General features: G+C 48.1%; 1 protein-coding gene and 1 long non-coding RNA gene across 9 annotated transcripts; both read right to left on the reverse strand.

Moving 5' to 3' along the window:
• Positions 1-4,301: 4,301 nt before the first annotated feature.
• Positions 4,302-20,518, reverse strand: LOC308042738. Of its 2 annotated transcripts, XR_013922392.1 has the most exons (4): positions 20,406-20,518; positions 13,447-13,771; positions 10,475-10,576; positions 4,302-4,459 (listed from the first exon to the last, which is right to left on the reverse strand). It is a non-coding gene; the product is annotated as an uncharacterized lncRNA (long non-coding RNA). The 2 variants fall into 2 exon arrangements; XR_013922393.1 differs by lacking the exon at positions 20,406-20,518 and having other exon boundaries at positions 13,447-14,803.
• Positions 20,519-32,598: 12,080 nt separating this feature from the next.
• On the reverse strand, positions 32,599-41,439 carry LOC308043112 (uncharacterized protein). 7 transcript variants are annotated; one of them, XM_080349007.1, is made up of 5 exons: positions 41,060-41,383; positions 39,624-39,810; positions 38,631-38,704; positions 35,967-36,043; positions 32,599-34,488 (listed from the first exon to the last, which is right to left on the reverse strand). In XM_080349007.1, the coding sequence occupies exon 5, from the start codon at positions 34,373-34,375 to the stop codon at positions 33,209-33,211; it is 1,167 nt and encodes a 388-aa protein (XP_080205133.1). In that variant the 5' UTR covers positions 34,376-34,488; positions 35,967-36,043; positions 38,631-38,704; positions 39,624-39,810; positions 41,060-41,383; the 3' UTR covers positions 32,599-33,208. The 7 variants fall into 7 exon arrangements, with proteins under 7 accessions (XP_080205133.1, XP_080205132.1, XP_080205131.1 ...); XM_080349006.1 differs by having other exon boundaries at positions 39,624-40,514; XM_080349005.1 differs by having other exon boundaries at positions 39,624-40,562.
• Between the last annotated feature and the right edge of the window lie 24,170 nt (positions 41,440-65,609).

A 65,609-nucleotide genomic window follows, 5' to 3' on the forward strand; every position in this document is an offset into this window, starting at 1 on the left:
CTTGCAAGTGCGTGGTGTAATCATCCTCCGTTTGTTTTTACGGCTTCAGCCCCAGAATAGATGGGAACAGAAGCTACAGTAAACTCTGCTCCTGCTGCCAGGAGCCACAGAAAAATGGAGACAAGCAGGGGGCAGTTACTACTCTGTCCTTTGGAGCTTTCTCTGTAAAGCACTTAATAACCAAGATACCCTATATCAAGCGTAACAGGTGCCAAATGGCAAAGGTGCCTCTAGATAAACTCTTCACTGCAGAAAACACTTACAGACATTTGCTATGGTCTGAATATCCATGAGCTCAGCCCACTTCTCTGGCTGATTTATTTCACCAGCTAAAATACATCACCCTTCCTGACTTCCCATCAGTTGGAGAAGAGAATGGGTGGAAAGCAAGCAATATTTGTCTCTACCCAGAGCACTATAGCCCAAAGAGCATGGGAGCATTGGTGAGGTTGTCAGACACCAACCGCATTCCCCCAAAACATAGTGTGCAATGGCACAATGTGCAGCAGCACAAAGTAAAAGATCTCTTATATGGAAAAGAAAAAAACCCAACGCTTCTTGCACCAGCAACTGGAAAATTATTAAAGAAAAAACTTGGTTTTTTCTTTTTAGATTATTTATGTAGTTCCCCTGGCACCTGGGCAGTGACAGTGCGTTGGTGTGACCCAGGCACTGGAGGGCATGGTGCAAATATTGCATGAACAGAAGGCAGAGGGCCCCTCCACTCTTACCTTTGCACACCGCTGGTTTATGCCCCTCTCCCTCTTCTAAGGTACCACCACGCTGCTGCAGACTACCTCTTTGGTTTAACTCCCCATCACTTTCCCACCAGGAACAGGACAGCACATGCAGTTTGTTCATCTTCCCACCTCAGCCAGGCAACCATGCAACCTGCATGAGTAGGCTTGGCATGCCGAAAGGGAGCTGTCTGCAAACAAACACAGCCAATTTCCTCATCTCCTGGTGATTTATCTGCACAAGGAAAAGCTAAGCTCAGCCTTGACATCCTGCTTTTTATTCTACTTGGTTTTCCAGCCAGGCAAGCCGGGGCCCAAGTTCAATGAGCCAAGGTCAAGACCACAAATCAGGGCTCAGTCTGCCCAGGAGCCTCCTGGCCAGAGGCTCCTCCAAGTGATTTATTTTTCGCCTGCTGTTTCTTTATTTTTAGTGCATGTGCTGCAGTTCCTCATTACTTCCAAAGAGCTTATTTGGGACTCCCTGTCCCCATGCTGAAGGGTCAGATGTGGCCTTGCGGGACGGGCTGGTCCCTGCTTTGCACACTGCGGTGGGGCTGGAGGATGCCCAGGCTGTCCAAGCAACTGAGGTGCCTTTGCTCTTCCAACTGCCATCCACAAACAGTCAGACATCCAGGAAAAGTTGTTTCTTTCCTTTGCATTGGCCACAGCAAAAGTCCCCAGCATCACCTCAGAGCCAGTTTTTGGCTCCACCAGACCACATCCCTCCCCAGCACTCAGGCGGCTCTGGCATGTGAATTGACACTGCTGTGACGAACAGCTTCCCCTGGTCACTGACCCCACAGGGTTCCAGCCCCAGAGACAACCAAGATATTACAAAGAAAGCACTTTAAAGATTTCTTTTTTCCAGTTCCTAGGCTTGCAGGGACTGATGGCCATGTAAACTGCCCCCTCTTCAAGCAGAAGGGTTTAAGATCTTCTCCCTGGCCTGGTTCCTCAAGATCAGAAGATGCTGGTATGCTACACTGCTATCAAACACAATTTGAGGTGCAGGGAAGTGGGGTTTCTATTTGCAGTGCTAAATGCTGCCCTGCAGCAAAGAGTCACCAAGGGCACCTGGAAGCCCTTGTACCGATGGGTGATGCTTCACTTTATCCAGAGTTACTTTGACCTACAGGGTCCAAGGCTCCAGCCCTTAAAGCTGTAACTTGACTCAGCAGCCCTATAAATATGACCAGAGCTCCCTCTAAATATGACCAGAGCAAAACAGTAACAGTAACAGCAGTAACAGTCGTTTAATCCAGTTAAATATAATGACCATAATCCAGTAGATTAGCTGAACACAGATGGGGAGAAAATACTAGAGCACATTGCCTGGCCAGTCCCGCAGCACGTGGAAAGCAAGCAGGAGGGATGGGAGCAGCAGGGAGGAGTGGGCAGAGCAGAAGAAAACCTGATCCCAGGCAGAACGGTGCGAGGGTTGGGCAGAAACTCTCTGCGTGCCATTTTCCAGAGTCATCTTTGTGACCCTGGAAACAAGCACCTGGAAGAGAGGGTGCATCATGAGTTTCGAATGTAAGGCAATGCTGAAAATGCAATAAATATGTTTGTATGTGCATCCACACGCCAACCTTCATACCTCTTCCCACTCTGACACCCAGACATGGTATCCGACTTCTGGGATATATCCTGCACCAGAGGCCCCAACAGAATCCCATCCAACATGTCATTCCCAAAGTTCACCCTCCTGCTGATGTTATTTCCCTCTCTGATCCTCCTGCCCTGCTCAGGCTGGCTCATGTCCGAAGGTTCATGGCAAAAGATGCCAATCAGAAGGGCATGGGAACCACGGGGCTTACAGCAGTAATGTATAGGTCATACTGCAGTGGGTTTGAGTTCAAGGGGGTGGCTGGAAAGGTGGCTGGAAACAGTTTAATGACATATGAAGGAATGGGCAGCATGAGACACTGAAACTGAAAAAAATACCAGCCTACCACTAAGTAATTTCTTTCTGACTAAGCATGTCCTGTAGTCAATAAATCCTTCTTCCAAAAGATTTAGTAAATGCCCTGCTTTCCCTATACCCCCAAACCAGACACTCCTGTGTGGAAGGTGGGTCCATCTACCCACATCCTCCATGCTGCAGCAAATAGATGGGAGCTGGTGCCACGGTCATCGTGGTGGGACCATCATGCTGTTGGCCAAGGAGGAATAGGGAGCAATGTCCCAGGAAGGTCGCCGCAGCAAGGCATGGGGATGGAGATGCGGAGGTCCGCTTGTCTGGCTTCCAAGTTGCTTTGCAAGAGAACTGGGATGGAGATAAGAAGTTGGTGCAATGAAAGTGCAGCAGATACTACACGCACCTTGGATCCTCTCTTGCTTCCAGTTCCTGGAGGAAAATGGTCCAGCAGACACTGATGGGATCCCCCACCTGCTGATCAGTTTCTCCCGATCCTGCTTAGCCTATAAATTTGACTCAGTCTCACAGCTGTGGACAGCACTTTGCAGGCCAATGGGGCAGAGCCAACATGCTTATTCCAACCTTTCTTTGTGCCTGCATTAGAGGGAAAGAAACATGAGTGGTTCCTTTTCCCGTGTGCACTGAGTGGGGAGGTTGTGCAACGCCATGGGATGGTGGTGGCCTCAGAAATACCCCTTAAAAGCCAGAGCAAACTAGAGGCCCTTCAGAGCAGGCACCCAGGGCTCCTGGCTGCTTCCTTGCTTTATGCCTCGGGTTTTAACAGATTTCAAAGCTCTTGGCACCACCTCTGAAGGGCCACAAAGACCCGGTCCTGGGAGAAGGCTGTGGCTAGAAAAGCACGTGCTATATCACTCCTCTTTGCTGGAGGATGGCTGGGAAGAGGAGGCCCAGGAAACGAGGGGGTATTTCATGTTGACTTTGCTATTTGGTGTGATGCCAGAGTATTTGGCAGTGGGGGAGGAGGGGAAGATTATCTGTGCTGCAGAGAAAACTGAGTTGCTCCGCGGGGGGAAATCTCTGAAATATATAAACTGATGGGACGGTTTCACTTGATGTTCTGGACTGGTGTGGTGTGCCTGTTTTCTACCCCTGGAGTTCTTGGCAACATCCAATACAAAATCCAGCTCTTGAGCTGTTAGCTTGGCTGATATTTTCAACTGCAAGCTGTAGACTGAGTCTGTATCCTACACTGTTATCATACAGGATATCCTATATATTGTACTTCTATCCTACTTCTCACTAAAGCCCAAGTCTGAGGGAGCGGGTGCTCGGGATGAACAGTTTGCCCAGCGAATCTTATAAACATCCCAGGGGCAACCAGCCTCTGCCCCTTCCCTGGCTTTGCGCCCATGGGTGAATCATAGAATCACAGAATGGTTTGGGTTGGAAGGGACCTTCTAAGCTCATCCAGTCCAACTCCCGCCATGAGCAGAGACATCTTTAGCCAGCTCAGGTTGCTCAGAGCCCCGTGAGTTGATGGATGAACCTCAATCAAGTCCACCAGCAGACCGTATCTGTCCTTCCCATCTGACATCAGTCACCCTCCCAGCTCTGCTTCCCAACCTGTCCTTGCTGGTGGGGCCCTGACTGCTCCTCTGTTACCTTTTGTGTCCACAGGTGTAATTCCGAAGGGCTGTGAGGGTTAAAGCTTGAGGCTTGTAAATTTCTAGCCACTTCTGGAGGTGTGCAGAGCCAGGAAGCAATGGTGGTGCTGGTTATCTGTGCAAGGTATGTGCTTTTCAGGCCAGATAGAATTCAGTGGAGTCACGGAGAAGGGCAGATGCTGAGGACAGATGAGGGAAGAGGGACTCAGGAGAAAAAGACTGCAAAGGAATTTCAAGAAATAACACCCATTCATCTATAAGGTAGCCCGTCCCACCCCTGCGGGGGGAAAATCCCACGTGGCTGAGCTGGGACAGGAGAGCTGTCACAGGACACCCGGAGCTGCTCTGTGCCCCCAGGCGCCAGCTTTCCCCATCCTACACAAACAGCTTGTGCAAGAAGCCCCAGGCCCAGCCTCTCCCTGGGGTGGAGCACCAGCAGCACACAAGGGACATGGTGTCCTTGCCAGCTCCTCCCAGCCGCCCCCCAAAGACTGGCACAACTTTGCCTGCTGTTCCCCAGCATTTCTGCAGTCCAAGCTGCATTCCTGCAGTTTACCCAGTGTCTGTGGGACCCAGGCTGCCTGCTCTTCATTTGCAGTAATTGCCATTTTCTCCCCAGACATTTAGGGCCCCTGGAGCCAGGAGGATGTTTGTCCCATCCTCCCTTCAAGCCGATGCTGTGTAATGACACCCAAAACAACCAGGGGAGCATGACACATCTCTGGAGGTGCCTGCAAAATGTTTGGATGTCAGGACAATCCCATCTGGCTGGTGGTATTGCTGGCAGCAATTTTCCTTGGCAAGATTTGCCTTGGTAATTTCCTTTCCCATAAAAGTGGCAAGATATATAAGCCGTGTGGTTACCTGGCCTCCTTCTTTCCACCTTTTGCAACAAGGCCCTCATTTTGTTGAGTTCCCACAAGAACTTGATTGCATTAAGCTAATACGGTCCTTCCTGGGCCAAGGCTTCAACAGGATGCAAATCAGCAGCGCATCACTGCCATCAACTCAGTGACACTCCTCCGACTCTCATCGGGCATTGCTGCATCTCAGCACAGCTCTGCATCTGAGCAGGCAGCATGGGACACGTTATACTGCCTGACCTGCTGCTCTCAGGTCCAAACACACGTCCCTTCTGTCAGGGATCACAGGCATCACCAATACCTGCTTTTAAGTGCACCTTGGCAGCTCATCATAAGGTGCTGCCCCTTGACAATCTCATCGTAAGGTGCTACCACATGAACGTGCCAAAAGAGACCAAAATGTATTTAATTATTATTTTGCAGGCAGTAACAGTGTGGCTGGCTAAGCCCAAGGGACCTGCAAAATGCTCTTATGCATGGAGGAGGCACAGGGTCTGGCAACTCCCCTGCAAAGCAGCTGAAGTCACAGAATCATTTAGGTTGGAAAAGACCTTTAAGATCATCAAGTCCAACCATAAATATCCTTCAGTTAAATCCCCCAAAACACGGTGTCTTCAGTGTTTTTATCCCTGCACCTACCCCAGCTGCTTCCCAGGGAGGTTTGGGGGGCAGCAGGCTGGAACCCAACTGGCAGCCGCTACCAATCACCCCCAGCACCCCAGGACTGCTGGATTTACACCAGTTCAGCCTCCTGCTCTGCAAACACAGCAGCTGCTGCACGCATGCAATCGGAGAGAAGGAAAAACAGCAAAGCAAAGAGGAGGGGGTGTGGAAAAATCCCTTTGGAGCAGGCAGGAGCGCCTGAAAAGCTCTGCTTGGACCTGGGTAGGAAACCCTGCTTTCCTTGCTCTGCCCCCCCTCCTTTCTCTTGCCCCTAAGAAAGACCGCTGATTTGCCTGCGATTAAAAACAAGGCTTCCTTGAACAGCAGTGAAATCTCATCTTACTTCTTCTTGTTTTTCAGGGGGGTGGGTAGGCTGTGTTCCTGGGAAAGGACGGGGGCTGCCTCTAAGCTCAGACCCACGCCCCCCCCTCCCGGCCCCGAATTAAAAAACAAGCGATTCGGGAGGAAGAAGAGGAGAAGGAAAACATGTTGTTCCCTGCAACCCTACCAGCTCCTGCCCCTCGCATCCCGGCAGCGGAGGCCCTGGCGTGTTGGCAGCCTGCGGATTGGCCAGGGGGGGTGGGAAAAGGAGCCCAGTTTGGTGTTACTGGGCAGACTTGGAGATTTTGGGGGGGATGGAGGGAGGGGGACCCGCACACACACGCGCCTGCGTCGGGAAGGGAGCGTGCACAGGGCTTGTTTTGTGATGCTGGATTCCAGTTCGCCTCCGCCAGCGCGCTGGGACACGGCGTCAGCTATTTTGTGTCTCACCACGGTGATAGGGGGGGACAGGGATGGCAAGGGGGGGTCCCCTGGGCTCTAGGGTTGGTGCTGGGCTACATGGTGCCCGGCTGAATGTCCCCATTGTGCTACTGGGGGTGGGGGGGAGTGGGAAGCGCTGCCATCACCCTTCTGCACCCCCGGCACCCTGCCAGGGCGGGGGACCCCGGGAAAGGGGCCGTTCCCCCAGGGGAATATTGGGGGGGAAGGAGGGGGAAAGGGGGGAGGAATAGGAGGGGAACAAGACGGAAAACAACAACAACAACAAAAAAGAACAGGGTTTGGAAGTAGAAAATGTTACCGTGCAGAAAGGGGATTGAAAGGAAAGGGAAAAGCACAGCCAACCCCTTTGTCTGCGATGCTTGGGCAGTAAAAGAAAAGTCGCTTTTTTTTTTTTTTTTCAGAACAGTAAAAATATCCCCCTGCCACTGCCCCAAAACGCTGATTTCATCCCCAAATCTGCTTTTGTGCAGGTGGCTGGTCTATACCAATGCCAGTGGGGAACACATCAGGATGTTTCACCTGGGTACTTTTGTCCCCAAATGCCACCTCTGAGCTACCCCGTGCTTCACCACTGTGGCTCTCCCCATGTCCGGCCCCCGCAAACTTTCCCCTGTCCTGCCAGGCAGGGACATCCTGGGCACCAACCCTCACCCTGGCCACGTGCACCAGCCCAAAGAGCCTGGGTTCGCCTGGACAACATCTTCTCCATCACCAGCGCGGACTGAGAACCTCCAGAGCTGCTCAGCGCTCCCACACAGCCTGACAGCACAAAATTAAACCCGAAAGCAGGAGACAAAAACTTAAGTGGCAGCAGGAAAGGATTTTTTTCTTCCTTCCTTAAAACGTGTGAAAGCCAAGTGATTTCTCTAGGCCAGAGCCCAAGTGCAGAAATCCTTTTCCAGCTCGCCGTGCCAGGTGCCTGCTCCATCCTCCTGCACGGGGGGCTGGGGCACCTCTGGACAAAGCCTGTGCTGAAGGAAGGATGCAGGAGTTGAGGGTCCCTGCATGGAACCAAGAGGGGCTTTGCCCCCCAAAAGTTACCTTAACAATCTTAGAAAAAATAAAAGATATTCTGGAGGAATGTTTGGAAGAGCATCTACATGGTTTCAGGGACCTGGTGCTGTGTCACAGGGTAACGTGGGCTGGTAGGGCCCTCACGTTGGCCTTCACGTGGCAAGTTGTGGGGCTGGCACCCATTTGGCTTTTTCATATCCTAATTTTGCTTGCTCATTAGTATGCAAACCAGAAGGTCTACTGCCCCATCCTGAGCAGGGGGAATACAAATAGGCCCACAGGGTTGGCTACCATGGAAGCAAGCAGGACTTGCTCCATGTGAACGAGAGGGGAACCCCATCCTGATTCCAGTTTCCTGGCACTTATTATGTGATCTTTGCATTAATTAATAGGCTTTGACAACAGGAGGGACACACACTTATTCATCAGAGTAGCACCTGCAATTACAGCACTGGTGGGGAACCATGCAGGCTATGGAACATGAAGTTTGTCCAAAGCCCAACATATCCACAGATAAGTGGATGGAGGACAACTTCCACCTGGGGGAGACCAACTGGGGCCCACCACACCCCCTGAGGGGGTATCTCACCTCCCCAGGGCTTCGCTTACCCACCTCACTGTCATAAGCATGCAGGGTCTGCCCTGGCCACCCAGCAGAGTGAGGCATGTTCCCAGTGGCCATCAGCGAGAAGATGGAGCAGGTGACAGCAGCTTCTAAGCCAGTCTGGAAGATGTAGCCCTGGGCACCTCTGAAAGGCAAGCAAAGCCCAAGACAAAAGCATTTGGAGAGCTGCGCTCATTAGAGAAGACAGTGAGGTGTTTTTCACTTGCGTGATGTGAGCTTCTATTCATGATTCCTCATTAGGACTCAAATGACCTGTGGACCCAGCCCAACTTTTGGTTGGCAGTATCTGTGCTCCTATCAGCTTGCAATTGTCCACTGGGCAGGTCACTTCAGACAAAAAAGAATTAAAAAAAAGCCTATGCAATTATAAACCAGGTCCTTCCTTGTGTTCAGCCTCAGCTCAGGGGACACTCTCCTAGGGTGACCCAAGACACTGACCTGGGCCTTCTGCCCTCTTCCCATTCACTCCACAGTCTGGCCAAGGCCAATACCAAGGGATTTTAATTAAAACTCCTTTCCAGCCACAGTGGTGGGCATTTTGTCTGTTAATTGCAGAACAGACAGTCTCTCAACAGACCAAATGACTGTCCAGTTGGCCAGTATACCCTTCCCAAGCCAAGAGTTGGGAACATTAGCACCAAGCACAAGAACGGTCTTTGATAGTAAGGACACATACAAAACACGAGGTGAGTGGTCATCATCTTCATTAGGTGACAAAAATGAGAAGAACATTTTCTTCTACTGGGTAGGGGTGGAAACTGGGCTCAGAGCCTGTCTCTGCCGTGTTGAAAAACCAAGATGGAAGAAGGACAATCATGTCTGACCTTCACATTCATTTCACCCTCGAAGCAAACAGGACAGTGGATTTGCTTTGCACTTGCTCCACTCCAACATCATCCGGGGAAAGGATGATCAGATTTGTACCCACTGTTCCAGGGGAGGTTTTGGTGGCTCTTGCCATGAGGATTTTAAGGTCAACAAAGAGGCCTTGTCATGAAAGTCCCCCAATGGATGCATCTGCCGTTTGCATTAACTGCATTCAGGCAGTGGCTCAGAGGTACTGTGTAAAATCAGTGGACAGTCCAAAGTCCTTCTCTATCACCCCTCCAGACAATGTGAAGTCCTATCTTATTATATGTTGTTGCTCCTCAAGCTCAAAGACCTTGTGTTTTATACTGATGAGCTTTATATCATTGTTGTCACTTTCATCTTCTAGGTCATCCAACCAGAACCTCCTCTATACTGTTGATACCCTTCAGCTCTTCCTCATCCACCCATCTCAGTGTTGTTCTTCTACTTTTTTGGGTCATTCACAGAAATATGAAACAAGACACCTGGGGAACTCCAGGGGAAACCTTCCTTTCTGCATGATGCAACAACAGCCATGGCCACCTGATATGCAGGTAGGCCAGACCCACCTTCATCCCACTCTCCAACCACATGCAGATCATTCCATTCTTCAAAAATCCATTCTAGACCTTGCAGCCTTCCCTGAATGACAACAGTTTGGCTTTTCCAGTGCTATCCAACCATCCACAGCAAGGACGGGCATCCTCTGCATCAGAGGACAGGTTTTGCTGAAGATGTCAGAGATGAAAGGAACCTTCCACCTCTGGCATTTCTCTCTGAAAACAACCCAAGGCACACATGTGGTAGACTTGGCCTGTCTTTGTTGAGCAGCACCCAGCTCCTACAGCGTGGACAAAATCCACACCACCCTTGCAGCAAAGAGTGTATTGTCACTTGCTGTAACAGCCCACCTGGGCTGGACACCGCTGAGTTGCCAAACCCTCCAGCCATCCCCTCATTAGGCTGATTACCTGCCAACCTAACTGCAGCCTTTCCTTTGGGAGAAGCTCAGAGACACTGCTCCTACAGAGCAGCAGAGATTTGGCAGTATGATGGGAAGCTATTGGTAATTAGAGGGATATTTTTATAACCTATACTTAAATCAAGAGAGTGGATCTAGGCATGCAAGAAGCTGTGGTGTGTATCTAAAGCGTGCTGCTCATGCTCCTGACAATTAAACATCCTCATTAGCACAATTCACTTGGCAGACAGGAAAACCCCAGCTTCTGTTCTCATGGCAGAAGCAAAGGCTTCTGCAAGGGCTATAGCTTCAAACGTGACACAGTTTCAAGGGTGTCCTGGTTGGTTGGCTTGCTCAGAGTTTAAGCCTGGTTTTGCCTATAGTGGGTAGCACAGAAAAATGCTGTATTCTTTAGTGGTGGCACAAAAAAACTCACCTTGAAGATAAACAGACATCTCCTCTCCATTTCTGAGCATGGTATATGCTTCAGGAAGCCAAATCTTCATCTTTCCTCCCTTAAATCATCACCAGCTTTCCCCTGGAAAACAATGTGAGTGTATTTGTAATTGAAAACAAACTGGTAAGGAAAGTTTTCATTTTCAAATGTTACAGCCTTGCTGTTTGGAAACTTTCTCTATTTCATGGTCTCCTTTCTAGCCAACTCACATTTTTTGTTTCAATCTTTACAGCCCCAGCCAGGCACTTCTGTGCAGAGCTGTTGTTAGCGTGTCATGGAGAGCAACACATACCTAAAGGAAGGAGTCAACGTTTGCTGGAAATGGGCCTGGCTGAACTCCCTTTCCCCCTCCCTAATCCAAACGGCCCCCAGCTTTGGAAAAAGTTTGCCTCCAACTCTGAACTCAGTTGGCCCCAACTGCTAAAAATAGTCGGAACAAAACCTCCCGGGCCAAATGCCCTGAGTGTTTAAGAAAGCTTTGATCCCGTGCTGCTTTTTAAGAGCTTGAGCCTTTTCAACTCATGCAGCTTGAGCCCATATTGTGGCTCAAAATGGGGCCAGGGAGACCCAACCAGCGGGTTTGGAAGCAGCAGGGTGTCAAGCCCTGTGTGCACCCCAAGTGTGGACCATCCTCATGTCTCCCATGGTGAACCAGCATCAGTGCAAGACCAGAGGATGAGGCACTGAATTGGAGCCACGATACCCTCCTTGATCCACGGACCACCCTGAGGAGAGCCATCGAGCATATCATCTTCCTCGTCCTCCTCACTTCCAGCCACCGCATCTGCTTTCCATCCCCATTGTCCTGCGGGCTGAGGGTGCTTTGCTTCCCCTCCCTCTGGGTGTGCCTGGCTCGTGTGCCTTGGCACCGCTCGCCTTGGCCAGAGACGGAAGTGGAAAGACACAAACATCAGGAAAAACAAAACAAAACAGAAAAAGGGGCTGCTTCTGCAGGATTTCCAATGCATCAAGCCCAGAGTGGGAATCCTACAAGAAAGCCAGCTCTCACAAAACCCCAGGCCAGGCAGTTTGGATAAGCGGCCTCAGGGTTTGCATCTACACCTCCTGCCAAGATCCCGATGGTTCTGGAGGATCACAGCTTGGGTGCTTGCAGGGGTGCTCAGCACCCACAAACTGGCTGCTGGAGCAGGTACCTGGGCATGCTGCTCCTCAAGCATGGGGGGGCAGCCTCACGTACCTCCCCAGCCTTCCCCGACCCCAGCCCTCACACAGTTCCAGCCACCAGTGTTGTTCTTCCCATCTGGGCACAAGAAAGGGACCCTGAATGTCAGCCCAGCCTGGTTTTCCAGGCCCAGTGCTGCAGTGGGCAGCACCTGCCCTTCCCACCTCTGCATTTCCAACGGGATTTTACGTGCACGACTCAGAGTTCCCAGATCCTGGCCAGCAAAACAGCTTTCTGCCCAGGTGGCCTTTTCCCCACCAAAGCTCTTCCTTTTGCAAGCAGAAGTTGGCAAGGACAGACAACCAGGACAGATGTGCAGCAACAAACCATCCTCCTTTCATGCTGCTTCAGCAGCGATAGCATTTCTGAGTTTTGCTGCAGCCTCGCACGTGGTCAATGCTTTTTCCCAATCAAGTGACTTCAGAGCGGTTGCAGGACACTTTGCTGCAGAGCAAACTTCACTTGAAATGCTTGGAAGTGTTTCAAACCCCAACAGCGAGGGTTTGCTCCCTGCCTTCTCACCTTGCCCTGCAGCAGCCTGGCAGCAGTAAAATGGTGGAAATTCAGGGGAGCTGGCATGGGCTTGGGCTGGTATGTCTCTGGGGAGCCAGCTTAGCTAATCCTGCGTTGGGAAAGGGCTGAGGTCAGCCTCATTGCCCTCTGTCACTTACAGGCATCAAGCACAGGGGCAGGAGAGCCTGGAAATTCCTCCTTAGGGGAAGTTATAAATAAAGCAGCCCAGCTTCAAGGGAGCAGAATAACCTCACACGCAGAGCCCGTTGCAGAGAGGACCAGCATTCGAGCCCCTCCTGCCCTGCTGTGTCCCAAGGTGTGTCACACGTGGCTCGGTCCCACCGCCTGGGACTGTGCCTTGCAAGGTAGCCAGGTCACAGCAGAACCCTTGCAGGGGACACATGGTGTACGGCCTGGAGTCACTTCTGGAGCACCCACCCTCGGCTCTCCAAGGCCATGGGACTTGCTGCCTGAGCCCTACTAGGGAGCTTTTCCCCCTTTCTCCTGCTCATTCCTCACCAACACCACGAGGCAACCCTCACCCAGCCACAAAAATGCCTGCAGCACCCAGAAACCCCCTGTGGGTGGGCTCCCATCTACGCCCTGTATCCCAAGCTTGGGTGGCAGCTCCCCAGGAGCAGCCGGAGGGGACGGGCTGTCCCGCAGGGAGTTTGGCAGCACACCACCTCGGAGGCGAGGGCTGGCTTAGGGCTTTGTTTTATGTCCTGTTTATCCCGCCGAGAGAAACAGAGGAGTTCAGTGTGCAGGAATCTCGCGCCCTCGCCCCGCTCCCCCCAGCCGCATGAAAGCTGCTGAGCAAACAGGAGAAAAATCAAAGGCGATTGCAGCCCGCTGGGTTTCCGCACCGCCAGCCCCGCTGCCAGCCCTTACATAAGGCGCTGGCTCGGCCCAATGCTATGCTCGGGGCTTTTTTCTTGTAAAATAAGCAGCTGCCCAGCCGAGCCTCCCTGGGACCCTGCAGCTGTGCTACCCCCTTTGCTCATCAGGGAAGACCCTTCTCCTGCCTTCTCGCCAGCCTGTTGGGTTTTATTTCCCCCCTGTCAAACAAGATGTGAGACTGGGCAGCCCCTCAATACAGAACCATCCGACATTCAGCTGGTCGTGACAGTCAAGCTGGGCTGTCCCCATGGCATCCTGCAGTCCCCAGACTCAACCCAACACTGTGAGCTGCCACCATCCCATCCCATCCCGTCCCATCCCATCCCCTTCAAGACTCAGAACTGGCATATGTTACCTTCTCCCACTGAGAAAAAGAGATGCTTTGACCCAAATCTGAGCTCTGTAACATCAGACCTCGCTGCGTCTCTCTGCCTTGCATCCAGAGCACCACAGGAGTGGTCACAAGAGGTTCGGCACTGGTAACATGGGTTTGTGTTCTCTCCACCAAGAACAGCCTGAAGCACCAAACTGCCCCTGCCTTTTGCAAGGCCATCTTCATCCTGTCACCTTCAGCTGTCAAGCATAAGGGTGTCCCCAAACACAGGCCCTGCATGGGTTGAAAGGACTCATTTCCCCATTTCTCCTGGGCATGACCTTTCAGCGGAACAGGTATGAAAACCCTGGGGATATAAAAACAACCAGGAAAGAATATTAAATTATCTATACACACACCCCTCACCAGTCCCCCCACCCTGTGAGGTACCCCAGGAAGGGCTTCCCAGACCATTGCTTTAGCAGCTCCATCCAGCACTGCCTAGATCTGCCATCCATCTATCTTTGGCAATACGTGATCATCCTCTCCCATAAAAAATTTTATTTCCTAGATTTTTTTTTTTTAACATTATTTAATAATTTCTGATTAGAAGCAATTTAAAAAGTATCAAACCACCAGTTTCCTGTGTTGTACCATCATGAAATACTAACAGCGCGGCACACTCCCTGAGCCCTCGGTAGGGAACTCCTCACTTTCCAGTACACACAGCACAGGGATTAGATCAAATTAACTCCTACTCAGAGCTGTGGCAGGATCAGGCAAACCCTGGCTTGACTATCTCTCTAAACTACATCTTGCAAACAGAAGGACTGGAAACAATTTTGCTTTAATTTAATTGCCTTTTTTTTTTTTTTTTAAATTCAGCCAGCAGATGGTTTGGTAACCCAAATTCATGACTCTTCCCACAGCTCCAGGCTGCTGGCTTGGAAACCAAACCTGAGTGAGCCAGGTATCAAGGGACCCATCCTGCCCATTTTACCAAAGTGCTGGCCATGATGCCCAAGACAGGACTGCCCAGGCTGGCCAGAAGGGACACCTCAAGGCTGCTAGGCCATCAGCTGCCTTTGCTACATGTCATGCCTCAAGTCCTCAGCCACCAGCACCAGTAGAAAGATGTCTCTGCTTCTGGCCTTTGGTCTCAGCACAAAGACTAACCAAAGGGCACTGGGGCAGTCCAGGGCTGGTAGGAGCATTAAAACTGGCTGGTCTCTGGTCTCAAGTGTTATTTTTTGGTTGAAGAAACAACAAGGCAACAGGCTGGCTGCTCCTGAAGAGTATTCACTCAGTGTAGGACAGCTAGAAATAAGGGACTATTTGTATGAGCACCACAGCTTGTGGTGTCAGGGGCACCATGCTCAGAAATACCCTGGTAAGCCTCGAGAACCCATAAGACCATAACATGGCCTGTGGCTTTGTTGGAGAGCACGGCATGGACTCTCCAGGGCACGGGGGGGACATGCCCTGCCCACATGTCCCTTTGTCACCTGGTCCTTGGGGACTGATCCCATGGCCCCATGCCTGAGAGCATCCAAGCTGCTCCTGAAAGGCTCATGGGTGAGGCAAGCAGAGTCCTTTTCTTGCTGGCTCTCACCCTGACCTGCTGTGTGACTTCACACTCATCCATTCACCTCTTCTGTATGCATTAAAACCCAGCTGGGCCGACTCTCCTGACCTGAGTGGTTTATTCTTCACCTGCAACCTCCACCTCTCTACTAACACCCCCACAGTCAGCATCCCACCATACCCAGCTGCAGAGCTCTGCCCCAAAACCAGCCACATCACAGTACAGAGGAATTAAGGCTGTCCCAAGAACCTTGCAAACATTCTCCTGAAGCAGGCTTGTTTTTCTGTTACAAAGTAATTTGAAATTCTTGGAAGGCAATCAGGAAAGTACAAAGTATTCCAGCTCAGGACAGCCTGGGACTCATTCCTTAGAGGCACAATGGTTGTTTACTCAATCCCTCATACATGAATATCTAAAAATTCATGAGTTCAATTGTAAACAAGAAGTACTGGCTTTAAAGTGTTGTCTATTTAACAATAGTGGTTCCAGCCTGAATGCTAATTTTGTTATCTTTCTTCTAATCTTGCTATCAGAGGGTCAAGATCTTGCAAAATTATGGCAAGTATTTCAAGCCCATTTATTTCTGGTTTATGAAATGCATCCCTCTGAAACCCAAGGCCAAAGAACGACTATTTCAAATCAACATGGAAGAGTACAGGCAGGGAGAAGAGCTGTTTGTGCCAGCACTGTCCTCTGGCTCTAGAATAAATGAGGAAAAAGCCGGGCTCAGCTACATTTGTGCTGGAAATCTGTAGCAGATCCCTAACAACAGAGAGGGAAAGTCCCCCAAGTCTCCTAAAGGGACAAGTGTACACAAAACAACCCAAACCCAACCTGTTTCCAGAACCTCTGAAACTGCACCCTGATGGCAAGCTGGCAAGCCCAGAAGGAGCTTTTGGGGATGAGGGTGAAGAGGATGGACATGGTGCAGAGCTCACTGGAGCTCATCTCCCCTTCCATCTTTGCTAACTGGCACTGTCACAGCCCCTTCTCATGTCAGGTCTGTGCAGCCTCCAGCTCCCCAGCTGGTCCCACTTACAGACCTTTTGGGTCTGCTGCTTGCCACAAGGAGCGAGTTGAGACCATGGCTGTGGGCTCCAGGAGGTTCACCAGGATGTTTCTGGCCAGGCTGGTGGCATTTCCTGGCACCTTTACAGTCCTGCATAACCACACTGCTGTTTCAAGCATTATCACGCCAGGGAACATGGTTTTCACTCAGCTTTCTCATCTCTTCTGAGCAACAGCTCCTTGTTTAAGTAGCCTAAACAAGATGAGATCTATCCCTCTTGCTTGCAGTCAGAGCAGATCCGCCAGCTCCAGCCTGATGCCTTCTCCCCCTTCTGCAGGGTGTGTGAAACCCCAGTGGCTTCTTCTGGGGATAGAGCCTCAGGCCATGAAGCAAGGGACTGCACGCTAATCTCAAGGAAGTGGTGCAAGAGGAGGAGGGAGCTTCATGTATCTTTATCTTTGCTGCTGTCAAAGGGCAGTAGCTGAGATTGCAGAGTCTTGGAAAGCCTCCATGCAAGCAATCTGCCGAGGACACCAATAAGCCTGCAAAAAATCACCTTCACTCTCTTGATAAAGGTTCCAGTGAACAAATGAGCTCCACAGCAGGTTCCCAGGGAGCAATCACCTCTGCTGGCTAGAAATAGAGAAGCTTACGTTTGAGTGAAGACTTTGGCTTGCTTGAGCCACAGGTGACACTTGAAGATGCAGAAACCTGCTCTCCTGTTGAGGTTAACCACTGTCTCAACTGTAAATTCTGCTCCGCAGGAACCAGACAGACAAGCGGGGTTCATGGGGTGGTGACCCAAGAGCTGCCAAATCACTATCCAAGGGCAAGAGCTCTCAAACAACCCCAAATTTCAACCAGGGAAGAAACTGAAGAGGAAACACTCTGCAATTCAATCACTGTCCCTTCTTGCCCCATGAAAGACAGCAGGATATACCATCTGAGAAGGTCCATGAGCCTTTGATCTTTACTGCTGCCTCTTCAGCCGAAGAGACCTCCACTGAGGAGCAGTCACTACTGCATCAAAACCTGCAGTGTCACAGCAATGCAAGAGGGAGCATCTGGCTCCTCCAGTGAGCAGCTACTTCCACGGGCATCATGGGACACTTATTGCTATGTTTGCATACAAATATTCTCATTGAAAGAGCCCAAAGCCTGTCTCCAAACACTGGCCTCCAAGCCCACCTCACCAAGGAGAACACGCTCTGCACCAAACCCATCTGGGACAGTGCTGATGCCGCTCAGGCTGATAATATCCTGTTCTGATAAAAAAACCCCACAAAACCAAACTAAAACAAACAAAAAGCCCTAAAACAAAACCAAAAAACAACCATCCAATTGCTTCAGGTTATGGTGGGAAAAGCTCCTTCTGCTCCCTGCATGGTCTAGGGGTACATCCTGCACACCGTGGGCAGGGTGGGAGTTCCTCCCCAGCCACCTGCGGTCACCACAGTGGAGCACAAAGCCAAACCACTTTGACGGCTTCGCCTGCCCAGATCCCTGGATCTCACCCATCCTGCCGGTCGGTCGGGCAGTCCGCCCCTATTTGTCTTGGATGACCTCCTGCCACACCAGAGCTTTCCACAGCACGGCACTTCTGCAGCTGCCAGAGAGCGGATTTCCTGCCGTTTGATCTAAATTCACCCTTCGTTTTCACCGAGTGCCTCTTGGTTTCCTTCATCAGCCCTGATCTTTCCATCTGGGAGGTGACTCCACAGCCTGGGGCTCTTTGGCAGGGAGCTGGGAGAGAAGCCTGGTGCTCAGAGAGCTAATGCTGCTGGTCCATGGAGCTCGAAGTGTGGAGAGGACGTTCCCTCAAGCGTGGACATGCAGTGCCCTCTGCCGATCCGATCAAGGGAGATGCAGGATGGAGCAGCATATGCAGAGCCTGGCGGCTTTGCAAACCTCTGAACAGGCAGCCAAGCCTCCACCCTCCCTGTTAGCTCTTCACTGGCAAGGCAGAAACAGGACATTTCCCTCTGCTGATAAACTGCTATTAATCACAACTCTTGGAGCAGCTGTTTGAGAAGCTGAGCTGGTAGAAGAGACCCAGGTAGTCCCATCAGCCAACTCCACACCTGCAGGTTATCGCTACCTAAAGAAACCAAGAGATCTTCACTACCCTCTGCAGTCCCACCCACCAGACTTGAACAATGTGCTCAATGGAGAGGGAGACAGCTGGGCAAGATGGCAGAGCATTTAGGGATGAAGAGCTAGTATATGGGATAATATTCCCTTTCCCCTTGAACAGAGGCTCCCTTTCCCAAAAGAAATGTCCTGCTTTATCTTGAAAGGAGGTTGTAGCATGCAGGGTGTTGGTCTCTTCTCCCAAGTAACAAGTGACAGGACAAGATGAAATTGCGTCAAGTTGCACCAGGGGAGGTTTAGATTAGATTTTAGGAAAAATTTCTTCCCAGAAAGGGCTGTCGGGCATTGGAACAGGCTGCCCAGGGAAGTGGTGGAGTCACCATCCCTGGACATATTTAAAAGACACACAGATGAGGTTCTTAGGGACATGGTTTAGTGCCAGTGTTGGGTTATAGTTGGACTCCCTGACCTCCTCTTAGAACCACAGTGATTCTATGATTCTGCTAAATAGTGGAGGGAGGGAAGCAGCTGCACAAGGAGGACAGGCTGGTGGTTCAAACTGTCCCAGGGAGCAGAAGAGCCTTACCAGGAACTGTACAGATCATGTGTGAAATGGAGACATCGCCCATACCAGGACCTCAGTGAATTACTGCTCCTGCAGTAATTTCCTCCTTCTCAAGAAGCCTTCTTGAGAACACAAAAATAGACGTTAATTAATTAAAGGCCCAGAAAGGTCCCTTGTGATGTTCCTGTACTGTAGGCAATGTTAGCTGTAGCTCAGTCTGCTACCGATGGACTCAGTGGCTGTGAGGAGTGTAAGGTGCGCGAGTGCCTCTGCTGAGCCCCTCTGGGCCAGCCTGGGGAACCGCAGAGCGAGGGCAGCCTCCTACTGCAAACTTGGGCAGAAAGGGCTTCCCAGCTCGTTTGGCTGGAGTGGGCAGAGCCCTGCTGAGGCCTTGCAGGTGCGACGGACATGGGTTGCTCCAGCGCAGAGTAGAAGCCCAGAGCTTGGCAAAGCCCCCGACCACCCTGGATTCCTGCCATCATGTGGCAGTAAACTGGAGCTGCTCCTGAAGCAGCACCCAGCCATGAGGCTGGCAGGACACCCATGGCTCAGGGCAGCTTGCACTGGAAGAAACCACTTTGTCTTGCTTTTCGTCTCCCCTGTCAAACCCCCTTCAATTAATCTGAGGATGCAGAACCTCAAATGAGGTTTAAAGACTACAATACAGGCAGCAAAGTCCGCTCCTAGGTAATAAGATTCACTTTAGGAGATAAGGCCTGCTGGTGTACAGAAAATGATAGAGGTTTATAACGCTGACAGCAATCTGATTCCCAGCAGGTTTACGTGGCACATGCAACGTCCAGCTAGATAGTCACGTCCTAGCCTGAAGCTGGCTCCTTCACCTGACTGCACAGACTGCATGTTCCTTATCTCTGCAGCAGGGGAAGGTCAGCACTATCCTGCAATACATCCAAGTTCTGATTGCTATCCCTTCTCCATTAATTTTTCCAGGACTTCTAGGTGATCAGGACACAAAGCAAGTAGAGAAGGATCTGGCTCAGTTTTGCATGTAATTCCAGGGCAGGGTTTCCTTCCTCCCTATTTCTAGCCAGAGCTTTGCTAGCACTGCCAGTCCCCTTCTCTGGATGCCTGGACCCCTGCTCTGCCATTGGTCCCTGCTTGTCACATACCACACTTACCATCCTCTTCAACAGAGAAGACCTCTGCACCTTCACACTGTGCCTGGGCCTCCCTGGTGCTCCTCCAGTTGAGACCAGTGTCTCAGCTAAGGGCTAACCCAAAAAGTCACATCTCTTCTGTAAACCAAAGCATAATTTCAGAGGGGAGGAGCACATGAAACCACACACAGTATCAACACAGAGTGCAGCTTGAAAACTCAGTGCCCATCTCAGGACCTGGCATTCAGTCTGATTTCTCTCTTGCAAGCACCATTTGTGGTGTTTCATGGACAAATCAGCCCAGGACACTCCTCCTTCCCCCAAAATGCAGCTGCTGTGGCAGAGCCTGGCCACTGTCTAACACACAATAACAATGCCATGCTTCAGGGAAATGCAAAAAGAAACCAGAACCACATAAGTCCTCAATGAAGGAATTAGTCTCAGGCCAGGCAGACCTGATGCCTTCTGGTGTAAAGCCTTAATTTTTTTAAGGAGCATCCCAAAACCAGCACCTTGCAAGGCACCTGCATCCTTTAGCACAGAGTCAGGGATACAGCTGAGGGCTGGTGACAGGGACACCACAAGGACCCATCCCAGTTTCCATGACCCACTTACCCTTTTGCCAAACCTTACCTCTGGCTCCGGCATGCTGAGAGTCCACAGCAGGAACTTCTGTATTGCACCTAATCAGGAGATACCCAGCCGGGACAACCGTCACTCTCTGCACATTATGTCTTGTTATCTCACACCTGCTGTAAAGCGCTGGCAGGAGAAATGCTGAATCAGGAACGCTCAGCTGGAAGAAATTAATTTGTTTTTTAGCACTGGTGGGGCCCTATGCCAATTTGGAGCATGCCTGCTCGGGGAAAGGAGAATGGCCCCAGTAAGTGCGGTTCAGCACCTTGCTCCCCAGGGAACACACTGATCCCAAATCAAGGTGACACATGCTGGAACCAGGCAATGGGGAGGCCGATAGGACCCAAAGCACACCCTTTGACAACTCCAAATTATGTCTTAGCACCTTCTGGCCTCTCCTTCACAGACTCTTTGTTGCTGATGTTACTTGCAGTGGCAACACACAGGAGATCCCACCTGCACCCAGGGCCGATGTCAGCCCCTTTTTCTGTGTCGCTGATGCAGTCACCAGCATGTTGTTTGCCCAGGTATGTCAGCAAACCTCACAGCCACTCCTTGGCACCCTGCCCTGAGCAGGCAAACAGCTCCTATTCCCCTGAGCTCAGCAGCCCTGCCTGATAAAGGATGGCATGGAACTGCTCAGCGAAAAAGAGATGAAAACGCCCCGTCTCTCCTCCCATCAGATAGAAAATACACAGCCGCACAAAGTACAGCTCTGGAACAGCCCTGTGGCCCTGGGATGTGGCCAAGCCAGGCAGCGATGGATGCAGGAACAGCCCAGCTTTCCATCCCACTGGGCTCTGCAGGGCACAGGAGCAGTCTCTGAGCGGCCATCTGGGCCCCCAGCTGGCTGCACCCCAAAAATACCCACTGCCACCGGGGTGAGGCAGGGAGACAAGGCACAACACCCTGCTGAAGCTCGTGTCCCAGGCACACCGAGCCTTTACCTAGCTCAGCTGTAGGCGCAGCTTCCCCCCACTACTAAAAATAACAGCTGACCAGCTCCATAGTGTCTCCAATACCCGTTCACAGGCACACTCCCTGCCTCAGTTTCCCCAGATGTCAAAATCATAACTCCCCACAGCCTGGGAAGAGCCAATCTGGGCTATTTTACATCTTGGGGCTACTCCAGCTGTGACCAGCTTGCTGTGGATGACCTCACAGCAGCCTCTGCCAGGTGAGATGGGACAGCAACAGGTAGAAGGGGGTGTCCCTGCCTGCCCCCTCGCTCACCTCTCCTGCCTGGATGGCCATGGGGAACAGAGGGCCGAGTGAGCCCCAGACCAAGGTGCACCTCTGCCAGGCACCCCGTGCTGCCTGAATTTCTCTTCTAAAGAAGCTGGACCCACTGCTGAGGAGGTCATTTGTCCCCTGTTCCTAAGCTGCCAGTACAGCAAGCGCCTACCTGCATCCCTCCCTGCCTGCGGTTCTCACAGGGTGACATTGCCATCTGCTGCCTGCTGATCGGCAGGACACGCCAGCCTGCCTCTGCCACCCAGACCGGGTCCTCCTCCATCCCAGCTTGCTCAGAACCACCGCAGAGCAAGAGCCTGGCACTGAGCGCTGCCCTGGGCTCTGCTGGCGACTCACCTGCTGTGTACACACACACCTCCAGCTCTCTCTGCCTTGGGTTCATCACCAGGAAACACAAACATGATATTTTTTTTAACAGCCATGCTAAGAGACACTAACTTATTTTAAACTTCAAAGCACCTACAATACTGTTTGTATAGCCTAAGACAGAAGATGCCATCAAAGGGAGGAGACAACTGGTTCAGGAGTTTAACCTTTAGAGAAGGAATTGCGTTTGAGGCTATAGTTGTTAAATGCTTCTAAGCTGATATTTTCTAAGAGGCTGGGCAGTTTATAATTGAGGTTACCCACCTGAGACAGGAGATTTCCAGAAGCAGGACTGGGTTTATAGGTCACCAACACAGACAAAAGCTGACAGTTACCTTGATCTTTAAGAGGGACAGGGTCATGAAAGATGACATGGTAACACACTGCTGGAGGTCACTGCAGGCAAAAAACAAAGGAGAAATGCAGATTCCCCTTCCCAATTGCTTATATGATGGTGGGGACTATCGCCAAAGCCTATCGGAAAGTCAACAAGAGGCATCACATGATAGGACCTCTGCAGGTGTCTAGATGACGCCTTACAACGTGAACTTGCAAACACAGCAGTGCTGCTGTAGGAAACAGAGTACAACATTATTTATTGCGTGAACTAGAGAATGCTGGGCTGGGGTGAGCAGGTACCAGAATTTCTTGCTGGACAATGCAAGCTGTGTCCAGCAGGCTTTGTGTAATTGAAGTTGTAGGAAGTGGAAAGTGGTTAGATGTGAGGGATATCCTTCATAATATATAACCTTTCAGGTATATAACATTTATAATATATATCCTTTATCATATATAACCTTTAAGATACATAATCTTTATCTGGAGTAGCAGTGAGGGCTGAAAAGAGCTCTAACATGAACTAACATGATCATCATTATCAATTCCTGCTTTATATTCGAACAGCAGTTGGATCCACTGAGGTGAGACCTGCCAAAATACGGAGTGCTTGAGGACCAGCCAGGACCAGCAGGCCCAGAAGGCTGATGGCTCTGCTTTGAAATTCAGTGGTAGGATCTGAGACAATCAAGTGCTAAGCAATACACTCAAAAAGAAGAGTTATTGAAGACGTGGGTCCCAGCCCCTGGACCAAGGGCGCTTGTTTTGAGGCCAGATGCCTTAGCAGAATTTGGAAACAATGAAGGATCTCTAATAGAGCAGGAGTGTCAGTACTATAATAGTCATAAATAAAAAATAAAACCCAATTTTAAGCTGTTTTTCCGCCACCAAAAAAAAAAAGGAGAAAATGCTTTTCTGCATTGGGATGGAACTGTCTCCTGTTATCAAGAATGAGCACAAATCTGACGAGTGCATCTGCCACCTCCGCCTTTAGGGCTGCAGTGAGTTATCACAAGAGATCCTCAACATTCACGCTGCAGGATGCCGAGATTAACCAAGGTGTCTGAGCTCACATCGCTGTTGGGTCCTAAAGGGTGCAGAAATGCACTGGCAAAACCAGCACAGGACCACCAACATAACTCCACCCCTGGAGACCTTAGGGGAGCTGAGAGCCAGTGTCCCTTGTCCCCGCGGTGTCATAGACAGCCCACCTGGACACACCATGTATCCATGTGTCCTGGTGTTGGTGTGGCCATGAGGAAGAGTGTGAATGCGCAAATCAGGCTTGTTTAAAGAGCAAAATCACCTTCCCCTCCTGTCAGGTCTGGCACTGAGATTTGCTGTGTCCTTGCTAAATGCTGTGGTATTATTTCCTACATTTTCCACCCACGTGGCCTCAGACACATGGTCTGCCCAGGAGCTGCTCCCGGATCCCAGTGTTCCCAGTTGCTGGCACCTGGATTTGGCACAGACTCCCAAAGAGCTGGCCTCAGACATCCCCAAAAAGCAGGGACATCAGTGTCAGAAGTGTTCAGGACACCTGCTCCACCTGCCTCATCCTGATAGCCCATGGGACAGGGGTCTCCTCAGACAGCCCCAGGGGAGCCCAGCCAGGGTGTCCCCTCCTCTGAGCCTGTAATTCAGGTTCCCATCTGCCTTTGTGCCTCTGATAGCTCCTGCGATGGGCCTGGCAGCAGTCAGGACAGGGTGTTATTTGGGTTCCCTCCCACTATTGCAAGCAATGTGGTATTTATCCCATAACCTAACACTGGTAAGCAGGGAAAATATCAGGCGTATCTCAGATCAGTCCAGAGACTGCAAGGAAAAAGGGAGGACTTCCCCCTGCCCCCCTGCAAAATGCACTTACCTGCATACTGTAGATATTGTGACATTCTTCTCACATCACCATTTTCTCACCCGGGTTGTACAACTTGGTGCTTTCTTAGTATATGGCATCTCATAAGGCTTTTTCTTGGCTGCACCTTCAGCACCAAGCTCTGCTGCAGCGAGAAACCAGCCTGGGAGAACACGTTACTCACAGACCTGAGCAGGGAGGACAGTTCATTGTATTTTTCCCTGACAACGTTTATCCCCTATTTCAAGATCCTGAAGGAGAGAGCAATATTGATCAAAATTACCTTTTTCTTCTGCAGTATTTCTTTTTCTTTCAGGCTAGCCGTAGCAGCCTGCCTGCCCTGGGCAGGGAGGGAGCTGTGCTTAGGGAGAGATCCCCCAGATACCCCAAAACACTCAGCATGGCTGGAGGGGGACCAACAATGCCAGGATCACCACAGCACCATGCCAGACTGACACTAATTAGCAATCTGTGTTAGACATGGAGCTCCAGCCCTCGTCCCTGCTCTCTTTGTAGCTTGTGAACGGGCTTCAGCTGGCCCCAGTGATGCTGCTCCTCTTGCCCTAATGAGCTGAACCTGCCCCAAACCTCTGCAGATCTCTCCCCATGACTTTATAGAATCACAGAATGGTTTGGGTTGGAAGGGACCTTCAAAGCTCATCTAGTCCAATGATATCTTCACCCAGCTCAGGTTGCTCAGAGCCCCGTCCAGCCTGGCCTGGGATGTCCCCAGGCATGGGGCATCCACCACCTCTCTGGGCAACCTGGGCCAGTGTTTCACCACCCTCAGCGTAAAAAATGGAAAATATGGTTTGGGAAGTCAGTTCATTTATATCACACCTCTGCAATAAATAATGGTTTCAGTCATCAGGAAAGCAACAGGGCTCTTCTGAAGGAGCCTGCTCACAACGCTGTCACTCAGCAGTGACCTCGTGGCCCACTTGGCTCCAAGTCCAGAGAAATGGGTTTGCATGTCTCTGGTTTCCTGTGGCCACCGCAACATCAGTTCCTTTGAGTTATTAGATCTAAAGCTGTCTCTGAGACACACACTCTCATTTACTGCGTGCACGTTGTCCGAGAGAGGAAAAGCAGAGGAAACGAGCACCCAGGGAGCAGGCAGTGGGATGGCGATGGCTTTGTCATGCATCCAGCTTGGCAAGTAGGACTGTGCTCTGGACCATCTTTGAGATGCTCCAAATGCAGCCTGGGGGTAACTGCCCCCTGTCATGAGCTCCCCAAGTTCCTGAAAGCAGGATCATATTGTATCTGCACGTGCAAAGCTCTCATCAGCAGTACAGGACTGAAGGCTACTTCGTAGTGTTTTTGTTGAAACATTACCTGTTGCCAGGACTTTTAGAGATTTAATTTCTGCTAATCCCAAATAAAGAGGAGTCCTCAGTACTTGAATTGCCTACGAAGTGAGTCGGGGGAAAAGTTTGATTCTGATGCCAGAGAGGAGACAGAAATCCCCACTGTAAGGAAGGAAAAGCTGAGCAGTGTGTGCAAGACAGGCAGTAAGAGAAGCAGGGAGAAAATACCCCTGTGGGAAAGCTCCTGCACCAGGGAGAGACAGAAACGCACACACTGGACTTGTGGGGAGGGAGAAACCACTTGCACGGTGGCCAAGGAACAATCAGACGGTGACAAACACTTCTTCAGGGAAACAGCTTCGTCCTCGCTGTGTATACGAGTGGCTGAGATGAACATTGCAAAACACAACCCTTTCCTTTGACACCGAGTACACAGGATACAGTAATTACAGGCAAAATATTTTCACCCCTCGCTCTCCTCCTGGGAGAGCCCCTTTTCAAAGCAGAAGTGCACTGCGTTTCTACAGCAATAAGCTGCTTTCTGAGAGCAAGAAGAGCGACTAGACATTTGGGGGAAATGGCTTTTTTCAGCTACCTGATAGCTGAGGCAATTAAAAGAATATTAAACTGACATTTCTAACTTGCAGTGTAAGAGAGATGTGCAGTAGTGAAATAATTAAAAGTTACTGTTGGGAACATCCTGTTCTCACTCATCTCTTATGAAGAACAAAAGGGCAAGAAGCATTTCTTCCCTTTTTTTTTTTTTTCATTTATTTCTTGATAATTAATTGCTAGTTATTGCTGCATCCCCAAATGCCAGAACCCAAGGGTTTTTCAAATGGCAACAGAGATATCCAAGCCCCAGGATGCTCTTGACATGAGCCTCATGCTTCTTGACACAACCCCAAGTCACCTCATCATTACTTCCAGCCTACACTTCAGCCCATCAACCAAGGGCACCTGTCTCTGGCCCTTCCTTCCACCCCTTCTGCTACGCCATGTTCATTTGCAGGAGACAACACTACTACAGGAAAATATCTGATGTTTCCAGAGTCAGAGTATCCCCAGATTTTAGTCTCTGTTATGCACAGTGAGGCTGAGTATACTCTGGGCTGGCATTTAGCACTGGTCTTCTGGAAGGGAGAGGAGGGTTCTGTGGGGTTTTAGGACGAGCATCCCCGTTGCCCATAAGGAGGGATGAAGCTCAGAACCATAGTGGGTATGTGCTGCTCCAGAGTCTGTATCACTGCATCAGCCTGTCTGACCTCCTGCACACCAGCTTTTCCAGGACGGGTTTAGGGACTAGTCTGGAAGAAAAAGGAAGGCGCACAGCAGGCTGACTCCATCATTTCCACTGCCAGGGGAGGTGGTCATGTTTTATAGGTCTGTATGAAGTGAGTCAGCAAAATCTTCCCAAGACAAAACCTTTACAACATCTAAAACTCTTCCTCAAGGGTGTTCCCTGATGAGAGAAGCAAAAAAAGCAATTATAGCAAACTGTGCAACAAAAAGGAATTCATGGCAAAAGACAGGTGAGTGCACAATGCACTCAGCAACGCTCCACACTGGAAATTGCTAAAAGCCCCGCAAAACTGCTTCCCTCTTTTTAGAACATGAATAAAACAGATTAAGCTAGGACTCCCCTCACTCAGACTTGGCTATCTTCTGTCTCAATGGCATCAAGAAATCACATCAATTTGAGGGTGCACATCCAAAAAGACAGCTGTCCTTGTTTCCAGCCTGGAGAGGGGCAGAGGTCTGTCACCTTGCTGCCTCAGTGGGTGAGACATTCCCACCAACATTGCTGCCAGCGTGACACTCCTGCGCTTTGGGAGGATGTCCCACATGTTGCTTCTGGATTTCTTATTTTGTCCTTTATGGTGGCAAAAACCTGCTGAAGAGCTGGGGCCTGCTCCCAGACCACCTGGCCATACAGTGCTACTGAAGGCATGTAAATATATCTGTAAATGAAGATATATAAATGTGCTTATAATAAAAAGTGCTTGTATTATAATAGTATTGTAGTTGTCAAGGATATGGGGAAACTATTAAAGCTTTATTTTTCACTCTTGCACTGATTACTGACTGATCATTACAAACTGGATGCTGTGCCATAGTACACAAACAGAAAAGGAAATAATGTAGTGAAAATTTGGGATACCCTTTGTGTTTACATGTACTCCCGTGTCCTGGAGCTATTTTAAAGCTGCTGTTACATCTCAAGTGAATACACAGGCCGCCAATCTCGCAGCTCTCTGATAAGGAAGCACCTCCCATAGCACGACGTGAAAAACATCCCTAGTCCGCTGGGTTTGGTGCCAGTGGCTGAGGCAGTGGGGTGTAAGTGCCCAGATTCTGCCACGGTGCCCCAAACACAGCTGTGCTTTCTGGCAAGGTCAGCTTTCACCCAGCAAAAACACTTCCATGGGGTTGCATGGAACCACATTACAGAATACAGACTTTCCTCAACGCAGAAGTCAATGTTTCCTGTTTTGTTTTGTTTTTTTTTTTTCTCAGTATCCTGGGGCAAACCATTTTGTACAGCCAGACTTCTACAAGTGAGTTCATCTTCTTTGCTCATAAGTAAGGTATAAATTCACAATCTAGCTAACAACTGGTCCAAGAGCTTCTTAAATGTGAGTACTAAGACATACATACTAGCAATCTTCCCAAGAGGTCCCATGAGGAAGGTCAGTTAGGTCCCACTTTAATCTTGGGTTCTGGGAAATCGAATGCTGTATTGTCACTTCTCCCAATTCCCTTCACCAAGCAATGAAAACATGTCATCCATCACTCACATTTCTTACCAAGCAAAAGCCTTCAGACCAAATCCTCTAACAACTGCTGACAACTCAGGTTTTAGTAGCTCTTTCTAAATCGCTGTCAATCCACCAGGCAATCCAACAGAAGCCACAGAAGTCACTAAACCATCCCTGCTGACACCACCAGCAGTATTTGCAGGAGCAGCAACAACGGTCAAGGTATCAAGGAAGAAGAAAATCAGCACAACCTCTTTCAAGCAGAAAAACAGAGGCTGTGCCAGTGGGCCAGCAAAACAGGCTGATTCTTTCATGGTAAAACTCACCACAGTCAACAAAGAACATCCTTACATCAAGGGAGATGTTTCTTTTTAAGATGTGCCTGGTAGTTACCAGGAATAGGTGTTAAATGACAAGTTGGTGGCTAGGATACCATCCTGTCATCTGTGTGTGGCTTGAACCCAGGGACCTGTTCCTGAAGAGCCAACAAAGTGTGTGCTGGTAGCTTGTATGGAAACAGATCTGCTCAGAACAAATAACTATTCCTGCTTTCAGGCTTGAAGCCCTAAGCAACAATTAAGATAAAACCCTTAATGAGAAAAGGAATTGATAGCTCTGATGCTTTCTTCTAGCAGATAAACAACAGGAAAGCCATTACCAGCATATTCATCTGAGCGCACCCTCCTCTAGAAAATGACATTTCCACATAGCAGGAGGGCACTTCAGCAGCACAGGCATCCTGCAGTGAGTTTAGAATCACAGAATCACTTTGGCTGGAAAAGACCTTTAGGATCACTGAGTCCAACTGTTAACCTAACACTGTCAAGTCCACCTCTAAACCATGGCCCTAAGGTGGGCTGCACTCTGGTCCTAGCTCTCCTTCAGTGGTTGCTTTTTCAAGATGACTCCAGCCTTGCATAGGCCCACAATTCTGTAAGTTCTCAAAGCATCAGACACAGCTGGGATCACCAAAATTAAAACATTATTCCTTTCTACTTCCAGTATGTTAACCTAGTGAAATACGATTCATTGTAGATGAGACCTCAGCCACTGTTCGTTTCCAGTCTAGAAGGAAAACCTCAATGGGGCTCCTTCTACCAACAGGAACTTTACAAGATCAGAGGGAGATCATCACATGGTGAAGCCTCACATAAAATAAAAGCTGCCCACCCCAGAGATTTCAATGTCCTTTGCTCAGATCGACACATGATGGATTGCTTAGTGCTCCCTGTTTACATCAAAGACTGCAGCTTCAGACTCCTCCATGCTGCGAGAAGGTCAACAGTGTCAGAGAAGGATGATGGTATGCAGAGGAGCAAAGAGACTGTACAAGAGTAGCTTTTCCTTTGTGCAAGGTGCTACCTCCACACTCCACAAGCACGGGGATATTTACCATGCAACACTTTTGTTAACAAAGTAAGAAAACAGTACCACAGCTGCCAAGGACTGGCCGGTGATGCCAGGCCAGTGAGGGCTGGGAGTCTGCAGCACTGCAGCTGTTCTAACTTCTTAGTCTTGAGATAATTTTCCTGTGATGGAAATGAGTTGGGTAGAAGCTTTATAGTGAGAGGACAAGAAATTTAGCAAAGAGCAAAGGATATTTCTATATTTCACTGTTCACAAACACTATCCAGTGATCAAAAGCACTCACACAATCGGGATCCCCTGCCTAGCTCAGTGCTCCAGCCCTGTGCCTGTGTCCAAGTGCCTCCTGTAAGGCCCAGGCAATGAGGGCCCGTGAGTGAGTCCTCTGCACAGCATCAACGAGAACAGCTTCTTCCATGGCCTCCACAGATGTGAGTGAGCTGACATACACCGGCTACTCTGAAAAAAGAAAAATGACTTCTGCTGAAACCACACACTTCAGAACCTCTCTAAGGAAGCTACGCTGTACAGCAGGTATATTTGCTCAGTATCTCCCTTTCTGTTTCAACCATGATTGGCCATGTCTGTTGTAGGCTATCAGCAACTCAGACTGACACCAGGAGAGCATCAAGGCCTGGGAGAGATTTCCAAACGTTTATAGCAAAAAGGTAAAGTGCGGGAGTGACAATCTCTGGGTTAAATTAAGGTCCAAGGGATTTCCCATAGTTTGCCCAGGAGTTAGTGGTAGTTTCTTTGAAGAGGGTTCAACATGCTTTTCCTGGAAACCGTCACATATCTAATTACTCCTTTCACACATCCAAGCACTTTATATGCAAGTCAACCTTCCAGGCAAATATCTTTTTAATAACCTTTTAGTTAAGCCTAGTAGTTTTCATTTCACCAACCATTTACTCTTCCCATTAAACAGATCTTTGTTCAAAACACTTTTACCATTATGCTCTTACAGCTACAAATTCCACCAAGTGCTAACACCAAAAAGCAGAATAACTAGATGTTCCCAATTACCACAACTGTCTAAGTAGAACAGTCACACAACATAAAGGCGTGCATAGTGCTGCAGTTTAATTGGATATCAAAACCCCCTAACAGCAAGAGCACCGCAGACCTGGGGTAGAAGCAGGATGCTGAAAAAGTGAGACTGTAGCTGACAGCTTCAACATGTAGAAGATGAGGGTGAAAAATTAATGCATGATAGCTTCTGGAACAGCTTTGTCACCTTGCTATCTGCTGTCTCTCCAGGTCATTTCAGACTGTGTTGAACAGCACGGTCCCCACAGACCTCTCTTGAAGATCGTTGCTTCACCACAAGTATGCTGAAGCCCTGGCACAGGTTGCCCAGAGAGGTGGTAGGTGCCCCATCCCTGGAAATGTTTGAGGCCAAGCTGGATGGGGCCTCTGAGCAACCTGGTCTAGTGGAAGGTGTCCCTGCCCATACCAGGGGGGTTGAACTAGATGATCTTTAAGGTCCCTTCCAACCCAAACCATTCTGTGATTTTATAATTTACCTACCATCTCCTTTCAGAAAGAATTTTTTCCATGCGAAGATCTTTCCTCTTTTAGAGGCAAAACAGCCCTCAGATAAGACCAACCCTTTGCTAAAGGGCCCCATCAAAAGCCCTTCAGAAACCTAAAACCACACTGAAATTACCTGCAGAGGGGAGTTTGGAGAAGTCTCACTCACAGCTGTGGTGAAGGGTCCAGAACCCTCCCAGCAGAGATATCTGCATAACAAAAGTACATAATTTCAGAGATAATATAACACATCCCTAAGAAGTGGGATGCCAACCAGTTCCCTCATCTGAAAACTTTTTCGAAGGATGAAATTAGAACAGCCCATTAATGACGCCAGGATAATTAGTCTCCCATTCAAAATCAAGCCGAAGTGTTGCTGCGGACAGCAGTTCAGCTTGATCTGAGCCAAGGACCTCCAAGCAAACACCACAGTATCTACAACTGTGAAACACGTGCCCAGCTGCTGTGAAAGGTGCTGAGCTGCCATCACCCACAAACGACATCACATTCAGCCCAAGTTCTGAGACACAGAGCTTGGACTTCATAGCTGCGCAGAAATCCAGGGGAACGTAACAGTCATATTTTTTTCTCTCTATGAAATATGCAAACAAATGGCATAATCTGTGCTTTACCTTAAATAGCCTGGTAGCAAATGTAAAGGTACATTATCCCAAAGGTTTACTTTCACCCTGCTGCATAACTTCCTGTTAAACGGCAGAACGCATTAGAAAGAAATTAGTGAAATTATGGCAGCTGGCAGGGGAAAGGCAGCAAAGCTTTCTGACACAGAAAGGAAATTAGGGCTGCAGCTTAAGGACAAACTGGATATGTCTGCCACAGTAGTTAACAGTACATTAAGTGTCATTATTAAGTTTCAAAGTTAAAGAACCCCACTGACATAACTGAGGTGATACATACCCCTTTGGAAGTCACAGCCTTGGCGTATTTAGCAGGACCCACTTGAGTATGCAGGGCTCGTTTCTAAGGATTTTATTTTTTGCTCACCATTTGAGTCTAAATCAAAGTGAAAAGTCTAGCGGACGCTTTGGGTAGTACTCAGACACACTACAGAACACGTTTTTTTATCAGAAGTTTCCTTATTTGATAAAACATTTAAATGAAGATGAATCCTGTGCAATGAGTAGCAAACGTGGCTTAAATTGGGTCTTTATACTACTCTTTGAATTTTGTGTTCTTAAATATGTACTACTGTAATACTCAGAGAGATTTAGAGTACATGGTTCCATCAGAGACAAAAGTGTATTCAAATCTCTCACCCCAAGAACACGCACCATCATAGCGAAAATAAAACTCTTTCCATTATTAACAGACAATCAGCTAATCATGCCAAAGTGCATAAGGGATCAGTACTCCCTTGGATAGAAACGTTTATGAAATACAGCTGGTAACTGTTGAGTTTATTGAGGAGCTCTTTTGTGATTTTTTTTTTTAAATAACCAACATGACACTTCCCCTCCAAATTAAAAAAAAGAAAAAACAAAAAGGAAAGAAAAACTCATCAGAAAGCAAGGAGAGAAGGGATAGAGGGGCAACTCTGGATTGTTCTGATTTAGCAAAGACCTGCAACAACAGGATCTCCAAAGCCAGTGCCAAAGAGCCATCAGACTCAAGAGGGCAGGGCCAATTTATCCAGTGACCAAGACTGCAGAGGAAAGTCTCATAGCCCGTGCGTCCTTGCAAAAAGCTCAAGCTGATGCATCATCAGTTCAGCAAACCGAGACAGCGCTAGCACATGTGAGTGATTTCAGTCTTTACAAGCCTCTCATTTCATTACTCAGTGGTAATTAGGTTATTTTTTTATACAAAGCCAGTTTAATGCCAGCAAGTGCCATCTCTACAAGTTCCAGAGATCCTCGTGATGCCGTGTTCCCTGATAGCCGCTGCTGGGAAGCAGGTCTGGACTGGGCAGAGCACATGCGATGCCTTCTCCAGCCCAACCGAGCAGCACTCGTTCAGGTAAGAAGCAACCAAGGACACCACAATCATGAGTAAGCTTCAAAATTAAGATTTGTCCAACTTGTGAGTGCGTTCGTGCCTCCTTAGGGTACCTGACTCAGTGAAGCAATGACCGCAGTAACTGCAAGAGTAGGGCTTCTCTCCAGTGTGGATACGGTGATGGCGCTGGAGCGATGCCAGCCGGGTGAAGGTCCCTCCGCACTCCTCACAGTAGAAAGGACGTTCCCCAGAGTGAGTCTGCTGGTGTCTTTTCAGCCTGAGCAGCTGGACAAACGCCATGCCACATTCCTGACACTTATAGGGCTTGTCTTGCCGGTGGATCACCTTGTGTTTGGAAAGCAGGTTAGGCTTCTCAAACCCTTTGCCACACGTTGGACAAGCATAAGGTTTATAGTCGTCTTCCTCAGATTTTTGGTTTTCTGCACAAGGCTGGTCAGCGTACTCAACGGTGTGCTGGTTACGGTGCACTACCGACCACGGGTTCCTGGCCATGCCATTTCCCAAGATCACCATGGAACGCTCGATCTTGTGCACATTGCGCAGGTGCCTCCAGACATCAGCTGTGCGAATGAAACCCTTGTCACACTCTGGACATTTGTGTGGCCTGTCGCTGGAATGAATGAGCTTGTGCATTCGCAAATTTGCCGCACGGAAGAACTCTTTGGCACAGATGGGACATCGGTATGAGTTTTCCACGAGGTGGGTTCGCTTATGTTCCTGCAGCTCGCTTATACCCTGGAAAGAAGAACTACACTTCTTGCACCGATATGACAAAGCTTCCCCAGAGATGGGCTCCCGGTCTTCACCAAAAACAGCTGCGAGAACAGTGTTTTCATTATCATCACGTGGTCTTCTCCGTGGTTTCTTGGGCTGCTCAGAGGAACATCGCTGTAAATTTTTATCTTCACGCTGAAGGTCAAAGTTGGTACTGGTGGGGGGAAATATCTCAGCTGTACTCTCGCCTTGTTTCTGGTAATAGATCTCAGTGGTTTCTTTGTCTTCCCAATGCAACTCTGCAGGAAGCTCCTGCTTACCTGAAGGTCCAGCAGAGTTACACCAAGGACTGCATGTCTGCGAGTAATTCATGTCTACCTCCTTCTGGAGGCTAGACGTGTGGCCCACCAGCTTAGTGGTCTTTCTGGAACAATGTGAACGCTTTTCACCTGTGTAACAAATGTTATTCTCAGAGTCCCAGTCCACATTTGCATCCATCCTCTGAGGCACACGCTGTGCTCATCTGCAGCTCATCGATGATGTGTATACCAAGAGCTTCAGGTCTTTCCTGGTAAAGTCCATCTCATTCTCAGCTCTCTTCATGGTCCTCCCTGGAAAATAAAATATCTATTTCATCAGTGTTTTCTTCTGATATTAACAGAAGACAAAGTTATGACAGGCAAGATTTTTTCCTGATTAAAAGAATGGGACAGATTACTAGTTATTCAGTAAGAGAAATAGAATCATCTACTATTATGTATCTAGAAAATATGCCTTCAGCATACAAAACAGACTACATTTAAAGAAGTTAAATCCTCTACCATAATCCAGCCTTCGCTACAAATATAAATTGATAAACAATTTCCATTTTAAATTCACCTACAGAAAAGAAACCTTCATAACTCTGGGGTGCAAACACTTGAGGTGAAGTCCTACACCACAGCTGCTCCCACCACAGGTCTTTTTCCAAAGATTCATGTTCAATCCTTGTTTTTACCTTGCTAAATACAAACTAGCAGCAGCAGTCACAAGGTGTTTTAGTTCAGAAACTAGATAGGTAACACAATGAGACCCAGAAACTGCATCAAACAACCAAAACCAAAAGCAATGTCTGGAGGGGAGGTCTGGAAAGCTCGAGAGCACCTTTAGCCTCCCATCCTGACCAGCATTATTGTAATTGTCAGGATATTTGGGGTCCCTGTGCCACCACCAGCTAGCACCATGCAAAGAAGATATATGCAAGGAAAGGGATAAAAGAGCTGTCCAGAAAGCTTACTAATCAACCTCCCAGGCTTCAAAGCACACTTTGTACTTCCCTCCAGAGCTGGTACACTGAAACAGCTTAAAATTAGCTGGGTAAACTCCATTTGCAGACCAGCCTCACTAGCAGAAAATATGAGCGCTTGGTCAGAAATACCTGAGACACAAACTTTCATGTGAAGAAGATGCTTTCGTTTATGCTCTACCAAAGCGTGGATTCGCGAAAGCTTTTCTAGATTTGTCTCAGCAGCGTTTGTTGGTAACAGCTCCACAAGGAGCTTTCACCCACTTGGTTTAAACTTACATTCAGGTTTAGACTTGCTACTCTAACCTCACAAAGTGTGTTCTTCGCATCCTGACGGATACTTTGGCTGCTCCTCCGATCCCCACCTTCTCCTTCACACCCACTTTTTCCGTATTGTCTTTACCCCCACTGTTTCTTCGCTTCGACTGGTTTTGTTTGGGTAAGACTTCTGGGAATATGAGCACGTATATCTATACAAACATGTATGTAAAAGTGGATACATTTCTGCATTTACATGTGTACATAAATATAAAGCTTGTCTATTTAGTTTCAGTAAGTTTAAGTAGTTATAAAGGCACTATAGCAACACGCATTAAGTGAAAGGTCTTATTCACATCTCAAAAAGCCCAGCTTCATTCAAGACACACGCTGTGCTTTCTTTTACTGTGAAACAGAAAACAAGCTGAATTAGTCGCCTTCATTACTCACTGCCTGGAACAAAATGGCTCAAGCCATCACACCCCCCTCCCTGCAACTTTGACCATTGCCACTGATTTAATAAGAAGAACAGGAACTTTTCCTTACCTCCTACAAGGGGCTGAGCACCTCCAGCAGCACAGCACCACCTCCCAACCCGTGTAACTCATCTGCGAGTGCCTTGGCTGCAGAAAAAGAAACAACAAAACCAAAAGACTTTTCAAGGGTGGCTGGTCTTGCTTGGTTTAAAACTCATGGACAAAGGCCTGTCTGGTTTCCACAGGGGTGGGGGAGTATTGAAATCCCGCGGTAAAGTTAAAAAGAATAAATAAAAATAATAAATAAAAAGGAATTAAGGGTTTTTTTCTCCTCGGCGCAATCGCAGGCAGCACAATGGCCGGGCCCACAGTGGCTGGCAGTGCCAGCAGCAGGGAGGGACCTGGTGAAAACCACCCCCCAAAACCAGCCCCCGCTCCGGCAACACTGAGCAGGGAATTGGGGAGACATCCCGTGGGGTCAAGCGCTGCCCTGCAGCAATTCATGAGGGGGGATTCATTTTTTCTTCCCTAAATAGCAATAAATGTGCATCTTCCCATGGAAGTTTGGCAGTGATTGGAGTCGCTTTCAGGCTTTGCTCATCAGGAAGACTCGATCCATGTCCCTGACTTCCGTGCTTCACTTCCAACTTTAATATTTCTTCACCCCAAGTGCCCAGAACCTCTCAATGATCTTAGCCAAGTCTCTCCAGGGCATTTCACAGCATCACTATTTCCTAGTGGAAGTCCTTTGCCCGATACATCTGAGTATCCTATTTGCCTTTTTCAAAACCACAGTACAGAGTCTGTAGGTGTTCTCAGGCTCCTCCCTTCCATGCCTTTATCAGCTGATAACCCACCAATATGGAGCAGAAATTCTCACAATTTCTGAAACTCGTCTCATTCTTGTATGGCTCTGCAGCTCTCCCTCCTGTTCATACTCCCTGCCAGCCCATTTCACTCCCACATGTCCATTTTTACATCCCCATGATTAAAATAACTGCTCAACACAGGCCATCCAAGGTGCAATCCCTGCAGCAGCACTGATGGGAAACTCCCAACAGCTTCTGTTCAACCAGTGACTCGGTCCCCTTGGCGCTCTGCATTTGTCCCTTCATTATCACACAGACCAGTCCTGTGCTTTCCACAGTCAAAACTACTTTCCAACATCACTGAGCAATCTTGCAGAGGTTGCTCCTGCGCGTAACGCTGCAGCGCACTGCACACCGGACAGCTAAACAAAACTCTCACTTTTGCAAATGGGCTTCTGCAATTAACACCAAATGCAGAACTGAAATTAAAAATGAACAAGAGTGTGCATTACTAGCAAAATATGCAAATGTAGTATATAAAAATGTCCAATGTTCTGCTTTTTGGTGATCTCACAGATCTCTAAAAATGAACATGAAACCAGAAACTACTCTGCTGGGAGCTGAGGGTGAGGAAAATAAATGTACCAACTCATTTCACACAGAAAAGCAAGCCACTTTCGAGAGCACAGTAAGTGGCAGTTCAGCTTCCTCAGATGAGGCAGTTAAAAAATAAATTAGCAACATTCCTTTAACAACAGTCCTTGAATCCATGAGAAAACCACATGCTGCTTAGGACGGTGAACCTTGCAGAGAAAGAACCATCATTCCAACTCTCACAAACTAGGAAAAAAACCTCAGATCATTTTCATTATTTTTATTATAGTTTTTCTGAATATAAAATTATTAAATGTTTCTTACTGCACTGCAGTAGCTGGGCAGGGTAAAGGTTTCCTTCCACCTAGCCCCAAGGCACACAAATCACCTACCCCTTCCACCTCCCTTCTGAAGGACAAGGACACAACCCTCCCCTGGGTTCATCAGTTCTCGTCAGGAAGACTCCAGTGACATATAAGCACATTCAGCACCACTATCTCCATAGCCAAGCACACCTGTGTGGGGTGCAGGTGATAAATGGCCATTTTCTAAAAATCCAAATCATGGTTTATTACAACTAATGCATTAAAACATGAGAGGATGTATGGAAAGAAGAATTAGTCATTCTGGCCAGTGACACTCCCGCAAAACCAGCCTAGAGGGTGGTGATAATACAGACAACAACATTGTAACTTGGAGATCACATGTGCATGAAAGCTCTAAATTTAACATGTCAACCTTAGAAGTGGAGATGCCCAGATAAGTCCAGCTAGTCCTGATCATATCCACCAGCTGCACATCTCTGTAGACTTCAACCTGATACAACAGCAGTATTTCCTCCTGCAGTTGCAAAGGAATGGCCTCATGTCAGCAAACAATGGTGTTCCTCACAGGGATTGTGTAAGAAATGATCAAAGTATCTGCAGAGGTGGGTTCCAGATCCTCCTCATCCTCAAAAGCATCAATAGGGACGATGCTTTCATGATCCTCAGTTATCCTCTCTTGAGGTTACTCAGAGTGTTCGGGGGAAAAGCATTCTGAACATTCATCTTCACACTGCAGGTCAGAGTTTTGGGGTTGGTTGAATTGTGCTTCTGGTAGGAAGTTTCAAAGGTCTCCTCTTCAGTGCGCTGCAGTTCTAGATGGATTTTTTGTCGGACTGAAGATCTAGCAGGATGCACCCAGACTAGAAGGTGACGAGTAATCTTCCTCCAGCTGCAGACTGGCTTTGCAGCCCACCCTTTCTGAGGCTTCTCTGGAACCACCTGAGTGTTCTTCACCTGTGCGACAACCATTTTTAACAGAAATCAAATCCACCATACAGTGCTTACTTGTTAGCAATTGTGGAGACAGGCAGTGCGAAGTCCTGGGACCTCCCATGGTTGACTTCTTTCATGTCCGCTTCCTTGGAAAAGAAACAAAAATTTCATTATCTGCCAGGCAAAGTTAGCATTTAAGACATCGGTTTAATTGAAAAGACTTTAGTAGTAATAAATAATGCAGAACACTCCAAATGGTGTCTCCTGGGCTAGATCAAGGACTCAGGGCAACTCTATTCAGTGCATCATGTCTTCTGTTGTTGATGCAAGATGAGACAGAAAAGGGCTCCTATGGCAAGGTAATAAAACCAGTATGTACACACCCCAACACTTAAGACTGACAAAAGTGTCAACACAGTCATAAAATTCATGAGCACAGATCCAAAACCAGCCTCTTGCTTTCAGTAATGAAGAACAGGCCACTTTACTAATGTTTCCCTTTTAACCTAAAATAAAAAATGAATTTTGGTGGTCTTGCCTCATGTACATTAGTCTTCAGGCAAATGTACTTAGCTCTATCAAGTTCCAGATATTTTAATTTTTCCTCCTAATACCAAGGTATTTAGAATGTAGTCTGCCTGCTATTTCATCTGTTGTATTTATGAACACATGATTTCATTAAATTCTGCATTCTGAGCCTTTCCCATCAGCCTTGATGATTTATTCCAGCACACAAAAAAACCAGGTTGCAATCCTCAAGCGGAAGGAAGCAAAAAAATAAGTGAAACACCTATCTTTTACAGTATGTGATCCCTATTAAAATTACATCATTGGTGCTTTGTACTCATCCTACATTTATATTCCAAACACACATACACAGATCCCAAATCTGTCTTTTTCTTTACGCTACCTCAATTTTGTGTTTTAAGTGTGAAGAGTCTGTCAGATCAGTATCTGTAATCTATTGTTAGATCCGCTTTGGAGTAATTTTTAATTTATTATTATTTTAAGGATTAGACTCTACACTCATGTTTCTGTCCAATTTTCTAAAAAGTGCAAACTTACTTGCCATCCATTGAACTCTGAGCAGCTCCATTTCACTGGCATAAGTTTGTGCAAAATCCTTTTCCTTTGGAGACCATTTTTAAGTGCCTTTCTTTTTTTTAAATCAGCTTTTCCTAGTACCTTCCTCTTCTATCAAAGGCAAAGCTTAGACTTTGTGGTTTTAATTTCTCTTTACGAGGTGGCATTCCTGTTTAAATAAACCATAGCATGGTCTTTTGTTATTAGTCTGAACGGCACTGGCTGATCAAGTCACCACTCCCCCTATGAAAGAGTTGAAGTTTTAAGCTCCCTCAATGGGAGTTTAAAATATTTTATGAAGGGTTTAAAAATCACATCCCATCAAATTTGAATTTTTACTGACCACATATGTTTCTCCCCCAGCTTTGTTTTAGGACTGTCACAAACACTTTAAATACCCAAGAGCTTCAGAATCTTTTACATAAAACAACAACAAAAAAAACAAGTAGTTTTCTTCTAAGTAGGAGCTAAATTCAACACGACTTAACTGATATTTGGTTGAAGCTTGGACTTTTAACTCCGCAGGGGAAGAATGGGCCGTCTTTAGCACACTGAACCCTGGTGAAAGTCTAACAACAGCTGTTTGCAGTTAGAGATATTGAATTTTGCAAGACCACCACCAGAGCTTATTGCACCCCACGCTCCAGCTACAGCCACAGCGAGGGAGAGCGAGCAGCCAACACTCCAGCAGCAGCCTGCTGAGACAGCGATCAAAACAGAGTTCAGGATCTCTGATGCTGTTCTCTCTCAGATCACCTGGAGCAGGGAATCATTCCACTGCCTCTAGCCAGCTCCAGCCTGTTAGTGTAACATGCTTTTTCCTGTGAGGCTTGCCAGGATCTTCAAGGTCTTTGGGTCCCAGTCAACTGCCATCTCACAAACAACGCATTTGGAAGAAAGAACGCATTGAGAAAACAAGTCCTAACCATGGTTACAAAATCTAGAGTCAAGCTGTGAAGAACGTGGAACAATTAACAGGAAGAAAGAAACTAAGCAAGGACTGCATGAAGCAGGCTACTTGAGTAATAATTTTCTGACGTGATTTAGTTTCTCAAACTTTCGTTTTCCTTTAAACATTTTGATCCAGATGGACAGCAAATTTCTATGCAAAACTACTGTGTGATTTTGCAAACACCCCCAGCCCAACTCTGACCACTCAATTCCAGTGCTGAATGTGCAAGGAGTCTGCAAAGCAACAACTTGACCCTTACGGTACAGGACAGGTGCGTATGCAAGAACATCCAATCCCTATTGCTTCCTGCAAAGACTGGCCATGGTTTTAGACATGTATCTGTTAAATGCACATATACCTTATAGGTGCTCAGTTCTGAAAAGCCACAGAACACACACATGAGCTTGTCAGAGGAGAAACTCATAACTGCTAACAGTTATCTCAATAACCCTTGGTCTGTACTTACTTGTTTTTATTGTAACTCTCGGTTGAGTCAGAAAAGCGGTTGATAATCGGTGTAAATAACCATTCAGCATAAAGGATATTTACTGGAGTACCTCATTAGGTGTCAGTGGGATGTTTTTAGAGGTGCCCCAGGAAAACAAGTTTTTGATTAAAAAGGAAACCGAGTGAGCGGTTCTGACTGAAACACGGCACGACACCCGAGACACCACAGAGCCCCCTGAGGGGAGCTCCCCAGCCCCTTCGCCCCTCTCTCCTCCCAGGGCAGAAGGGCGATGGCCATGAGGGAGCTCACACCGTCCGCGGCCCAGCCCTCCCCGCCGCCCGCACCCCCTCACCGTGAACGGCGGGGCCGGGCCGTGGGCTGCCCCCCGCGGCGGTCCCGGCCCCGCAAGCGGAGCAGTGGCGGCCGCCGCGTTCCCCCCGCGCCGGGCGAGGGCAGCGGCGCTCAGGGCCCAGCCCCGCCGGCTGCCGCCATGCTGCGCCGGGACCGCCGCGGGGAGGGGGGACACACACTGCCCCGGCTGATGACGCACGATAGCCCCGCCCCTTCCTGACGGACAGCTCCTGCCGCCAATCGGCGGCCGCAGCTCGGCGGTAGGGCAGCGCCTGCGTCATCAGCTGGGGCGGTTTGTTGGTGCTCAAAGCCTCGGCGACTGGCAGAGCGGGAGGGTGGACCTAGTCACACCGCAGTGACACAGAGAGCAATGGCAGTCCCGTTACACCCCCAGTGACACACAGAGCAAGGCCAGCCCCTGTCACACCCCAGTGACACACAGACCAGAGACCAGCCCCTGTCACACCTCAGTGACACCCAAACCAGAGACCAGCCCCTGTCACACCCCAGTGACACCCAAACCAGAGACCAGCCCCTGTCACACCCCCAGTGACACCCAAACCAGAGACCAGCCCCTGTCACACCCTCAGTGTGATTGACATAGTCAGGGACCAGCCTTGTCACTGTCCCAGTGTGACCGATGCTCTGGGGCTGCCCCGCCGCCACACACACCCGGTGTCACTGACACAGCCAGGGACCAGCCCCAGCGTGACTTATATACTGCGAAATGCCTCGTCAGAGCACTAAGGTCCCCAAAACGAATAGAAGTGTCCTATCTCCATTATGTGTTCAAGCCCACCTGCTCCATCCTCCTCCAAAACCCACCCGTCAGGTTGGAAGGGTGTTTGTCTGCTGGAGGTCTTCAAAATAAGTGCTTAAATGCTCACAAAATCCTTAATTGCCAGCTGAACACTGATCACTGTAACACGGTTAGGGATGCTGAGGTGCAGTTTGACACAGCTCCTCTTCCTGTGCCTCATCCCAACTTCATGCTGACAACCTGCATCCCAGCTTCCCAAGATTCCCCCCCTGCTCTTCATAAGAGTCTTACACAGGTTCAACAATTCCAGGGACAACTTGATCCTAATCGAAAGTCACGGCATTTTGGAAGGCTGGGGACGTAATTTCCACTGGTTTACCACTACAGCCTTCATCGCTGCTGTCACACTTGATCAGCGCAAAGTTTTTCATGTAAAAATCTCCACAGCTGTGCATTAATACACATTTTTTAACAAGGTGGGTTGTCTGGATGCAGCGTGGAGATCCAACAGCAGAGCTGGGGTCTGCCGTGCCTGTTGCACACAGATTTATTCTCAAACCAGCCAAGCTGCCCACTGATTAACGGAGAAATGACTGCACGGGAGAGCGTGAGCACACAGCATATATGAGCAATCCCCTAAATATATAGGCTATACAGGAGAAGCCTCCAGATCTAGGACTCTCTGCTAAATCAAGTCAGGGGTATGATGCCTGTGCTATGCAGATGAGCTGTCATATTGTCTCCCACACAAGACCGTCTCCAAAGGAACCTACACCTACTGCAAATATCCTGCAGCATATGGACATTTATAGGTCAACCTGGAAAAAACAGAGAGTAATGATTGTCCAAAAAAAGCAGGAACTCAATTTTTCATTCTTATTTTGGAAAATGCAGACATGGAACAGGCTGAATTATACATACCTGAGAGCCATTAGAAAATGTCAGATCGCCTCTAAAATGCATTAGAAGAAAAAGAAATGCCTCTAGCTTTCTTGTTCAGGAAGAGAATGCATTATGTTAATAAGATTCCCTAATAAAAATCAGCACTGGAATGAATTTGCAACCGTATTCTAACCCTCTCTTGTGATGGGTACAGAGTCTGGGTTTTCATCCTAACAGCCAGAAACATCATCAGGCTGAAACTTTGACAGAAGATCTGCACTTGTATTGCAGGAGCAACCCTGATGTACAGTCCAGGAACTTGTCCTGTAATGGTTTCAGAGCAAACCCAGAATATTCCTTATGCTTCTCTCAATTTAGCTGGAAAAAGAAAAATAACATCTGGTGCCAACTCTATGAAAACATCACGTCTTGACAGCTTACTGTTAGATGATTTAAAATCGAAGACCTTGAAAACTGTTTGCGTTTCCGAACTCTCAGTGTTCACCTCCAGCATGTACCTGCCACATCTCCCAGTTGTATGCACCATCCTCAGTATATTTTTCCAAAGCTTCAGCCTCTAAGAAGAGCCAAACCCTCTGTTGACTGACGCATCTGCTGGAGAGCTGAGATTTCTATAATTAGCATAAGAGAGAATTTGGGGAGGGAACTGACTTTTTTAAAAAAATTGGATGTTGCAGCTTTTAAAACAAAACATTTTTCTTAAAACATCATCACATCAGTACATAATTGCAGAGTGGGGAAGATGAACACGTCAGTAGTTGAAAAAACATTAAATTTGCAGGGAAGTGACTGGAGGGTTTGCACAGAAGGGGGCAAATGGAGATAAGATAGGCAGTCTGCTTGCAATTCAGCTGTCAGGAAACTTACACAGGAGACACTTACCCTTTATAAGAAAGGGGGGAAAAAGAAGGAAAAATATAGAAACACCTGCTTTTCTTTCCCTCCTGCATGTGTAAACTCTAATTAGATGAATTATTGGACTACAGCTTCACCAGCAGAGACAGCCCCTTGCCACCAGCACGGATCTCTCTCACATCTTTGCTGGGATCTGCACACCCACTTGCAGGACTGTGCTGGGGACAATGTTCACAAAGGTCACATCATTCAAGGGAGATTCAGGTTAGAGAGGAGGAAGAAATTTTTTACACTGAAGGTGGTGAAACACTGTCCCAGGTTGCCCAGAGAGGTGGTGGATGCCCCATCCCTGGAGACACCCCAGGCCAGGCTGGACGGGGCTCTGAGCAACCTGAGCTGGTGAAGATGTCCCTGCTCATGGCAGGGGTGGCACTGGGGGAGCTTTGAAGGTCCAACTCTTCCAACACGAACTACTCTGTGATTCTGCGTCCCACACATATGAGGTGGCCCTGGAAGCACTGGCAAGGTTGGTACCAGCATCATGGGTTTCCAGGCTGAACTGCTCCAGCGAAATCCCTTTGCACTGCCTGCCGCTATTGACTGCTCCGCAAGGACACCCAGCTTGTATTAAACACACAAATATCCCAGCAAAACCCCTCTAAATGAGGCACAAAAGGTCTGGTTTGATTTGCATTTAGCAGCCTTCCCAACCTGAGGTACAACAAGCACAGAATCATCTTCTTACACCAGGGAGACATCACAAAACGCTTGCCTGAAACAGAGGCGCCTATTCTCCGTTTGGTAGGAAAAACAAGCTTAACATTTAAAACTATCTTCAAGATGGGAGCAAATGAAGTCCTGAATGAGTACAGAAGGGAACAGAATGTAATAAAACTAAACAGGTAATTGCTGATAGGTTATCTGCAGACACAGGCTAATGCCAAACGAAAATAACTGAATAACAAAAGCAGTGCTCCAGTGCAGAGTGTGGTAACAGGCAATCACGTTGTTGACACCTCTGTATTTGCTTTTTTGAAACACTGCGGTTATTCAGCTTGAAAAACAATCCAGCTAACATTATTCACATTTTGCACATAGATACGCTACAAGCACCTCTGTGACTTCGCACCGAAATTAAACCTTGTTTTATCTAAAACAATCAATTTGCCAAGTAAAATATAAGTTGCCCAATATTTTCTTTACCCAGAGAACTGAAACTCAAGCTAACGAATCAGAAAATGTAAAACGATCAGAAAACATCTGGAAAAGAGAGGTTAAAATAATTACTCTTGTTCAGCTGAAGAATCTATTGGTTACCTGTCCTAGATTTAATTAGCGAAAACCACAAAGATGGGCTAGCTCAGCACAAAATTTGCGACCTGAGCCAATTTCATATTTGACAGGATAAAATACCGTTGCTTAGAGGAGCTAGCTGAACAACACCTGCGAAGCGCGCATGCCGATGAGCTTTCAGACGGGAAATGGCTTTCTAAACCCAGTCCCAATTTGAGGAAACATTATTTGAGAGACTCAACGAGTGTGAGGAGTAATCAGGGCGCAGCCTGCGTTCCTTGGGGTACCCGGGACTGCCCTGGGGTGCAATTCTGGCTGCTGTATCTTTTTGGGTGACTCTTAAACTGAAGGATCACAGATGACACAGAGCAGCCAATGTAATCAAAGCCACTGTCACTGGTAATAATTTCAAGATTCCCAAACTGCTTATAAGTACATGATACCCATATAAAAATTAATGACCCACTGACTGCAAACAGCAAAGTACAAGGCAAAACCAGATTTGTTGATGTATCTATTCACCATTTGCTGCCTGTCCTCACACTAAATGTGTTTCTAGTTATTGTTACTGTTAATTGCTTTTTATCTAACAGTGGAGCTAAGAGATTTCAGCTGAGATGGGGCTTCACTGTGTTAGGCAATTACACAAACATCCAGATGCACAAAAATTCCCTGGTTTGCAATCTGGACAAGGCAGAACACACAGAGTTATCTCGGGCCTAAAAAGAGGTTTCTGATCCGGTAAGAAATATCAGTTTGAACAAGGAAGCATCAAGGAAGGTGAAAAAATGAATCACTGCCTCCTTGTGCTTCATCTGTCACAGTTCACAGATTAAAAATTCAGCCACAGTTGCCTGAATTTTAACTCATCAACAGGAACACACAGAAGCATCGTATTTTCAAACACACGACATTTTCTGAAGACATTCCTCCTAAGGAGGGCTTTCTTGTGTGGTGTCATTATCTCCGACAGATCTGCTTTGGAAATTTCCTCTCGGGGCTCCTCCAAGTTGACAAGTGAATTCTCTGCATCAGAAATATTTGTTCAGAGGCTGGCAGGCTCATCAGTTGCTTCCCTGAGATGGAGGCGGTCCAGGGGGGATTCTGCTCTTCCCCCTCCTATTGACCCTGAAAAAAACCCCACAACATTATTGAGGGGACAATGACTACAGCCACGTGCGTGGGACACTTATCTCTCTGTGGCACTGCTCATTTCTCAGTGCCAGGGCTGGGAACAACACTGCTGGCTGGGTTTGGTCCGCATGGCCAAATCACAAACACACCGAAGCCAAGAGAATAACTTGGATTGGGCTGAGCGGGATTTCCAGCCCCTTGGGTGCCCCTGCTTGGGGGAGATTAGGAGGGATGAGACATCCCTGCTGGCTGCCATCCACTAACACAGGGCTAATTATTTGAGACTTCTCCAGGCAGAAAGGAAAAATAATCACCCCTCTGCCCCCGCCAGCATGGGATTGTTTAACATGCACCTTTGGTCCCATGGTAATTCTTCATGGACTGGACAAGTGATTTATGGCAACACATCATGGTTGGACGAGGAGAGGATGGCTGGATCTCAGGCGACATCTAGACTGGTGAGTTACCTAAGGCCCCTGACAACTCTTGATTTACTTAATGAAGAGCTCCTTCCTACAGCTCTGACTGCCACTTCATCATTCATCATTAATGAAGCACTTAGGTGTCTTATCTCTGAATGGTGAGATTCTCATGTACATATAAATCAGCCTTTCTCCAGCACAAAAGCTCAGCTTTCTCCTAGCCAGTATCTCTTTCTGAAAGCCAAGACTCTGCCACAAGAAACAAAACTACCTTCCCCTTTTCATCCTCAGACATACTACTCAACAGTCTTTTCCCTTTCAAATGCGATTCACTATTTTTCATTCCATGTTCACCAATTATTAAAATGATTTTGCTTAGACAGAGACAAACAAAATACAGTGCAGTTTCTTCATCTTGTTTTTTCATCTTCTGTGTTTTTGTCACCAGAGTGAAGACCCGCTTTGGTCTCTTTGAAAGATGTTTAAGGACTCATTTGTCATGGTTATTCTACTTCTAAGCTGGTGCCGCTCTGCTATGCATCTGAAACCATATGAACCCAGCGGTGAATGTGTCAGGTTTTGAAAGGTGCCGCAGGAAAAATAGTGTTATTAGTTCATCCCACTAACAAAGGCATCATGCTGGATTTTCAGCCTCACCGTTACTGCTTTATCTATGGTTTCTGAAGCCAAAAGATGAGGATTCATTAATTAACAAAGGAAGCTGGGAGATAATCTTGTGATTAAGTTGTTGGAGTGGGACCTGGGAGGACTGGGCTGATTTCTCAGTCCTGGACTGGTTGCTATGTGATCTTATTCGAATCACTGCATGGAGATAAAGACAAACCGTCGATAGTGCCAGCTCCCCATGGGCTGCAGGCACTGGGGGCAGGGGCTGCTGCACATTACATTTTTCATTATTACCACCTGGAGTCTCTCAGTTCTGCTGTAAGACAAATGGAAATACCCCCCCCAACTCTAAATTGCATTTCATGTTCTGCAACCAGCCTTTGCTCAAGCTTGTTATTTTTCCAGAATCTCTTATGATTGACTAAATCATTTCTTTTAATGCTTCCCCCTCCCCCCTTTCTTCTGTTTCCTAGTGAATGTCTTTACCTTCTGTCTGTTGCAAATGTGAACAGTTTTAATTAGGTGCTGTTGAAATGTCTTTTGCAGTTTGGCATCCTGTTCAGTTTCGCTTCTCTCGTTCTCTTTGCAGTTCTGTTCCTTCCCACATTGCTTATGTTTTCTTGTTTGTGGAAGCTCTTCTTTATATGCATAGTTTAATCATGCTGCACTTCAATTTTATCTCTAATAAGCATAAATAGGGAAAAGGGCATCTGAAGCCTATCTCTCCAGATGCTCCTTAAATAGTCCTCTTTTCCTCTAGCCTGTCCCTTAAATGTTATGGGTTTCCAGCTGAACTCAAGGAGAAAGTATTCAGCTCAATGGATTTGCTGTGTTTTCAATTATATTATTAAATTACTTCATTCCTTCTACAACTTTAGGGAGAACACTGAGCCTACACCTTCAACTGAAGTCCAGGAGAGCAGGGAACTGCTCAAGAAACTCAACAAAGAACCAAAACCCCACGGATGGTGCTATTAAAACCAGCTCCTCATCCCCTCATTTTTCTGCTCTAGTGTTGAACAACCAAATTTCATTTTTGCTCCAGTTATTGTGGCAGCAACAAATCTACATGGTCTTCTTTCCCCATGGAGATTCGGTGTCTCGCTACTCCATCCTCAGTGCTCTAATCTGTAAACACTGGATATTGGAAGTCATTTTTCTCTCTTAACTGATTATCTGTTGATCCAGTTACATGCAGCTTGTCTAGGGAAGTCAGTAATTGCAATTAAACCATGTTATGCACTTACTTCGAGCTTTACAAGAGAAGACAGACTTTCCCATTTTTTCTTCCTGATCAGCAGCAGCAGTACTACAAAAATAATGAAAAATAGGGCTGAAGTGAATTGCAGAGGTCTGTCAGATCATCTCTCTAATACAAGGGCACGGTCACCTACATGAAAATCTGCTCCAGAAAGAGAATTTTAACAGGCATCACACACAAATTTTTCAGACATCAGCCTCTGGAATCTACTCTACAGAATGCCCTGAAACCACCCCAAAGTGCACCCAAAAATCCTCCAAAGTGACCCCAAAACCCACAAAAGTGACCCCCAAACCCATCAACCCCCTCACACCTCCAAGTGCCCTCAAAAACCCCTCAATGTGACCCCAAAACCTACTTAAAACTTCCCCAAAGTGACCCAAATACCCACCCAAACCCCTCATTTATAGGCCATATCCACACGCTGTGCAGTCACTGCCCTCCTCCCTTCATCTGTGGGAAGGTGTCAAATACGGAGCTGATCTCACTTTGTCCTGGTGCTGATCCTAGTCAAAAGGTGAATGACATTGCCAAGCTTTCCTTTGTGCTTTGGCATGTCAACAAAACCCTTTGAAGGTGCTCTGCGGTGGGATATTTGCCTTTATCCTGAGCTTGGGAAGGACACAGGTTTGCCCCTTTTCCCACACCTTTGGAGGAGCACATCAGCGTGGATGTCCACAGCTAATGTGGTGCGGTGATTCCATCTTTGCAGTTAATACTTCTGTTCTAATGCTTTCCAGCACAGGTAAAGAAACTATTTTTCTCTCTTATATCATTAAATAAGGACAGAAAAAAAAAATAGCATCCCATAGCTTTTCCCCCAGTGAACAGCACATCTTTCACCAGGTGCTCCTGGCTCTATCCTGAGGGGACACCTGTTTAATTTTACTCCTTTCTGCTCTTAACCATTTGCTGGAAAAGCAGCAGCCATGCACTGCAAGCTTAGAGGTCTGTTCTGGGCCCACAGCTACAGCAGATGACATCCATGCTCTAAAATCCAATTACTTCAGCTGCATTTTTCAAGCTTGCTTTCGATGTTTCAGAGCCTTGATTTGACCTGTGGCTTGAGTCCTTTTTCCCAAATACTGTGCTTCTCAATTCAGGCTCCAGGCAGAGGCGAGAAGGGCTGAACCACCAGAAAAAGGTTCTGAGAACGGAGATGGCTCAGCCAGGAGACAAAGTCTTTTCAAGAAACCCTTCTCAGCACAGCTTCCTGCTCAAGTTTTCCAACTCAGCATTGAAGTCACCTCCAAAATTAACCAGCACGCCATTTACCTAGTGCGGGCTCTGACACATTACAGGTTTGTTCACACTTAATTGAAGCAAGGGAAGCCTTGAGTAACTTGCCTCTGACAGGCACTGTGACATTTTCCTTCTACAAGGGGAAACCTCAAAGACACTCATGCCTGATAAGGTCTGACTGCTTCCACGGTTCACATTTACAAAGGAAATAGGTAAAAATATCTACAGCTTCTGGAGAAGAAAAGGAAGCCTTTTTACTGTGTGGAGTGGAAACCCTAGCTTCAAAATTAAAGCAGCCTAAAATCACTAGTTGCTTTTCAAAATGCTGGCCAAACAGCTGCTGTTTGACATTTGTGTGTGCAAAGTTACTGTAAAAGAAGGGGAAAAGGAGAGATGTGTTTGGAAGCAGAGCAGTAGCTGCATGCAAAAGAAAACACATGGCTCCTTCCAGCCCGGATTGTGTCATTTGGCACCCATCTGGATGGTGGAACTGAAGGCATCATGTTCAACGTGCTTGCTGGCTGGTGGCTGGAAAAACCCCCAGGGTAAAGCAGGTCATGGTGTTAACGCTAATGGGAGGATCACCCTGGCTGCAATGCTGGGCTGCACCAATTTCTTGTCATCTCACGCGCCTCCCATCAGTGCAGGAAAGCTCAAAAGAGGGTGCCGCATACGATCTTTTTGTTTTTCCAGCCCTTATGGGCTGTTTGGCACCACCGTGTCTGCAGGACCGAGTTCACTTGTGACAGCGGAGATGCAAAGGGTGAGCTCCAGTCTGACGTAAAGCCTGAAATCTTACACGATAACAAAATCAGGAGCCAGGGCAGACAGGAGGAAGATGCCAGCAATATTAACATAACGGTCAGGGAATCCTTACAGACGAAGATGACATGGTTAGACAGATTCAGGGTGGTACCGCAGATCAAGTGCATGCCACTAAGCTGATGAAAACGCAGGCTGCATTTCAAGGGAGCCCCACTGCAGTGTCAGCAATCAGCTCATTTCTGCTGGTCACGGTGATGGTGTTGCCAGTGAGCAAGACATACTCCGAGAAACAGTGACGGATGATTTCAGGAGACCTTTAAAATAACGCTAAGGTACTAGGGCAGGGAAGAAGTGTAGATTAAGCTATAAAAGCTGACCTGTTGTTGGATCAAGTCCCTTCTCCATCATAGCAGAAAGTCCGATGGTCGCTGAGATGTTCAGCTGCAATGCAAGAAGATTGATAGGGGCTTAATTAGAATGAAAGATGGGGAAAATAAATAAAAGATGAAACCATTTAAACAAATGGACAGCAAACCCCAGCAAGCAGGGCCTCTAAACCTACACCGGGGAGAAAACAGACACTGCTGGTCTGGCAGCAGAAGGAAAGCAAGGAGGAAAGAGCCCTGGGTGCTCCAGACACACCAGGAGCTACAGCAGTACCTGGAGTTGGGCTTTTCCTGCTGCCTCCTCCTGGGACATCAGGTCTACCCTTGGGAACAGGAGACACCCTGGCTGTGACAGCGAGTGAGGCTGTGCAGGTCTCCGCTCCCTTCAAAGTCACCCCCCGACCACCAGCTAGAAACCAGACACCGCAAACTCCTTAGCTTATTTGCCTTCATCAATATTTTAACAGATATTGGTTTTTTACTGTAAGAGACATCACTTCTTGTTAATTTGAGTGCTGGAATGGCACTGGCAGGCAGAATACCTTGGCTCCAAACAAACCCTGAGGGGAAAAGGGAAATATATTCCTAAGAACAACAATGGGAAAGAACCTAATTCAATAATAGATTTTGTTTGGTACCATTCTGGCACCAGCAGTCATCTTCCTGATATTTTTAGGTTCTGATGACGCCAACAGGTTTTGTTTTTTTCTTTGTGGGGTTTTTATTGTTGTTGTTATGCAAAAAAATCCTAAGTGGAAATTTTCTGTAGTTTAATCACATTGAATGAAATCACAATTATTTATAGAATTAAAGATTTTGTACCTCTGGATCCTCAGCAATACATGCAGATGTTTGCCTGAGCCCTGAGAGGAGGATAAGGACTTACTGGTTGGCTTTTGGGGCAGGACAGAGAGATGGAATGAGGACAGAAAGCAAACACATATTTACCTAGTGAGAGACCAACAAGGTTTTAGATGAAGCCTATTACACAGCCCGAGAAGCAGAATTTGTGTTTATAAATACAAAACAAACATCAAAATCATCTTGTTTCATGTGACAGCCTCTTCCTTTGTGTTTTTCTTCCCAAGGGATTAGTCATGGAAGTATTTATTTGGGGATATTAGCTGCAGTAGCTATACAAACCAGGCAACAAATATTGCGAATGTTTGGTCCAGTAAAAAAAAAAAAAAAAAAAAAAAAAAGCATGTTTTGAAGAGCTTTTCCCCACGATTTTCTTTGCTTTGTGCATCATGACGACTTTTTTTTTGGTGCACTCCGTGGCTCGATAGCAGGGTGTGGGTTGCAAAGTGTGGGTTGCAAACGCAGATTAAGTCAGGAGGGCGAAAGGAAGCATATTAGCATCAGCTGTGCAGCCCTGGGGGTGCACCTGCTGAACACCAAACCCCTTACCTTTATTGACAAAAAATCAGAAGTTGTCACAGATGGGCACACTCCATCAGTTACAACGGTTCCTGAACCATGTTGCCTGACGCAGACTCAGTGAGGTGCAAAGGGATGCTCACCTGCCTGTAAGCACACCCATTGCACAGCGTGGGGTCACGGTCCAGCTGAGATAACTCCATCCTCTCTTCATTTAGTGCAGATTTCTTATTCTTCAGCAGACAAGCCTCTTCTTGTGTTTCATTACAGTGGAGGAACAAGCAGAGAACATCCCCATCTCTTCCCAGGACTGCTTGGCCAAGGGAAAAGCAGGAGGGATGCAAAGACCATCAGATGCTTCTTTTGGCAATTGCGTGTCCGCTTTCAATGGTGCCAACTTACAGACCGAGAAAGAACATTATTGTTCCAGGGCTGGCCAAAATGAGAGTTAACCAAACCCTTACAAATGAGGGAATTTGTACTCAGAGACAGCACAATCCATATCCCCTCACCACATTTACTGCCAGGCTTGAGGCACTTTCTGTTCTTGCTTGAGCACTTGGGATGGAGAGATAATGGTTATAAAACTGCTTGGCTATGAGGAGTAAGATGCAAAATATGAATTCATGTTTTAAGAGTTTGTTCAGCTTAGAAGTCACTTCTGGGCTCTGAGTTATACAAAATCCCATATTTTTGAAGGGTTAATAACTGGTAAATTTGTTCTTCCTTTATGTATATATAAAAATTATTTTTACAATGACAAAAGGTATTTGCAAACCACTTTTTTTTTTTTTCCCAGATAGCTTCTGGCTGCTTTCAAGCTGAAATTTGGCAGTCAGCATGCATGTCTTATTCAACAACAGACGCAAATTCTGCACTTTAAAACTTGTGGTGGGTACAGACCCAAGAGATTTTTTTTTTTCTTTTCTTTCAAATCTGCATTAAAAATCACATATGACTTTTCCCTTTTTTTGTTTGTTTTTAAAGCAAAAAGCTACAACAGAAAACCCTAGGATGTGTATTAACAACAGCCAATTAGCCTCATATTGCCTGGGCGGCTTTTGTAGAAAGGGTATTTTATCAATAATAAAGTCCTGGAAGCTGATGAATTTTACAGCGGGACGACTTAATGTTGGGGAACCAGCTTGCCTTGGATGTAAACCAGAAGTGTGGCTTTTTGTATCTCTCAGGCACTTGTCCAAATCCAGCCCCCATCTGCCCGGCCTGGGGGGTTTACTGTTTGCCAGGTTGCTGGGGTGCCGGTGGGGTGCAGAAGTTGTGGGAAGAACATTCATTAGCATCGCTGGAGGGGAACCCCTTGGCTGATCCTGCTCCCTCTGGGCTTTTGCATTCATCACCTATTTCCCTGGAGGGCAGAACATCAGAGAAGAGGGAAATGTGCACATCTAATTTCCCCCACTTCAAAGTTAAAATAGTGGTGGATTTTTTTTTCGTGGAGCTCCTTCTTATTCCCCACCCCACCCCCCCTCCTTGCCCCAAATATCTTTGCAGACTTTTAAAAACCTCGTTGGTTTGAATATGCACAGGCTTCTTAGCTGTTTGCCCGGACTAGTGCCTTTGGGTAGCTTTTTGAAAAACATGAGAAATTAACATTTGAAAAGGTAATCCCACACATTCTTTGAGCAGGAAATGTGGCTTCCTTCCCCACCCACTTTATCACTAAGCAGCTTGGAGATAAATAATGGAGACTTTCATGGCCATTGTGGTTAAAACCATAATCTCTCAAGCGTGTCTTTGCTGAGCAGGGAAATTGGATGAGGAGCTGCACCTAGATATCCATGTGTTGTCTCAGCCATTGCAGACAGTTGCCCACAGATCTCTAGTTAAAAGAGGGTGAAATGGAAAACCGAGTAAGTCAAGAAAGCCATATCCAGAAACACTTACCCTTCGGCCAGTACTGGTCCTGTCAGGTCTCTGTCAATGGACACCACAAGAATGGTCACCATTGGCACTCAGTGAGGCTGGAGAAGATGCTCTGGTTCCTTGTTGTCTGTCCTTCTTATATATGTTATTGTGTCATGGAACAGCTTGGTTTGGAAGGAACCTTCAAAGCTCATCCAGTGCCACTCCTGCCATGAGCAGGGACATCTTCGCCCAGATCAGGTTGCTCAGAGCCCCGTCCAGCCTGGTCTGGGATGTCTCCAGGGATGGGGCATCCACCACCTCTCTGGGCAACCTGTAGGTCCAGACACACAACCAAGTTACTGGCAACTTAAAGCTCCCTGCTGACTTCTGTTTTGTGCAGGCTGAGCCTGCCTTGGGCAGGGCAGTTTGCTTTAAATCACTGTCCCTCAGGTCATCAACACATGAACATGCTAGACTTGGGTCTACGACCTGAATTAGTAACCTTGCTCAGACTCTATGTCTTGTGCTGACAGAGCAGCTTGCTTTGGGGTAGTGTAGGGAAAGGACTAAAGGCCTTGCAGGATGGACATGTCTTTAAAGACAAAGTTTGAGAAAGGGTCATGAGAAAGCGTTCTGGGTGAAGAGCTACCAAATGTTTTAGGTGACCTACTGCAATCAAACATGGAGACAAAATTTAGACTGTTGGAGTGCAATATCTGGGAGCCAAAGCTCACCCAAAGGACACATTTCAATGCATCTGTAACCAGGTAACTGTGAGCAGCACCTTCACAAGAAAAGAAAGAAAAAAACCAGATCAAATTTGCCATCCAGGCCTCAGTGTTTTCTTGCCCATTTTTGCATGTGCACCAATCTGCCAAGCCAGATGTACAAATGTGTTGTGTGGGCAAACAGGCACTCGTATGGGCAAACATTGCTTTGATGAGCTTGTTCTCATGGGCACGAAATCAGGCAGTGCACAGCAGCAGTGAGGAGAATTGGGGCTGGGTGACAGCTGGCCCCTGCTCCCTGGGCACAAAACCCCTTCCTTTACTCTCTGACACCAAGAGCCAGAGATAACAAAGCTCAACAAGGCTCAGAAAGGTGGGTGATGTTACAGGACCTCCTTTCAACCAGTTTCCCCAGCCAACTTGCTGGCATTGCCATGGGGTTTGACAGGTTCCCATGCTTGACTGAAACACTTTCCAGGTGATGTGATCAGCTTGGATGTGAAATGAATCACATCAGGGTGCTTATCTCATCTCATACATGAGTTCCTGTCTTTCCCCTGGCTAAGAAAGGACACCCAAGGAAGCAGGAAAGTGCTATATCACCCTAATATCACATGCAACACTGTTTATCTTCTACTATCTATGAATAACCTTGTACAAGCCATTAAAAACAGGTGTGAAGTAATGCATTTGCCACGCTTTCACAAGCTAATTGGGAGCATTACAACAAATGACTGGGTAATTAACCAGTGTTTCAACCCCAGTAATCACATATTGTAATTCTAGCAGAACCACACAGACTATATATTATTGACTCCTTTTGGAAGGAAGCACCGTAGAGCGTTCTAGTCTGAACAATCCCTTTTCTTAAAGCAAATATAATTATATCAGAAACAGCAGCGGGAAGGGAGGGTTTTACATACCTGCTGCCCTTGGAGCAACCTGGAGCTGGAGGGCAGGGGAACAAGTGAGGTGGATTTGACCTGGAGCAAGCCATGGCTGCAGGATGGCTACGCATGGCAGGTCTGAACACAATTCCTTGAAGAAAAGCTGGGAGAGGGATAGAAGATTCTTACAGCACATCCTTCCATCCTCTGTGGGCCAAGGAGCCTCTGGCCGATGTGATGGGCAGCAGGACCAGCTCTCAGTGGGGAGAGGACACCAGCTCCTGGTCAGGGTGGAAGACCCATAGGATCAGGTGCCACCATGGATTCATCTTTGTGTCAAAGGCCATTTACGTCTGATTCAGTGCCCAGTTCACTCTGGGTGGAAAACAGAAACAGCTTAGAATGTCCTAAAAACCCCCAGGGTCTGAGTATTAGTCTACTGCAGGTTGCTTTGAGTGTAGTAGCCCCTGGAAAGGCTCAGGGTTGCTGGATATCAAGGGCAAATAACAGCAGAAGGAGGTGACAAACATATCCCTCCTGCAGCTCTGAGCATGCCTTGGTGTGCTCCTCCATCTGATGCAGAGGATGCCAATCTGGCACTGAACTCCTCCCTTAAAACACCCCCCTCGGTCCCCAAAATAAACAAACAAGTTGGAAAGCTCACTCACAGAGCCTGGGAATGGGCTGCGGGCAGGAAGCTCTGCGAGATGCCGGAGCTCCTGCATCCCACGAAGGTGGGGGCTCGAGCATCCTTCTCTCTCAGGGTGGTTTCCAGGCCCTTTGCGTCACACTCCATCGCACCCACTCCCCCCGTTAGCATGGAGGTGGCTCACGTGGGCTCCCTGGTAATGTCACAGTGGGTGCTGTCAGGACACTGAGACAGGATGAGCACTGGGTGACCTTCAAGAGAGCCAGGATACTGTAGGGCTGGTAGCCCACTGGGGAAACATGAAAGCTGTGTTATTAGCTCTGGGCAAGGATTACTTTCCCTCATCCCATTCAAAATGCCAATGCTCCCCTTCATCCAGCTGGGATGGGAAGAAGGGCTGTGTAAGCCAGACATTGAGTCCTCACCAAAACAGAGCATGCAAAAAAGGGGTCTGGTTGATCTCAGACTGTCTCCCATCAGTGCAAAGGCAGGACTGAGGGATGTTAATGTTGCTCCAGTCTGTGCCAAGCACCAAGGCAGCTGAAATATCTCCCCCTGCCTAAACATCATTTGCCCTTTATAGATCTCTGCCCCGCCCCGCCCCCCCCTCCCCTTCCTCGAGAGCAGCAAAGTGAAAAACAGAGGCTTTATAACAAACAGTACCTGTTTCCATAGAGATTTTGCTTAGAAAATACACGAGACAAAGATGGAGGTTAGCAAGGAAAACACAGGGGCTTGTCCTTGTGCATCACAGGAGATGTCTCACCCGCCTGCGGCATTTGGCAGCCTCCACTCTCCTGGATGGGATGAGTGTGGGTGTGTGACAAGACCCCCAGCCCGTCCCCTTGGACACTGGAGCTGGTGTCCTCTATGGAGGACCCGCTATGGGAATGTCCCCAGCCAAGCCCCCCTGGAGCTCGGAGGTACATGAGAGGAGCCTGGCTGTAAACCAGTGAGAAGATGAAAGGCAGAAAGGATTTCTTTTTAAGAGATAGGATGTGAGTACAAGGGCTGCCTCTGCCCAGCTCTCCCTTTGCCAGGTGTCTTTGCCTGACAGAGTGCCAGCCAGAGCTTTGCCCATCACTTCTCATGTGCTTGGCACAAAACGGGCCAAATTCACCCCTGGCACAACACCTTTATCAACACAATGGGAGCTGCCGCTTCTGTTTAACGAGGGAGATTAGAGAAGTTTCCTCGACCCCACAGAATCCAGGATTTTCTCGTTCTCCTGGCAAATTGCGATGCCTTGGGAGGAGATAAAAACATGGATGAAATGAGCTTCTCTCCTATTCACCTTTAATCAGCTCTCTGAGGAAACGAGCTCTGTAGAAAACTGTTGCAAACAATTATTCCCAAGGAATTCCAGAGTAAGGAAAGAGTTTCAAGACAGACAGGTAGGGCAGAAAAAAAGTGGGAAGGTGCAAGCTTGGCACTCACCACCAGTAGATGATATTGGCTCAAACTGGTAAGAATTAGCTGTTCTCACCAGGTAGAGGGTAAAGTACGTAAGGGAGTGCAAGCAAAGAGTTAAATGAAGAAGAGGTTTGGTTTTTTTTGTTGGTTGTTGTTGTTGTTTTGTTTTGTTTTTTTACTGAACAGGGATATATGAATGGCAAATAAATTCCTCCGCTGAAGAAACCCTTAATTCACAACAAGAATATTACAGCAGTATTGAGAGGGACACAGGCTTCACCACCCAGGGATAGAGGCACCATTTGGGGGCAAACAAACCTTCTCCTTGAAGAACAGCGATGACTGGGCTCTGCCAGCAGGGAAAAACAACCAGACGGAGTCGAGCACTTTCCAGCAGAAGAAAACCTCACCGGGGAGGAGGCAGGAGGCAGCCGCTGCTCATATCCAGGCACACAGAGAAGCCAAGCGTGCCTCTGTGCCTTCCAGACGGTGGGACAGCCTTTGATGTCCCTTTGATCCCATCGCTCCTGGCAGACAGTAGCAGTTGGGGTGAGCCCAACTGCTGCTGGCGCTGGCCTCCGACAAGCATGTTTGCAGGCACACGCCGTCCGAACACTGGTGGATCAGCTTTACTCAACAGGGCTGGGAAATTAAAATGCAAACAAATTATTCGGCATTATCTTAGCTGGGCACATTGAGAAATCATCTGGCTTTTGCATTCCTGCAAAACAAGAAACGCTCTCCACTGGCAGGGCCTTGCAGCTGCCTCTGCACAGCCGCTGTATAAAAAAAGAAATACGTTTATGGAGTCTTGGCTTGGGCTGCAAAGTCAGCACCTGAGTAAACACACAGCAACAGATACCTATGGAGTGATAGAGCATCGCTGCAGAAAGGGCGAGGACACGCTGCTCTGCATGTGCCTGCGGGCTGGTGATGCCCACACAAGACAACAGAGGCATCCCAGGGAGCAGAGCAGGAGCCCAGGCCACCTGGTCCTCCAGACAGCGACTAGTGCTCCCAGGGGATGAGAGCCATAAGTCTGGGGTCACCCACCCGTGACAGTCCCAGCACTTATCAGACACACAGAGACAGCTGGAAATGCAGTAGACCGAAGGCAAGAAGAAGCAGGGTTCATTTAAAAAAACCATGGCCATTGTGTTCACCTGAATGGTTCAGTTGAAGTGACCAAAGCCTGGTGGGATCCACACCTGGGTGAGCTGGTTGTCAGGCACATGCTGTGGTTCAGCCCCGAGAGCTCCTTTCCCTGACTCAGTGCTGAGAGATCACTGCTGAAGCGCCGTCAGCATCCCTGTGGAGAGGCTGTTAGGAGACACTTGTGGCAATGACTGCTGCCAGAGAGCTTAGAAAACACTAGAAACCCCTTTGACGGAGCATCCTTGTGCTGGTGCTCCACAAAGCCCCCACCAGGTGAGATCACATACCTGCTGCAGCTTCACAGAGCACCTTGTGTCACCTTTTTCAGCTGCAAAGCCATTGCCACACAGCCCCTTTTGTTGACTGGGGAAGCCATGCAAACTTCCAAATGACAGAAAATCCACCCGGGGACATCCTGCATGCATCTCCTGAGATGCAGACACCCCTGTGACATCCCACATTTGACCAAGTCACAGAGCACAGGCTGGTTGTTGGCTGCACTTTGATTAGCTATGGAAGGATTTTTGGACTTAATCAAAATATCTGCAGCCATCTTCACTCCAGGGAGCATCACAGCAGCCAACAGGAGGCATGGGCAGCCAATGGGGCATGCAAACACCCAGTCTGCTGGGAGTCAGCCCTGTGCCAGGCAAGCTCCATCTGCGACGGGGCAGGCAAGACAGGCAACTGCTGCCTGTACGGTGAGCGAGCAAGCTGCCCACCAGCATCTGCTCCCACCAAAGGCACGTTCTGCTCTCTCCATTGCCCAGCCCTCACGTCACCAGGGAACTTGTGCTTGGAGCCAGAGCTGGGATGCCCAGGGCTCCAGGCAAAGTCTCCCTCTTCCATTTTCAATGAAGCTACTTGTGCCTCCGTAAAATAGGATTTGCTTCTCCCACCCTGAGATGACTTGGTCCAGCGAGCAAGGGCTGTCTCCTCCTGGGTGTCCAGATGGCACCACCCCCAGGAGCTTCATCCTTGCTGAGATCCAGGCTGTTCCTGCAGCACACCGCAGCAGTGAGCCCAGGGCTTATCGACAGCATTGGGGGAACACTGAGAGTGCTTTTGGTGCCAAAATGCAGCACCTTGCAGACATCTGTTACCATGACCATGTGAGCCCTATACACAAGCATCACAGCCCTATGAAAAAGCAACTGTTAGGTGGCTGTTAGGTGGCAGCTCCCTTCTTTTATTTTCTCCAGGATCAGTTCATCCTCACTTTCCTGTATTTCTTAAGAGAGGGTCTGCATGGGTCACCTCCAGCCCCGCTGCTCTCTCCCCTTTGTTTTGCTTTTGCCCTCCTGTGCTTTCTACACGCATCACCCATTCAATTGCATAGAGACATTTAATCCTGCATCACAGCCTATGCAACCAGTGGTACTGAAGAAGTCAAGCCAAGCTGAAGTTTGGATTAATAGACCAAAGCCCTCTAAAATAAATCCCACCAGCTGGTTCACCCCCCAGTTCCCAAGCCACCACTTGCAGCACTGCGATGTGAACACCAGGAGAGCTATCGGGTCTGCCAGCTGCCCAGATTGCCCCAGCAGGTCAGCAATACCAAAACTCGTCACCATTTAGTGCAGCCACTGCTGAGTGCACTGCAGGACCCAGGTGTCTGCCAGAACCCTAGAAATGCAAATTAAAACATGGCTGTTAAGGGGAAATTTTTGCTATACCCAGGCTTTGAACAGAGCTGCATTTCACATCTGTCCCCACAGGCAGAAAGAACAGGGATAGACACAAGATAAAATTCCAACTATGTCCTGAAATAAATCTATCTGCAGTTTTACCACTCGCCTCTCAGGTGTCCTCTTGGTCCTGCCACCATCTGTCTCACTTCTCTGACTGCTGGGACCAAGGTGGGATGGTGGATGCTGCCAGGGAATGACCCTGTTCAGGGTAAATCCCTTATCTGGGGGTACAGGAGCAAACAGTAAGGAGCAAGGGGAAAGTAGCTACTTGAGGAAAAGAAGTTCTGTGGGCTCAGCTGAAAAGGAAGAGGACATCAAGGAAGGTCCCTCTCAGCAACCCTGGCAAAAAGCAGCCCTCAGTCCTTCCTGCAGGATGTCCTGGCAGGAGCTCATGGCATTGGGGTGGGGAGCTTTATGGCCTATCCATCAGCATCACTTTATGTTCTCTTGACTTTATGGCATCAAGACATGTCTCTGTGCCACAGGACCAGGAAACACCAGGCCCATCTATTCCAAGTACCTCATGGGAATATCACTGCCATCCTCTGCCCGGTGAGGATGCCAATACATCGTGGTTTACCTTCCTCTCCTGCAGCACCAGCCCATGGGCGATGGGGCTCACTCCTGCATTGCTGCTGTGCACACAGGAGTCCTGGCTTTGCTTTGTGCTCCTGGAGGTTCTTCTGATCTACAGCGAACCACGAATTTATGGAAAAATACAAACACTACATAAGCTCCCCCTGCCTAAGCCCCTGCTTTATATTCAAGCTATCATGACAGGCATTTGTCAGGAACAGAGGATACAGCGTTCTCCGTCTGCAACATGTCTCCTTATGGCAGTGCTGGCAAAATCAACAACTTGTTCTACTTATGGCTGTGAAATTCAGCCTGGGAGGTCTGTCTGGCCCTTCTGACCTTCAGTTTCCCAGCTAAAATAAGTTTTTGTTGCTGGGAGAAGAGCCAGACTCCCTCCCAGTGCTGCTGGAGCTTCTCTGCTGCCCCAACCAGCTTGTGGGACAACATCCTCCCAGCTCCCCATCACTGCATGGGGGCAGCAGAGCCGTCCCCCTCCACCATGAGCCAAGGGAAAGGACAGAGTATGGAAAAAAAAGCATTTTTTCTGGCCTGATTTCAGCCAGCAGATGATTACAGACCATCACTTATCCACTTCCTTCCCAGACTGAAACCTGACCTGTTCTCATGGCCTGTAATAACATCTCCAAGTTAATTCACTGTAGTAATTTATGTTCAAAAGTACAGCCTAACCTTTTTCCTTCGATGCAGAGACTGGTCCAAGGGGTAAGTTAGAGCCCTGATGGCCATCGGCTCAGCCCCAAAAAGCACACCCCTGGCTAAAAGCCTCCTGATCCCCCCCACATAATCCTTACAAGCAGAACAAAAAGCATTTCTGTAGGGGGAAATTTAAAAAATAAACAAACTATTAAAGCTTTCAGGCCAGAAGCACCAGATCCTGCTAAGACCAGGAAAATAATGCCCACTAGGAATTGTCATTCACAACCCTATGATCTTGTGCCTCAGTTTCCCTACCTGTGAGCAGGACTGGACTCAGAGACTGTGAAAGCCCATCCTAGTGAAGGGACAAAGCCATCTCTGCTGCAGCTTCCCTAGAAAAAGGGAAGAGAGCCTGATCACTGATATTTAAGAGGTGATTAATAGGACACACCTGGGCTCTGCAGCACCTTCCCTCTGAACAGCTGGGAACAGGTATCTGAGTGGGGAACTGGCACCAAAGTCTCTGCAAAGCATCTCTTAGTGTCAGCTGTGTCCCCAAAACACACAAGCTGAACATTTCTAAGGGGTGTCTCAAGCATGGGGGTGTTGAGCTGTCGGGCATTGGAACAGGCTGCCCAGGGCAGTGGTGGAGTCACCATCCCTGGAGGGGTTGAACAGACACGGAGATGGGGTTCTCAGGGACATGGGCTAGTGCCAGTGTTGGGTTAACGGTTGGACTTGATGATCTTGAGGGTCCCTTCCAAACAAAATTATTCTGTGATTATATTCTGTGCTGGGGCTGAGATGACTTTCCAGCCATTAGCTGCTGTATCTCTAAAGCTTTCCTCGGGCAAGGATGGCTAAATACAAAAGCAATGCAGGAGAGGAGAAAATTAGAAGGAAATCAGAAGGCCAGCCTCCTTTTGTCATGCAGATGATGGTGGGCTGTATCTGGGACAGAATAAATCCTAGTAGGAGAGGGCAAAGAAGCTGCAAAGACCTTTTCTCTGTGAGCTGCTGGGTTCTCCAGTGCCCAGGGAAGTTTTCCTGCTGGGATGCTCCAGGACGCGATGTGGAGGAAGGCCAGCCTTGCTCAGAAACATCCCATCGGGTGTGTTTAAACACCCACCAGCCTCTTGCAGACAGCGGGAAGAAGCCGATTGTGTCAAGCATCAAATCTCTGTCGCTAGCGCAGGCTGAAAACCCACTCAAGGAGTTAATGCAGAGGAAAAAAAGAGGCTAAGACAAGAAGTAAGTGGCGGCACACGTGATGGATAATCCCATCTGCCCGTTTTGCTATCAGCCACGGGTCTTCATCCCCGCTGGCACTGCTGAGATGTCACAGCATTGTAGAATAGTTTGGGTTCTATGATTGATGCCGCAAGCTGGTTCACTGCTGCACAGGGTGGGATGATGTCCCTCTTCCTAAACTGGTGCCAGGCGAAGTGGGGGTTTGCCAACACTCATCACAGGAATGTCCCCAAAGCAGCAAAAGAGGAACTGGTGTACAAAGGCTGGCGTTCTCAGCAAACCCGGCCTGGCGTGCACCCTCTGTTGCTCTCCTTCCCTGCTGCTTGCTGGGAGAACTTCCACTCCTAAGTGATCCCTGAGACCTGGGGACAAGGATGTTTGTCCTTTCAGTGGGGTGGTCCATCCACCGTGGCACATGTACAGCTGGAGAAACCGGGCATTTGGGGGCATAGGGACCACAGCAAAGCCCCCAGATTGGTGTCCCCTGAGGCTGTGTCCTTGAGAGGATGCAAAGATACATGGCGTGTCCTGTATCCCCCTCCTCTGCTCTCACTTCTGCTGCAGAAAGCAGCTGGAGCTGCTAAAGGAGGTGTAAGACGAGGCTTTGCCAAGGGCCAGGGTAGGCTTTGCTCACTCACACCTCCTTCGCACAGCTCACGCTGGGTTCCTCACGCGCTCCGAGCTGCTAACAGAGGTGAGACTTGCTGAGACAGCACAAATATCACATGTGTGGAGGAACAGGGGCTCAAGTTGGGACGGGTCCTTAAAAAAATTATGCCTATGTAAATGAAGCCCACCATTTGATCAGTGAGAAAAACCTAAAAAAAAGCTTGATTGTGCTTCCCCCCCACCCCTGCTAAAGTAAATTAACAGTGAAATGGTAAGGCCATCTGCAAGTTCCTGTTAGTGCCTCAGAGGCTAAGGGAAGGGGACAACTGGGAGCTGTGGCCCCAGCTGGTGGTTTCGTACCCTCCACGCTTCACCCAGAGACACAAAACGGTGGCCCAAAGCCATTTGTGTTTGCCCAGGCACCATGTGCTCAATTTAGCATAGGATTAGACTCTGCTGGGAGGTATAACCCTCAGACTTATTTCCTTCCTCTGCTCCCCACCTTTTGGAAAGGAAAAAAAGAAAACCAAACCAAACCAAACCAACACATCATTCATGATGGCCGCGATCTGTGAAAATCAATCTGAACATCACATAATCTATGGCAGATTGCTTCATAAATTGACTCGCTGGCTCCCAGGAGAGAGAGAGAAAGCCTAGCTTAGGCCTGACTTCAGCAAATAACCACACATCCTTAACCCTTATCTGTGTCCCCCCTTCCTTGCACCTCAAACAAATACACAGTAGGCTCTTTCTTGCTTTGTGGTATTTATCTGGGAGAAGGGGCAGTGGGTATCGAGACAAGCTCACAGCAGGGCTGAGACCAGCCCTGCCCTTCCTCTTGCTCCCTGTCATCTGTAAAGCCAAAGGTGACACAAAGCAGCTCTCAAAAATCTCCTATGAGACAATATTTGCCAGCTTGCTCTTTCATGGACTGGTAGGGGCCAGCTTCCAAGGTAGTCCATGGTATTTCATCTGCTCACAGGCAGTTCAGCTGCACAGCACTACATCACCAAGCAAGGAAGATCATCATCAAGAGACACAGATAAGTTCTAAGAATTAAAAAATAGAGGTGCTTAACCAGGCTGGACTGTTCAAGCCCTTCAGGGAGGACAACCCTTGTGAGTGCATCCCACTTCCCTTTGGAGCCAGGCCAGGGCTGGAAAGGAACAGCGGTTGCATGTGGTTGCTCAGAGTGGGGATGCTCAGCCAGGGCAGGGGTGCTCTCCCGTGGGGGGATGCTCACCTGTGGAAGAGATCCTGGAGGACCATCAGTGCTGCCAGCCCATGAGCCAGCAAGGCCACGTGGCTCCCGGCATTAGTAAGCACCAGCCACACTTCAGATCCCACACACATCCTTGGCACAGGAAGATCACACTTGTGAGCACCCCTGGGGGAATGAAAAGGAAGGGAGAGATGAGATCTCCCTCGGTGTCCGCTCTCTAAGCCATCAGCCATGTCCCCAGAGGGAGCAAATCCCTGCCCACTGAGCCTTGCACATGTGGATTTTAGACACCTCACTGGAAAAATTGAGGACTAAAGGTTTCATTCTTTCAAGGTTCTCCGTCCCTCTTGTTGTCCCTTCCTCCCCACAGGGCTTTGGGTTAGACTCCAGCATCCTCACATCCTAGTTTGCCTTGTTTTGCTAGAGGAGTGAGCATGGTTATCACTAGGCATTTGATCAAGGGGGTGTTTGAGTGCCCAAGG

The sequence above is a fragment of the Nesoenas mayeri genome, assembly GCF_963082525.1.
Source record: "Nesoenas mayeri genome assembly, chromosome: 8".
Lineage (NCBI taxonomy): Eukaryota > Metazoa > Chordata > Aves > Columbiformes > Columbidae > Nesoenas > Nesoenas mayeri.

Bases quoted from the DNA above. Each gene is read 5' to 3' on its own strand.
- LOC308043112 (XM_080349008.1), bottom strand. From the start codon at position 34,375: ATGGATGCAAATGTGGACTGGGACTCTGAGAATAACATTTGTTACACA.